General features: G+C 41.9%; 2 protein-coding genes and 1 long non-coding RNA gene across 3 annotated transcripts in view; 1 reads left to right on the top strand and 2 right to left on the bottom strand.

The window, feature by feature from the left end:
- Positions 1–501, bottom strand: part of LOC132983274 (IgGFc-binding protein-like) — a 35,239-nt gene extending 34,738 nt beyond the window's left edge. Inside the window, exon 1 of the mRNA XM_061049531.1 lies at positions 457–501. The gene's annotated coding sequence lies outside the window, so the exon portion shown is untranslated. The remainder of the gene's footprint in view (positions 1–456) is intronic.
- Positions 502–20,197: 19,696 nt separating this feature from the next.
- On the top strand, positions 20,198–20,479 carry LOC132983286 (uncharacterized). The gene is made up of 2 exons (XR_009674826.1): positions 20,198–20,311; positions 20,394–20,479. It is a non-coding gene; the product is annotated as an uncharacterized LOC132983286 (long non-coding RNA).
- Positions 20,480–25,099: 4,620 nt separating this feature from the next.
- Positions 25,100–62,867, bottom strand: LOC132983275 (IgGFc-binding protein-like). The gene is made up of 36 exons (XM_061049533.1): positions 62,802–62,867; positions 58,728–58,778; positions 58,502–58,632; positions 57,179–57,837; positions 56,078–56,514; positions 55,543–55,706; positions 53,910–54,086; positions 53,498–53,723; positions 52,555–52,800; positions 52,214–52,315; positions 51,724–51,871; positions 50,816–50,936; positions 50,164–50,496; positions 49,096–49,267; positions 48,862–48,959; positions 46,701–46,831; positions 45,427–45,596; positions 44,512–44,726; positions 43,549–43,740; positions 43,246–43,434; positions 41,055–41,494; positions 38,221–38,339; positions 36,583–36,779; positions 35,633–35,771; positions 35,274–35,456; positions 34,960–35,105; positions 33,481–33,827; positions 32,299–32,522; positions 30,982–31,123; positions 29,744–30,080; positions 29,037–29,153; positions 28,368–28,469; positions 27,819–28,014; positions 27,326–27,589; positions 26,147–26,289; positions 25,100–25,956 (listed from the first exon to the last, which is right to left on the bottom strand). The coding sequence occupies exons 2-36, from the start codon at positions 58,774–58,776 to the stop codon at positions 25,765–25,767; spliced, it is 7,248 nt and encodes a 2,415-aa protein (XP_060905516.1). The 5' UTR covers positions 58,777–58,778; positions 62,802–62,867; the 3' UTR covers positions 25,100–25,764.
- Positions 62,868–72,089: the final 9,222 nt, after the last annotated feature.

Raw genomic sequence — 72,089 nt, 5'->3', positions numbered from 1 at the left:
GCTCAGAGTTCCCCATTGTAGACTGAACAGGTCCTGGACTATCATTTGTCTTTTTCGTTTCTGCACTGCTATTTTAAGAACCTGGTGTTATTTATATTGTTGATTTTTTTCTTAGATATTGTTGCTTGAGAATGCTGCAAATTTGGTCAAAAGATGCAGAAAAAAAAACCAAAATGTAAATTCCTGTACTTAGAAGAACTCTAACTAATCACAAAAGCAGCGTAGAAAAGCCCCAATAATGGAGACATAATTATGACTCTAACACAAAGAGTTAACCCTTTCGTTTTCAAACTAAGTTCTCAAACTTTCATCAAATCTAAATTACAGCTACGCTGATAATTTAAATCAAATTAATATCAATCCTTACGTCTGTTTTAACACATATTATGAATCTAACATTTTATACAGAGTGAGCATAATCCTTAAATTGAGCGTGTATGAATAAATCATGCCTACCTGCGGATGACTGTGGAGTGGGCTGCAGGTGGAGGCAGAAAGGGACACTTTTATATGAGGGGAATAGAGAGAGGGGGAGAAATCATGCGTTACTGTTCTGCATCGGCCAAATGAAAAGCATATTGAACATAGGCGTGTTTGAGGTGTGGTCTCTGCAGGAATAACAGAGAGCATGGGAGAGATGGAAAGGTGTTTGAACAGTGTCGGTGAGACATGTAAAGTAATGAAAACAAAGGAGAGGACACACGTCTCGCCATTCCTCTGAACACTTTCATTTCATCCTGTCTTACTTCTGAGTAATTTCCTCTCTTCTGTCGTTTCAGCGTCTACGTTTATATTTTTTACTTTTTGTGAAGTCATTTCTTGAGTTTCTTTATTCCTAGAATCTGCACGTTGTAAGCAAAATGGTAATGCATGTCAAACAATTACACATAAAAGAGTCAACATTTCCTAAAAAAACATATTGATCCAGAAGTGTTCTACAAGTAGAGATGCAAACAAAATATTTCTTCTTTAACTAAACACCTTTGTTTAAAAAAAATACCTGACACGCGGGTATTTTTGCCTGGTTTCATGTCAGGTTATCTTAAGTTAAGTTTTAGAATATGCACAACCTACGCTAACAGGTCATGGATGTCACTCAAATCAAATAATAAAATTATTCAAGTGGGCGCTGGTAGCCTCATGGTTTGTGTGCACGGCCCCATGTATCGATTCCATATGTGTACCAAGCCCGTCTGCAGACGCCCAAATCATGAGAAAAGTCCATCCTCTCCGTCTTTTGCCTGCTCCACTTTTCAGAAAATGTGTGCTCAAACCAAGCGGCAAACTCCAGTGTTGAAAACTGAAGCCGATGCGGAAGTGCAAAATCCTACAGTTCTTCGAGTGTCCACTAGAGGCTGGCTGCAGGAACACTGGAAGTCACATACACACCACAGGCAAAAAATCTGTTTTTACAGCATAAATAAACATGTCTACAGCCTGGTACAAAAAAACAAAATAGGTCTGATTAGTTATTTGTCATCACTGGTACACACTGTAAGGGGTGAATTATTTTTTTTAAACAGCTCCATTTTGATTATGAAAACGATATGCGTTATCCATAGTCAGGCGCGTAGCTGACATGATTGACAGGTAGGCGCGATGTAACAGTTCATCAAGAGGTTTAAGACCTCAGCTCCAGCTCTCAGTCTGTCATTGGGTTGACTGAAAGTTAGGCTGAGACAGGATTTCCAGCATGGCGGCTGCTGCAGATGGGTCTCCAAAGCCGGCAGATGGCTGACATCACTCAGGCTTCATCCATTCATATTTACAGTCTAAAATCGTGGCTGAGCAGGCGGCTCAGATTTCAAATCCGACCTGTGGCTCCCTTCCTGAATATCATTCCCCACTCTCTCTCTCTCTCCTTGATCTCTGACTCTCTATCCACTGTAAAATCACTCTAAAATAAAAGCATAAAAGCCCCAAAATAATCTTTAAAAAATTAAAATAAAATAAAACTATTCAAAAAAAACTAAAACTAAAATTACCTCTTTTCGTTCACATATGTTTAATACACACACTAAATACATTAATCCAGAACTACATTACAAGAATATAGGGCCTCCATTACTGTGGGGGTTTTGTAAGCTAGGAGGTCGTGTAATTCAATAGCCCAAAATATTTATTGAAAGCGTTGAAATTGCGTCATAATGCAGCCGAATGCGAAGGGGTTGGGACGAGGGTCTGCATGAAAATCCCTCGATTGCTCCCACAGGATGGGGCACGAGTCTGCCCTGAGTGAACGAATTCAAGTATCTCCGGGTCTTATTCACAGCGTGGAGCTTAAACAGGATCAAGAGATTGACAGATGGATTGCTACAGCGGACGTTGTAATGTTGTACCCGACTGTTGTGTTGAAGAGGGAGCCAATCTTTGCTGCTGTAACACCGTAAATTTCCCCGTTGTAGGATAAATAAAGGATTATCTTATCTTATCTTATCTTACATGTTTAAAAAAATTGGTTAAGCAGTCTTGTGTGGAGCCAGCTTTAGCCTGCTGCCTCCGCGTCTAGGCCTAGGAAAAGAGGAAGACGATGGATGGTTAGGTATTGAAACATTTTGTTCTGTTTCTATATTTGTATTTCAGTTTATTGTGTTGTTCACTTCTTTGAAGTATAGTTCAAGTAAATAGTGGGTAGAGCTCTCAAAAACATGTGGATTTGCTTGTGGGCGGGTTTTAAGCCTCTTGATAAACTGTAACAATTGCGCCCACCTGTCAATCATGTCAGCTACGGGCCTTATTGTGTATAACTCAGATCCTTCATAAAATAAAAACGGATGAGTTATCATTTTGTTTGCGCACACATTTTCTGAAAAGTGGACGGAGAGGATGGACTAGTTTCATAATTCGGTCGTCTGCAGACGGGCTTGGGACAAATATTAGTTCAAGCATCAGCTAGCATCAGACATCCAAGCGTTTCCTCTGCAGGGAAAGAAAAGGCTGACGTTACTCTGGGTCATTATTTACGATCAAATTAAAAAGGATTATGCAGACAGGGATTACAATTCAGACTCTCAGACAGACTGTCATTATTTGTGATCAGTGTTCATACCTCCAGTGTCCACTCAAAAACTTTCAGGTTCATTTTATTTTAACATATTTTATTGCACACCTTCCTGTACAGTTATAATAAGGCACCCAAGCAGCGACCGCAGCTTCAGAAGAAATCTTCAGGTTTTTCTTTCTTCAATTCTCTTGTTCTTTCTTTTTTCTCTTTTCTCTTTATCTGTGTTTTCATGTAAAAAAAAAAGTCTGTTTATTTCAGTTTTTCTCAGAATTTAAAAAAATGGATCAGGTTCAGGTTATTGTATTTGTACCCGTAGGTAGATCTGTTTGCAGCCAGCAAGATCGACATCCATCATGACACACAGATTACAAGACAAATGCAACAACATATAAGAAAGAAGGAGATCTAAACCAACTCAAACATGTAACGACCACTCAAACGATTTTTTCACAGACTTGCCTGTTTCACTAATACAAGCAGTTAGCCTTTTCACACATGCAACCTTCTAGAAGATTCCAGGATAGGCGGCCCCCTGAAATCTTCCTGAGTTCCCTCCAATTGGGGGCTGGCAGGAAAAAGTCAGGGGGTGAAAGTAACCAGCCATTTATGTTCACACCTGCCGCTCACCCCGAAAATGTTCAGGAAATTTCCAGGTTTGCACATTTGTGAAAACACCAGACGTCACTCAGGCTTTGCTCATTAAAGAGGACATATTATCCCTCTTTTCCACCTTTTCAAACAGTCCCCCTGTGGTCTAAATGAAACATCTGTGCTGTGCTTTGGTCAAAATATAACATGAATCAAGCACCAGAGGAGGTTTGTGACCCTGTATAAACCAGCTCTCTCAGAACGCTCAGTTTTGGTGTGTGTGTCTCTTTAAATGCAATGACGTGGAGTATGGTTCAAATCTGACCTTAAAAATAAACCTTTAAAAAACAAATGCACAAATGGTTTTACACATAGTTTCAGATATGAGACGTGGTGGGGTGCAGATATCCTTGCAGATATTTTGCACGCCTTATGTGCAGAGGTTATAGTCCTCATCAGTGGAGCAGCTTAGGGTTCGATTCCGACCTCTGCCCTTTTTCTGCATGTCATCCCCCCCTCTCTTTCCTCCCAACATTTCCTGTTTCATGTTGTTCATTTTGACATCATGGTTGAGTTTGAGCCTTTTGCAGGTGAACTTGAGTGTTTTTGGAAATGAGCAACAGGACTTTGGAAAATTCAAAAGTTTGGAGAAATGTGCAAAGAGAGAAGTGTTAAAAAAGTTTTATAATTATAATAAATGAGCCCGCTCTCTGAATGTCAAAGTGACAGTCCACAGGTGGAGGTGTGACAATCCATTTTGTTATTTTATCTCCTGACGTGGCGTCCGTTGTTTTAGCGTGTGTAAAACTAATATGTGTGAAAGGAGGTGCCGGGTAAGCCCACTGCTTCTACACACAAGGATGTACATAATAACACCTTTACACACGCTGATCCTCTAAATGTACTTTAAATGACAAAGTAAGCTCACTATTATGTCTGCGTCACATGGATGACAGGTCAGTGTTCACCTTTAAAGGGCCCATATTATGCTTTTTCTGGTTTTACATGCTCTTTAGTGTGTTTTCCAAGTGTCCTCTGCATGTTTAGGCACATCTATTTGCAAAAATTCAAAGTCCGCGTAAACGCGGCTTCTCCTACGTCCTCCTGTTAGCTGCAGCATTAGCTGCATTTAATGCTCGGTTCTAGCCCCCCTCGAAAAAAAATTGCCAGTGTGACGTCTTGTCAGTGTGATATCACTGATCTAAGCCCATTGGCTCGTTGTGGCAAGCCCAGCAGCTCATGTTGCAGGCCCATGAACTTCTGTAGCACGCCCATGGTATGCCGTAGCCTGCGGTAGCACAGTAGTGCTAAGGTGCTAATGTTTATGCTCCCCTCGGACGGAGCCAGTTGCATTCCCAATATGGTAAAAGGGACGGGACATTTCCGAAAACCGTGCTGAGTGACTGACCAATTACGGCAGAGCCGACAGGCCGACCAATCAGATCAGACTTGGCACACGTGGAGGTTCTGAATGTGAGTCAGAAGCGAACCGGTGCATGGAGCGGCAGTACATGAAAACAGACACTTTTTTCGAACTTTAGCTATTGTGAACATACTTTAGTAGGTACATATATTAAATACACTGCCTGTCCAAAAAAAAAGTTGCCACCTGGATTTAACTAAGCAAATAGGTAAGAGCCTCCCATTGGATAATAACTGCATGGGCGATTATCTTTCAGCTGGCAACAAGTTATTTAACCCCAACTGATGCAATGAGTAGCTTCTCATTTCTTAAACTACTATGTTGAAAGACCCATTCTGTGGTCGTGGAAAAGATGTTAGTCTGTTTGAGAAGGGTCAAATCATTGGCATGCATCAAGCAGAGAAAACATCTAAGGAGATTGCAGAAACTACTAAAATTGGGTTAAGAACTGTCCAACGCATTATTAAAAACTGGAAGGAAGATTTACCCTGTTCCAGAGTGATCAGGGTAAGAAGAGAGGCAGATGAAGTGATGCACCCATCATGCCTAGTGCCTACTGTACAAGCCTGTGGGGGCAGTGCTATGATCTGGGGTTGCTGCAGTTGGTCAGGTCTAGGTTCAGCAACATTATGTGCCCAAAGAATGAGGTCAGCTGACTACCTGAATATACTGAATGACCAGGTTATTCCATCAATGGAATTTTTCTTCCCTGATGGCATGGACTGTTCCAAGATGACAATGCCAGGATTCATCGGGCTCAAATTGTGAAAGAGTGGTTCAGGGTGCATGAGACATCATTTTCACACATGGATTGGCCACCACAGAGTCAAGATCTTAACCCCATTGAGAATCTTTGGGATGTGCTGGAGAAGACTTTGCACAGTGGACCGACTCTCCCATCATCAATACAAGATCTTGGTGAAAAATTAATGTAACACTGGACAGAAATAAATCTTGTGACATTGCAGAAGCTTATCGAAACAAAGCCACAGCAAATGCGTGCCATAATCAAAGCTAAAGGCAATCCAACGAAATATTAAGAGTGTGTGATGTTTTTTTGGTGGCAACTTTTTTTTTGGCTATGCAGTGTAAATAACAATATCATTAAACTATGTTTAATCACTCTTGGGGCACCACCCTGTAATCAGGGAAATATAACCAAATTAAAAACGCAAGCGGTGATGAAGGGCCCTTGCACCCCTGTGCATGCAGCGGAACGTGGCTAAGCAGCAGGCTGTGCAGTCCGATTTGTGTAAAAGTCATACTATGGTATGCTGAAATAGGCAGTGTAATGAAGATCACAGAAAATGTTGACGTAGCGCAGTTCAGACTGGCACTGTGATGATAGCTATGAAATATGGAGCAAATTGAGCATTGTATATAGGATGTAGTACTTATTCTTTGCAGTAGGGGGCGCTATGGTTGAAGTTGACTATTGTTATGTCAATATGTTCAGAGGCCAACCCTGATCATACATGTGAAATTTCAATCAGATTAGACAAAGTATATAGGACGTAGTACATGGTCCTTACAGTAGGTGGCGCTATGGTTGAAGTTGACTATTGTCATGTCAATGTGTTCAGAGGCCAACCCTGATCATACATGTGAAATTTCAATGAGATCAGACAAAGTATCTGAGATGCAGTACCGCCTCTTTCCAGTGGGGTGGGTGCTATGTTAATGGCATAATTGTATTAGGTTAGATGTGATCAAGCCAGTACTGACATTGTTCAAGTGAAATTTGGTGAAAATCTGACATTGTATATGGGAGGTAGTACTTATTCTTTGCAGTAGGGGACACTATGGTTAAACTTTATTATTATTTTGTCATTGTGTCCTGAGGCTAACCCTGAACATACCTGGGAAATTTTGAGCAGATCAGACAAAGTATACACGATGTAGTACTTACTCCTTGCAGTAGGGGGCCCTATGGTTAAAGTAAATGATTGTTATGTCAATGTGTTCAGAGGCCAACCCTGATCATACAAGTGAAATTTCAATCAGATCAAATAAAGTATATAGGATGTAGTAGTTAGTCCTTGCAGTAGGGGGCACTATGGTTGAACTTGACTTTTGTTACGTTAAAGTGTTCAGACGCCAATGAGCCATTAAGCCACGGCCACTCACTTAAACGGTATAAGATGTTTGACTTTACTACCAGGATTATATGTATGAATTTTCGGACAGTACGACTATGTTAAGCCCGTGAAAAAACTACTTCCTGTTTGATGGCGAGCGACGCGTCCGTATGGCGACAGCGTTGGACGTAGGCGTTTGAGCTTGAAAGTGTTGTATGGCCAAGGTGTTAGCATGGTCCACACCAATTTTGAGGGGAAAATGAGCTAGCATGTAGCAATGGCTAATGCTAATTGAGAGGCAGTAACTTCCTGTTGTCAACAGGTGGCGCTGTGACTTATTTGAAAATTACAAACATGGATGTGTTCAGGGCGGGTCCCATATCATGCATGAGAAATTGTAAAAAGATTGAACATTGCATAGCTGAGATATAAGCATTTACTTTTTTGGCAAGTTGCCAAAACGCACAAAAAAGTTCAAACGCATGCCACGGCCACGCCCTTTGACGAAATAACGTGCGGAGCACAACGAGATATGCTGAACCTGTCTAGAACGCACTGAAACTGAGTTTGCGCTGATCGGATGAGCGCCCTCGGGCAAGATTCTTCAAATAGGAAGGCTGAAATCTGTGATTTTGAGCGTTTTTGGGCCATTTTTGTGAAATACAACTTGAATTCGTGGACTTCCTGTCGGGTTTTTTGAAACGCTGCAAGAGGATTTTTAGTCTGTCCCGAGAAGCTTAATATGCGTACCAATTTCCGTGAGTCTACGTGAAAAAAACGCCACTGAGCCATTTTGCGAACTCCGTTTACAAAACCACCAAAATATCAAATTTTTCACGAGACCTGCTGACCGTGGAAAGTTTACTGAGTTTTCAGGCACGTTCAGGCCCTCAAAAGTTGCCGCAAAGAGGAGGAACAATCAAAAGAAAAACTCTAAAAATAATAATCGCTAGGGTTTCAAGAGGGTCCTTGCACGGTTCGTGCTCGGGCCCTAATAATCCTTTCAGTTCCAAGAAAGGATAATAATAATATTAATAATAATTCCTTGGGTTTCAAGAGGGTCCTACGCACTTGTCAGTGCTTCGGGCCCTAATAAAAATAATAATCGCTAGGGTTTCAAGAGGGTCCATGCATTGTTCGTGCACGGGCCCTAATAATCCTTTGGGTTCCGAGAAGGTCCTACGCACTTGTCAGTGCTTCGGGCCCTAATAAATTGAAGGCGTGAAATCCGTACACAAAGCCCTTGCACCCAGCTTATTCTACAATTCTACAATTCTACAATTCACTTAGCAGATGCTTTTATCCAAAGCGACGTACATCAGAGAGTAAGTACAACACAAGCAAGGATCTAGAAAAAAGGGATCAGCAAAGAGCAAGAGCAAACGATCAGCTTTGAGTTTTTGGATTGGACACACAGGTGCTGACAGGCATTGCACAGAGGCAAAGCACAGCCTTAGCACAGCTTTCATGTCATTATTAGACTCTATTGGTTTCACCCAGGGTGTAAACAAACCTATTCATCGTTTTAACCACACCCTGGATCTTGTTTTAGCTTATGGCATTGAAATCCAAAACCTTACAGTTTTCCTAGAAAATCCTCTTCTATCAGACCATTTCCTTATTACTTTCGACTTTGTCCTACCAGAATTATCTCTGCTTAATAAAAATGTGCTCTCTAGAAGTTTATCTGATAGTGCTGTGGCTAGATTTAAGGAAGCTATTTCAGCTGCTTTTGATTCAGTACCGTGTTTCAACCCAGTTGGAAACTCTTATGATAGCTTTAGTCCCTCTCAGCTAGATCAGTTTGTTGATAGTGCAGTGGATTCATTGAGAGTTACTCTTGTACCACAGTCATTTAAAGTAGCGGTAGTCAAACCTCTTCTCAAAAAACCTACTCTAGATTCAGGAACTCTAGCTAACTATTGGCCTATATCCAACCTTCCTTTTATCTCAAAGATCCTGGAGAAAGTGGTAGCTAATCAGCTGTGTGACTTTCTCCATGACAACAGTTTAAGAGTTTCAGTCAGGATTTAGAGTCCACCATAGCACTGACACTGCACTAGTTAAAGTTACAAACAATCTACTTTTAGCTTCAGACAGGGGACTTCTCTCTGTGCTCGTCTTGTTAGATCTTAGTGCTGCTTTTGAAACCATTGACCAGCAGATCCTATTATACAGACTAGAACATTTACTTGGAATTACAGGGACTGCTTTAAGCTGATTTGAATCCTACTTATCAGACCGATCTCAGTTTGTACATGTTAATGATAAGTCCTCTATGCACACCAAAGTTAGCCATGGAGTGCCACAAGGTTCAGTGCTTGGACCAATTCTCTTTACATTATATATGCTTCCTCTGGGAAATATTATGAGGAAACACTCCATACAGTTTCATTGTTATGCAGATGATACTCAGCTTTATGTATCAATGAAGCCCAATGGCACCAGTCAGTTATGTAAGCTAGAAACGTGCCTTAAGGACGTTAGGACCTGGATGACCAGAATTTTTTTGCTACTTAACTCAGACAAGACTGAATTTATTGTGCTAGGCCCTAAAAACCTCAGAGAGACATTTTCTAGTAATTTGACTGTCCTTAATGACATCAGCCTGGCATCTAGCGCCACTGTTAGGAATATAGGAGTTCTATTTGATCAAGATATGTCCTTTAGCTCTCACACCAGGCAAATTTCAAGAACAGCCTATTTTCACCTTCTTAATATATCAAAGATCAGGAATATCCTGTCGCAAAATGATGCAGAAAAACTAGTTCATGCATTTGTTAGCTCCAGATTGGATTATTGTAATTCTCTTTTGTCGGGGTGCTATGGTGGGTCTCTAAAGACTCTTCAACTAGTCCAGAACGCTGCAGCTCGTGAACTGACTAGAACTAGGAAAAGGGACCACATTACTCCTGTGTTGGCTTCTCTGCACTGGCTCCCTATACAGTCTAGAATAGAATTCAAGATCCTTCTTCTCACTTACAAAGCTCTAAATGGCCAGGCACCATCTTATCTTAAGGCGCTACTAGTGCCGTACTGCCCCTTGAGAACATTACGGTCGCAGAATGCAGGCCTGCTAATGGTACCTACAGTCTCTAAGTGTACTATGGGAGGTAAAGCCTTCAGTTATCAGGCTCCTCTCCTCTGGAATCGTCTTCCAGCTGGGGTCCGGGAGGCAGACACAGTCTGTATTTTTAAGAATAGACTTAAAACTTTCCTTTTTGATAAATCTTATAGTTAGAGCTGGTGCTGGTGTAGACCAGCTCCTAGTTATGCTGCTATAGGCTTAGACTATCGGGGAAACTGGCACCTTGAGCTCCTCCTCTCTCTCTCTCTCTCTCTCTCTCTCTCCCTCTCTCTCTGTGCATATACAGTACATCATATTACTGCATGTTTCTATCTGTAAATCTCAGTCACTAACACCCCCCCCCCCCCCCCCCCCCGGATTGTTGATGGACGGCTTGCCAGAACAACCCCCTCCCCACCAGATTTTTGATGGACGGCTTGCCTCCCCCCACCCCCTTGCTCCCTATCCCTCTTCTTGCATCTTATCCCATCTCTCCCCCTGTCCCTTTCCAAGCCCGGCGCAGTCTAGGCCTGTGAAGGCTGTTTCGTCATGAGCCGGGGATCCGGCCGAAGATTTCTGCCTTTTAATAAGGCAGTTTTTTCTTACCACTGTAACTTTTGCTGCTTTGCTAAAGTGCTCATGATGGATAGGCCGGATCTTTGTAATATAGCAATACGTAAGGTCTTTTACCTGCTTTTTCGTACTGCAGTTTCCGGGCAGACTTTGTGGGCATGAGTTTGGTTGTTCCAAGCTGGATATTGATCTGTGGTTGCATAGAGGGACTGGCTGGGATGACAAGGAGCTCAGTCTTTGAAAGATTGAGTTGAAGGTGCCGTTCATACATCCATTTAGAGATATCAGCAAGGCATGATGAGATTCTTGCGGAGACTGTAACATTGTCTGGTGGGAATGACAGGAAGAGCTGGGTATCGTCAGCATAGCAGTGGTATGAGAAGCCATGAGAGCAGATTATTGAACCAAGTGAGCTTGTGTATATGGAGAAGAGAAGGGGACCAAGCACTGACCCTTGAGGTACCCCTGTGGATAAGCTAGTCGCTTTGGACACTTCTCCCTTCCACAACACTCTAAAGGATTGCCCAGAGAGGTAGGACACAAACCAGCAGAGGGCAGATCATGAGATGCCAAGTTCAGACAGCGTGGATAGGAGGATTTGATGGTTGACTGTGTCAAAGGCAGCAGACAGGTCTAGCAGTAATAGAACTGAGGACTGACCCGCAGCTCTGGCAGCTAGTACCGATTCTGTTACTGACAGTAGTGCAGTTTCAGTAGAGTGGCACCGCTTAAAGCCTGACTGATTTGGGTCAAACAGATCGTTTCTGGACAGGAACTCAGAGACTTGCTTAAAGACTGTGCGCTCAAGTATTTTTGACAGAAAGGGCAGAAGAGAAACCGGTCTGTAGTTTTCAACCTGGGCTGGGTTTAGTGTGGGTTTTTTGAGCAGAGGGGTGACCCAAGTTTGCTTGAATGCGGTGGGGAACACACCCATTGACAGAGAGGAGTTGATGATATGCTTAAGTGCAGCATTAAGCGGAGAGGATATGGTCTGCAGGAGGCTTGATGGTATTGCTTATATCACAATGCAAATACACCAGTAATCACAAACAACTCCTCTCTGAAATTATAACAGAATTTATTTAATCAAAGCAACATCAATCCAAAATCAATGAACTTAATCATACCAATAACTATTATAAACTAATCTAAGCAACAAACATTATCAAGCCAGGCTTGTGGAAGAGGAGTAAGAATGGAGGTGTGTGTGTGTGTGTGTGTGGGGTGTGTTGGTGTGTGTGTGTGTGTGTGTGTGTGTGTGTGTGTGTCTGTGGATGAAAGAGAGAGAGGAGGGGGAGAGAGGGGGGAGATTCCTTCGTCCCACGTGGTCGCCCTTCCGATGGCGTACACCTAACAAAGACCTGGCGTGGTCTATTGTCTAAAGAGGCCGAGTTCGGCCCTGCACGATCTGTGTCTCTGAGGCGTTTGAATGGCCGCGAGTGTACAGATCTCTATGTGTGTGAATGCAACAAGAGTTTTAAACAGGTAAAACTCGGTACGCGGCGGTCCAACAAAGACAAAAATTACAGTTTTCGCATCAATCAAACACTTGTTAAAAACACTCTCAAGCTAATTCTGCCCAGACCTAATTAAGCCTCACTTGTGATTTGCTTTGCCCGCGATTGGTGAAAGGGAAAGAGTCCGGCGATGGAACAGATCTTCTGTCCGTCCTGGTGCAGAGGCGTTTGATGGCGGCGAGGGTCCTTTTACTGCAAGAGCGGCTTCGGTGTGTTCTCCGTCGAGTGGAAAGATGTCTGTTGATGTCCTTTCATTGCAGGACGGAATAAGACTGCTATCTTTCTGATAATCTATTATAATCGGACTCTCTCCGAGAAAATGAGATGCGTTCACTGGACAATCCGAGCTCAGAATTCAGAACACTGCCGGCCGTAGATTACCTGTGCACCAAAATTTAAAACAAAGAGAGATTTTCTTGCAGAAAACAGGAGTTGAGCTTGTGTCTCCGAACACTTGAAGTCAGCACGTGGAAAGCGATAGAGCAATGGGAGTCTTGGAGTTTTGTAGCCTGGCCTGCTTCCTGTGGGGTCTACCTCAGGTCCCCTCCAATGAGAAGAGAGAGGTTCCGGTCCCCCCCTTACTTCACACGTAGGTGTGAAGTATTGCAGGGGATTCTGGGATTAAGAGTCCTTTTAGGTCTCTTTGTGATCCCAGTGAATAAATCAAATGAGATGCAGGCCCAAGTCCATTGTCTGCCTGTCTTAAGCCTGCGTGGACTAACAGTGCTAATATGGCTTAAGAGTTAAGTTTTAGTCACTCAGTTGTCCTCTCCTACAGGTCCAGACCTCGAGTCCTTCTCTTCTGAATCTTCGAGAAGCCAAATGCACCAAATACCTCCCACAAACAACCAGCCATCCGATCAGGAGGCAGCGTGGGAGCAGGAGGAGGAGGAAATGTGCAGCGAGGAGAGCATTGAGCCTGAGGTTCAGTCAGACGAGGAGGATGTTCAACCTGATGTGTCTCTGACTGGTCTGCAGTATGTTGGCACACTGAGGGGCTCTGATGACATTGACCCTGCTGAGGACCTGCCTTCGGGGTAACCAGAGCTCTGGAACTCTTTGTGAACACTAACTACTGATACCCCATGAAAAAATTAACCCTCTGGTCTCCCCCTTGTATTTTGCTTTGGTAGCTCTTTCTTTCAACATCTGACTTGAGTTCAGATTTAACGCTTTGTGACATGCGAGGGGTAATTTAGTAAACAAAAACAAACTAATTCCTTGAGGCAGATGTAGATCAGCAACTCCTGTGTTGTGTGGGGTAAAATTACCGTTTTTGCCAGCAGAGTACCAATAAAATCAACTTACTAATCAAGGCAATGAAAGACCAGTCCTTTGTTTGAGTTAAAACCCTGTTTCTATGGAGTCTGGTGTCTTTGAAGAGAGAGATGTAACAGCTGTATCTGTGTTTAAAATTTTTTATTTATATAATTTCAAAATAAAAAATCTTCCTCTAACATCTCTGTAGGGATCCTTTCTGTAATGTTTTCAGATACTTGATCTGATCCTGTCTTTATGTGTAGGCCTCGCTAGCTGCTGAAGCTAACTATCCAACCAGCTAAACAGTCCCCAATAAAACTCCACGAAATGTTGCTGACTCTCATGAAGTTTACTGAGGTTTCTTTTTGTGAAACTGAAAACAATACAAAAAGGTCCTTATTAATAAACACAATAAGGCAGTTGACTGTACATGTCTACACATGTTAAACAAGCTAATGTAGCAACACAGCACTAGCATATAGCATCTTAAACAAATGAATGGTAAAGTTAACACTAGCTTAGCAGTTAGCATCTATATAGATACAAAACACGTCCTTTCTAAAATGAATACACATAGTATCAACGTTTATACATACAGATGTTGCATTAGCATGCAGGAGTAGAAGAAACATGTGAAACTACTGAGCTATCAAAAGTGCTGCAGCCAACTCACTGGCTCATGGTCTACTATTTTACTTTCAGTTTCTATGATAGGAAAAGTAAGGTAGGTAAATACAAGCAAACACCACAAGGTGGCACTGTAACACAACAACAGAAAAGATGTCCTTAAACATGACATTTTATGGGGCATAACACTTTATGTCTATACGGACATACAGAAAAATTTTCTTTCTCTCCGAACCACGGTGCAAGCTGTAAAAGTATAAAAAGATATTTAAAAGAAAATACAAAATATAAAATATAAAGGATAAAATACAGATTTCCAAAGTACAGAGATAATGTGCAAAATATGTGCATTTAAAAACAACAGCAACAACAAATGTGCGTGGACAGACTTGGATTATGTTGCAGGCATTCTACAATTCTAGTTTCCTGTCCAGAAATGATTTGTTTGACCCAAATCAGTCAGGCTTTAAGCGGTGCCACTCTACTGAAACTGCACTACTGTCAGTAACAGAATCGCTACGAGCTGCCAGAGCTGCGGGTCAGTCCTCAGTTCTATTACTGCTAGACCTGTCTGCTGCCTTTGACACAGTCAACCATCAAATCATCCTATCCACGCTCTCTGAACTTGACATCTCATGATCTGCCCTCTGCTGGTTTGTGTCCTACCTCTCTGGGCGATCCTTTAGAGTGTTGTGGAAGGGAGAAGTGTCCAAAGCGCCCAGCTTATCCACAGGGGTACCTCAAGGGTCAGTGCTTGGTCCCCCTTCTCTTCTCCATAAACACAAGCTCACTTGGTTTAATAATCCGCTCTCATGTCTCTGCAAGAATCTCATCATGCCTTGCTGATATCTCTAAATGGATGTATGAACGGCACCTTCAACTCAATCTTTCAAAGACTGAGCTCCTTGTCATCCCAGCCAGTCCCTCTATGCAACCACAGATCAATATCCAGCTTGGAACAACCAAGCTCATGTCCACAAAGTCTGCCCGGAACCTGGGTGTCATGATTGATGACCAGCTAACTTTTAAGGTTCAAGTAGCCTCGATTGCCCGGTCATGTCGATTTGCCCTGTACAACATCAAGAAGATCAGACCTTACCTGTCAGAACACGCTACTCAGCTCCTGGTACAGGCTCTTGTGATATCACACATCGATTATTGCAACTCTCTACTGGCAGGTCTTCCTACATGCACTATCAAACCTCTGCAAATGATACAAAATGCAGCAGCACGACTGGTCTTCAACCTTCCTAAAAGAGCACATGTCACTCCGCTGTTCATCTCCTTACACTGGCTCCCAGTTACTGCTCGCATTAAATTTAAAACTCTGCTGCTCGCTTACAAAACAGCGACAAAAACTGCTCCTCCTTACTTTAACTCTCTCATCCAGGTCTACTCTCCCTCCCGCCCACTACGCTCTGCCAATGAAAGGCGTCTGATCCAACCTTCACAACAGGGTCCTAAGTCTCTGACTAGACTCTTCTCCTCTGTTGCCCCCCGGTGGTGGAATGAACTTCCAAACTCCATTCAATCTACAGAGTCCCTCTGCACCTTAAAAAAAAAAGAAGCTAAAGACCCAGCTCTTTCATGAATACCTACTAACTTAATGATGATGGTTTCGATATCATTGATGATGATGATGGTTGTGACGATTGTTTTTGTTTGATAACGACGACTTATAAGATGGTTTCTATACTGATTAGAGCTCTCAAGAACTGCTGTCAATGTTGTGCTTTGCCTCTGTGCAATGCCTGTCAGCACCTCTGTGTCCAATCGGACTCAAAGCTGATCGTTTGCTCTTACTGACATTGTTCCCTTTTTTCTAGATCCTTGCTTGTGTTGTACTTACTCAATGATGTATGTCGCTTTGTGCAAGCGTCTGCCAAGTGAATTTTAGAATTGTAGAATTGTAGACTTGTAGAATAATGTTGTGCATATCTGAGGCCAAAAACTATATAGTGATAATTAAGGATGTTCCCAGGTGACTAATTTCTAAATCCAAGTTATGAAAATTCTTAGAATACAGTCACAACTGAGCAGAATTTATAAAAATTGTCTGCAGGTATATGAGGTAATTTGGTTTTCCAAGTGTGGCTAAAATTAACAATAGTAGCAGCCAGCCTTCAGTCCTCCTTGCTGGCCAACGTCCACAGGTAAATGAAAGATATTGTTACACGTTGCTCCGTGTTGATATGCCAATTTCAGCTGACACAGCATATATCAATGTTTTCTAAATTTTCCAGATCAAAATAAACAACTGCTCCAACGAGATTAACCGGTCACTGTGCTTGTTTACGTTCAGGCAGTAGAGCTAGAAGAGAAGGCCCATGAACCAGTTTTTCTATGGCTACAGCTCCAGCTAGTGGTGGGTGGCTGCATTACAGATTGGAAAAAATAATTGACTTGTATTAGGGGCCAAAATATAAGACTATTAGTAATATGTTTAAATGGTAAATGGACTTGCTTGCATAGTATATATTTTTTATATGTATATATGTATACGTGTCACACCTACCCATTCACACACTGATGGCAGAGGTTGCTATGTATTGAGACCATCAGAAGTAGCTAATCCCATTTATACGCATTCATACACTGATGACGAAGCAGCGGAGAAGCAATTTAGGGTCAAGTGTCTTACCCAAGGACCCATCAGACATGTTGTTGCAGGAGCTGAAGATCGAACCCTCGACCTTCCAGTTGAGAGTCGATGACTCTACCAACTGAGCCACAGCTTCCTCAACTGACCAGTAATCATGTTGCATCCGTTCTGGGTGATCTGATAAGTGAAAAGCACTTATTTACACTATATTCATTTCACTTCGCATACTCCATTGAGTCCTTGAGATCATAACTCACTTGTCTGCCTCAAATGCAAAAAAGCGCCTGTACATCATTTCCGTTGAAAAAAATGAATGCATCTTCGTTTACACCCAGTGGTAGGCAGCATTGTTCCCCAGTTGAAGAGGTGGTCCTTAATGCTGCCCAAGACTCCTGAGCATTTACACAATCAAAAAACCTAGCTCATAAATCTGAGATTTTTACCTTTTTAATTGAGAAGAACAAATCAGATTTTTATTTTCTCATGTGAATTCAGTACGCTTCTTTAAAGACCACCTCCTTATGTAGTCTCAGCTGTCAAGCAGGTCAAGGTCTGTCCTCAGGACGCATTGGGGTACAGTTACACCCAGCATTATCAGATCACCCGGGATGTATATTTTTTTTCAGGTGTAAATAAACGCTTCGCCCTATCAAATCAGGTTTATAAATTGTGAAACTGTACACCTCCTCTAAAATGCAGTCAAATATACGTAGAATATACCATGTTACTTTTCCACATCTCCACATACTCCTCGCTTTCTCCTCATTATGATTATATATCTTGTTGGGGTTGTATCAAGTCAACGTTGGTTATATTCTTTAATAACTGTATTTACTTATTAATAATATAAATAAAATATCATTAAACTATGTTTAATGTCGTTTTGGGGCACCACCCTGTACTCAGGGAAATATAACCAAAATATCACTCAAATCAGTCTCAAATTAGTTATTTAATTACTAATATTATTAATAATTAATAACTATATTTAATAAATTGAAGGTGTGAAATCCGTACACAAAGCCCTTGCACCCAGCTTATATCACAATGTAAATATGCCAGTAATCACAAACAACTGCTCTCTTAAAATGATAACAGAATTTATTTAAACAAAGCAACATCAATCCAAAATCAATGAACTTAATCAAACAAATAACTATCATAAACTAATCTAAGCAACAAACATTATCAAGCAAGGCTTGTGGAAGGTGTGTGTGTGTGTGTGTGTGTGTGTGTGTGTGTGTGTGTCTGTGTCCGTGGCTGAAAGAGAGAGAGAAGGGGGGAAGAGGGGGAGATTGATTGTCTAAAAGAGACCGAGTTCGGCCTTACACGATCTGTGTCTCTGAGGCGTCTGGATGGCCGCGAGTGTATAGATCTCTGTGTGTGTGTGTGTAGCCAATTTGCGTAATGGCACGGTGAGGCGAGGGTCGTCCGAGTCGTCTGACGAATCGTAAGCCCTGTGGTTGTCACAGTAGTACGGTTGCAACCGTGGTGGGGTTTGTGTTCGGCTCAGACGTGGCCGTCTATCGTGGGACAGGTAATGTTCGGTGCCCGATTGGACCCGTGCCTCCTCCCTGTCTCTAGGGGGCGTAAAGTCCCTCCTCCTGCGGGGTGAGGGTGCTCTTGGCTCAAAGCGTATTGCAGAATGCGGGGGCCATGGGGCGTTTCCCCATGACGGTGCTTCATGGTCTGGGGGGGCGTGGCGCTCTTCATCTTTACTCACCCAGCTCTTTACCGGGTAGTCTGAGGACGTGTGCACTTTTGTGCCTGGGTCGACCCGGTGGTATCTTCCCCTCTCCTCCAGATCCTGCAACATGTCTGTCTCCCTCCTCCATGGGCTTGGTTCAGTCTCCCATCCTTTGTCTGAGGTTTCCTCAGCTGACATGGGGGCTGCAGTACATACCTGCCCATCCTGAATTCTGGGTACCATGACACTTTGTTTCTTCTGTTCGGCCAACCTGCTGCTTTCATGCAGTGTTTTATTCTCCTCCTGCAGGGCCTTGCAATTTTCCTGCAAGGTCTTTAGTTTATCCTGCATTCTTTCGAAGTCATCCCGCAGGATCTGTCCTTCTTCTTGTACCCGGGCTAGCTGTTCCCGGTGTATCTCATTCTGCACATTTGATTTGCGCTGATAAAGGAGGAGAATTTCGCCTAGAACATCTGAAATTGTGCATGTTGGCTTCCCAGTTGGTTGATTTGCATATTCAACCAAGCCCTTTAGTTTCTCTTCACATGTACTGAGAGTGTAGGAGTTCAGACTGTCGAGCTGCTCTGTAGGGAGGTGGACAAGATTAGCAACTATGTCTTGAATGGTCTGATCCGCAGGGAGCCTCAGCCCCTGAGTAATGTGGGCTTTCCTCGCCTATTCTGTCTTTTGTTAGGAACAGGACTTTTGTGTACAGCTGACAAAGACAAAGGGAAAACCGCAGGTGATGAGTAAGCTTAGCCTGAGCGCTAGTTACTACAATCTATTTTTATGAGGAGATTTCACTCCTGTTGGTAAGCTGGCCTATGTGTTAGCTACACAACAAGCTCAATTGAGGCTCAAAAGAGGACAATGGGTATTACCTTACCTATTGACCAACAACATACGACTAAGTCACAGCTTGATGTCTGCTTTGAATAAACAATCAAGCAAAACTGAATCTTCAAAAGAAAAGAGACATTTCTCAAGAAAGATCTCTTTTAGGATTACAAATTCGGATTACTGGGCATTTACAGCGCAATAAAGCTGGTTTATTGAAGGCCTCACACGGGGCACCATTTGTTGGGGTTGTATCAAATCAACTTTGGTTATATTCTTTAATAACTATATTTAATTATTAATAATATAAATAAAATATCATTAAACTATGTTTAATCTCGTTTTGGGGCACCACCCTGTACTCAGGGAAATATAACCAAAACATTACTCAAATCAGTCTCAAATGAGTTATTTAATTACTAATATTATTAATAATTAATAACTATATTTAATAAATTTAAGGCGTGAAATCCGTACACAAAGCCCTCGCACCCAGCTTATATCACAATGTAAATATGCCAGTAATCACAAACAACTGCTCTCTTAAAATGATAACAGAATTTATTTAAACAAAGCAACATCAATCCAAAATCAATGAACTTAATCAAACAAATAACTATCATAAACTAATCTAAGCAACAAACATTATCAAGCAAGGCTTGTGGAAAATATGTGTGTGTGTGTGTGTGTGTGTGTGTGTGTGTGTGTGGGTGTGTGTGTGTGTGTGTGTGTGTGTGTGTGTGAGGGGGGGAGAAAGGGGGGAGATGGCTTCGTACCCATGTGGTCGCCCTTCCGATGGCGCACACCTAACAAAGACCTGGGTGCGTGTGTGTGTGTGTGTCTGTGTCTGTGGCTGAAAGAGAGAGAGAAGGGGGGAAGAGGGGGGAGATTGCTTCGTCCCACGTGGTCGCCCTTCCAATGGCGCACACCTAAGAAAGACCTAACGTGGCCTTAATGTCTAAAAGAGACCGAGTTCGGCCCTACACGATCTGTGTCTCTGAGACGTCTGGATGGCCGCGAGTGTATAGATCTCTGTGTGTGTGTGTGTGTAGCCTATGTGCGTAATGGCGCGGTGATGGAGTTAGTCTCCAGATGTGCGTTTCCCCGGGAATCTGTGTATGTGTGTGTAGCCTATGTGTGTAATGGCGCGGTGGTGGAGTTAGTCTCCAGATGTACGTCTACACGGGAATATGTGTGTGTCGGTTAGTAAAAGGGGGAGAAAAGAGGATAAAAGAGTAGAGGAGAGTAGAGGAGAGTAGAAATGCGTGCCTGAAGAGGCCGGATCACAGTCTGACTCCCGCGCCACAACTCGGAGTAATTCCCTTCATTCACAGAAACAAACCAATGGCCGAATTCAAATTAATACGGCTTACACTGGCCTTTCTGATCAGAAGAGTACTACCCGGTTATAACGCTGTTACGCTAAACACATATAGGACGCAGCGGTCCGAAACAACAACAAGAGTTTTAAACAGGTAAAACTCAGGACGCGGCAGTCCAACAAAGATAAAAATGACAGTTTCTGCATCAATCAAACAATTGTTAAAAACGCTCTCTAAAGCTAATTCTGTCCAGACCTAATTAAGCCTCACTTGTGAATCGCTTTATCCGCGATTGGTGAAGGGAAAAGGAGTCCGGCGATAAAACAGATCCTCTGTCCGTCCTGGTGCAGAGGCGTTTGATGGCGGTGAGGGTCCCTTACGGCGAGAGAGGCTTCGATGGTTCTCCGTCGAGTGGAAATATGTCCGTTGATTACCTGCGCACCAAAACTTAAAACAAAGGAAGATTGTTGCAGGAAACAGGAGGTGAGCTTGTGTCTCCTAACATTTAAAGTCAGTGCGTGGAAAGAGAGAGAGCAATGGAAGTCTTGGAGCTTTGTAGCCTGGCCTGCTCCATGGGGGGTCTACCTCAGGTCCCCTCCAATGAGGAGAGAGAGGTTCCGGTCCCCCCTTACTTCACGCGTAGGTGTGAAGTACTGCAGGGGATTCTGGGATTAAGAGTCCTTTTAGGCCTCTTTGTGATCTCAGTGAATAACTCAAATGAGGCTTCTCACAGAGGTGCAGGCCCAAGTCCATTGTTTGACTGTCCTATTTAAACAAAGCAACATCAATCCAAAATCAATGAACTTAATCAAACACATAACTATCATAAACTAATCTAAGCAACAAACATTATCAAGCAAGGCTTGTGGAAGGTGTGTGTGTGTGCGTGTGTGTGTGTGTGTGTGAGAGGGGGGGGGAAGAAAGGGGGGAGATGGCTTCGTACCCAGGTGGTCGCTCACGATGGCGCACACCTAACAAAGACCTGGGTGCGTGCGTGTGTGTGTGTCTGTGTCCGTGGCTGAAAGAGAGAGAGAAGGGGGGAAGAGGGGGAGATTGATTGTCTAAAAGAGACCGAGTTCGGCCTTACACGGTCTGTGTCTCTGAGGCGTCTGGATGGCCGCGAGTGTATAGATCTCTGTGTGTGTGTGTGTAGCCAATTTGCGTAATGGCACGGTGAGGCGAGGGTCGTCCGAGTCGTCTGACGAATCGTAAGCCCTGTGGTTGTCACAGTAGTACGGTTGCAACCGTGGCGGGGTTTGTGTTCGGCTCAGACGTGGCCGTCTATCGTGGGACAGGTAATGTTCGGTGCCCGATTGGACCCGTGCCTCCTCCCTGTGTCTAGGGGGCGTAAAGTCCCTCCTCCTGTGGGGTGAGGGTGCTCTTGGCTCAAAGCGTATTGCAGAACGCGGGGGCCATGGGGCGTTTCCCCATGATGGTGCTTCATGGTCTGGGGGGGTGTGGCGCTCTTCATCTTTACTCACCCAGCTCTTTACCGGGTAGTCTGAGGACGTGTGCGCTTTTGTGCCTGGGTCGACCCGGCAGTATCTTCCCCTCTCCTCCAGATCCTGCAACATGTCTGTCTCCCTCCTCCATGGGCTTGGTTCAGTCTCCCATCCTTCGTCTGAGGTTTCCTCAGCTGACATGGGGGCTGCAGTACATACCTGCCCATCCTGAATTCTGGGTACCATGACACTTTGTTTCTTCTGTTCGGCCAACCTGCTGCTTTCATGCAGTGTTTTATTCTCCTCCTGCAGGGCCTTGCAATTTTCCTGCAAGGTCTTTAGTTTATCCTGCATTCTTTTGAAGTCGTCCTGCAGGATCTGTCCTTCTTCTTGTACCCGGGCTAGCTGTTCCCGGTGTATCTCATTCTGCACATTTGATTTGCGCTGATAAAGGAGGAGAATTTCGCCTAGAACATCTGAAATTGTGCATGTTGGCTTCCCAGTTGGTTGATTTGCATATTCAACCAAGCCCTTTAGTTTCTCTTCACATGTACTGAGAGTGTAGGAGTTCAGACTGTCGAGCTGCTCTGTAGGGAGGTGGACAAGATTAGCAACTATGTCTTGAATGGTCTGATCCGCAGGGAGCCTCAGCCCCTGAGTAATGTGGGCTTTCCTCGCCTATTCTGTCTTTTGTTAGGAACAGGACTTTTGTGTACAGCTGACAAAGACAAAGGGAAAACCGCAGGTGATGAGTAAGCTTAGCCTGAGCGCTAGTTACTACAATCTATTTTTATGAGGAGATTTCACTCCTGTTGGTAAGCTGGCCTATGTGTTAGCTACACAACAAGCTCAATTGAGGCTCAAAAGAGGACAATGGGTATTACCTTACCTATTGACCAACAACATACGACTAAGTCACAGCTTGATGTCTGCTTTGAATAAACAATCAAGCAAAACTGAATCTTCAAAAGAAAAGAGAAATTTCTCAAGAAAGATCTCTTTTAGGATTACAAATTCGGATTACTGGGCATTTACAGCGCAATAAAGCTGGTTTATTGAAGGCCTCACACGGGGCACCATTTGTTGGGGTTGTATCAAATCAACTTTGGTTATATTCTTTAATAACTATATTTAATTATTAATAATATAAATAAAATATCATTAAACTATGTTTAATCTCGTTTTGGGGCACCACCCTGTACTCAGGGAAATATAACCAAAACATTACTCAAATCAGTCTCAAATGAGTTATTTAATTACTAATATTATTAATAATTAATAACTATATTTAATAAATTGAAGGCGTGAAATCCATACACAAAGCCCTCGCACCCAGCTTATATCACAATGTAAATATGCCAGTAATCACAAACAACTGCTCTCTTAAAATGATAACAGAATTTATTTAAACAAAGCAACATCAATCCAAAATCAATGAACTTAATCAAACAAATAACTATCATAAACTAATCTAAGCAACGAACATTATCAAGCAAGGCTTGTGGAAAATATGTGTGTGTGTGTGTGTGGGTGTGTGTGTGTGTGAGGGGGGGGGAGAAAGGGGGGAGATGGCTTCGTACCCATGTGGTCGCTCACGATGGCGCACACCTAACAAAGACCAGGGTGCGTGCGTGTGTGTGTGTCTGTGTCTGTGGCTGAAAGAGAGAGAGAAGGGGGGAAGAGGGGGGAGATTGCTTCGGCCCACGTGGTCGCCCTTCCGATGGCGCACACCTAAGAAAGACCTAACGTGGCCTTAATGTCTAAAAGAGACCGAGTTCGGCCCTACACGATCTGTGTCTCTGAGACGTCTGGATGGCCGCAAGTGTATAGATCTGTGTGTGTGTGTGTGTAGCCTATGTGCGTAATGGCGCGGTGGTGGAGTTAGTCTCCAGATGTGCGTTTCCCCGGGAATCTGTGTATGTGTGTGTAGCCTATGTGTGTAATGGCGCGGTGGTGGAGTTAGTCTCCAGATGTACGTCTACACGGGAATGTGTGTGTCGGTTAGTAAAAGGGGGAGAAAAGAGGATAAAAGAGTAGAGGAGAGTAGAGGAGAGTAGAAATGCGTGCCTGAAGAGGCCGGATCACAGTCTGACTCCCGCGCCACAACTCGGAGTAATTCCCTTCATTCACAGAAACAAACCAATGGCCGAATTCAAATTAATACGGCTTACACTGACCTTTCTGATCAGAAGAGTAATACCCGGTTATAACGCTGTTACGCTAAACACATATAGGACGCAGCGGTCCGAAACAACAACAAGAGTTTTAAACAGGTAAAACTCAGGACGCGGCGGTCCAACAAAGATAAAAATGACAGTTTCTGCATCAATCAAACAATTGTTAAAAACACTCTCTAAAGCTAATTCTGTCCAGACCTAATTAAGCCTCACTTGTGAATCGCTTTGTCTGCGATTGGTGAAGGGAAAAGGAGTCCGGCGATAAAACAGATCCTCTGTCCGTCCTGGTGCAGAGGCGTTTGATGGCGGTGAGGGTCCCTTACGGCGAGAGCGGCTTAGATGGTTCTCCGTCGAGTGGAAATTTGTCCGTTGATTACCTGCGCACCAAAACTTAAAACAAAGGAAGATTGTTGCAGGAAACAGGAGGTGAGCTTGTGTCTCCGAACATTTAAAGTCAGTGCGTGGAAAGAGAGAGAGCAATGGAAGTCTTGGAGCTTTGTAGCCTGGCCTGCTCCATGGGGGGTCTACCTCAGGTCCCCTCCAATGAGGAGAGAGAGGTTCCGGTCCCCCCTTACTTCACGCGTAGGTGTGAAATACTGCAGGGGATTCTGGGATTAAGAGTCCTTTTAGGCCTCTTTGTGATCTCAGTGAATAACTCAAATGAGGCTTCTCACAGAGGTGCAGGCCCAAGTCCATTGTTTGACTGTCCTAAGCCTGCGTGGCCCAACAATCTCTATGTAGAAATGTCTATAAACATGCTTTTGTATAACGCCTTTGCATCTAATTCAAGGGCCCCCATAAGCAGCGATCGAAGACTTATCATGATTTTTGCTTATACATTTAATGTTGCCAATAAATGTCATTCGTACATAAAATAAGACACAACAGACCATCATGTTGCTGAATTATGTTTAATGATCATTAGAAGTACTTGATTAGTAAAGACTGACATCTATTGATTGTACAGGTCACTGCAGATAAATGTGTGCATGGAAGGAAAAATCATAGGGAAAGATGATTACTGTGATTTTTTACTGTGAGTTACAACAAGGTAAGAATCATCAAGAGTTTCTCTAGTGATGGTAAAGGCTTTGTGTAACATAATTAAACACTCGGTGCAATCAATATCCTGCTTCCTACATGGTGATTATAATGTTCAGCATCATTGTACACAGGGTTTACAAACGATCATTACAGCCGCCATGTGGGTAGGATGTACTGCAGGGCTGATGTACTAGACTGCATTCCTTTGATATGAATATTATTATCCAGGAGTACCTGATGAGGTTTTAGCTGTATTCAAAGGTAATTATGTCTTCTAACATATCATACAGCTCAATTTTAAACAGAGGAACAAAAGTGACAGAAAAAACCCAAAATGATTAAATCAATTTTCAAATATGTCATATAAGTCAACCTGATTAAGGATAAGGGCTCCTGAAGAACATTGATTCTGTTACCGCAGAAGAATCTTTATTATAGCTGATAGTCCAAGGTATAAACACAACATAGCTGGATATATTCCCTCCTAAATAACTTGATTTGATGATGACTCCCTGATTAGTAGCAGCCCCTCACTCCGTTCACCACACCACATTTCTGCTGGGGGCCGCAGGGTTTTGGTGCGCATTTCATCATCCCGTGCGAACACTCACAGTATAAACCGCAGTTATCGTTGTAGTGCCCCTCACCGATCTCGAGGTAATGACCACCAAAGATACAGCCACATTCAGCCAGTTTCACACAGCGATCCTGCAGAGGAAACGATTCAACAGTCAGGAAAATTAAATCAGGAGTGTGTGATTCAAACACATGTCAAATAAATGTTTCTCAAACAATCCTGTCATTATAGTAAGTTCTTATCGTGCTGATTTATGTCTTAAGTGATCAGTTTAATCTAGTCAGTTTATTTCAGTGGGCGGGGCATGGATGAGGATATTACCTTATTCAGCAAGTATCCATGTTGACACACACAGCCCTCACTTGGTGCGATTTTACAGTTGGCACGTAGAGATAAGGAGTCGCAGGTGATTGGACAGCCAGGAGCACTGAGACTGTAAATACTATTGGCTTGACAGTCCATCGCTGACACATACACACACAAACACACAAACACACACATACACACACACACCCAAACACACATAATATTAAATACATTACAGATACAAAAAATAATTAATCATGAAAGAATGGAGTCCGGAAAACACGTTTAGTACACCTTTTCAGAAGTTTGGAGCAGAAGAAGTTTGTTGTTTTATCTACAGAAACATCCAGTAAGAATTGCCATGATACCCGCATTTTAACTTAAAGGCTTTATATGCGATTTTTCACACTTAAATGTAATAGAAATCAAGTATATCCTCTGAAAATAACTCTGTGAGTAATGACCGTCTACAATGGATGTAACACCCGAGTCCCACTGTCTGTGATGTTTTCAGAGTTTTCAGAGTCCTATCTTCAGTTTGTTTACATCGCCCGGACAGCCTGCTGACTCCTCCCCTCGCATATAAAAGTTGTTTAATTGAGGGACTAGAGAAAAGAAGAATAACATACTGTACTCACTGTTTAAATGCGTTTCTAGATCACGCTCATTTCAGCTAAATTTCCATGCAGTGTGACGATACTTGCATAATAAAGATTGCTAGCATTAGCATGCTAACACAACAATGCAGCGCAAGTTGTTTTGGTTTCATGCTGGTGCTCAAGGGAGACATCTGCTGGATCAAAAAATCGCTTATAAAGCCTTTAAGTTAAACAAAACCCAGCTCCTTTCTGAAGGATTGTGAATTTGTGTGCAGTGTGTCAATATGACTTTAAGAGTCTCAAGACTGTGAAACAACAGGATGTCTTCATTCTTCTTTTTCTTTGCTATTTTTTCATCTTTTTTTCTCTGTCACTTGTCTACTGTGGCTCTGTCTTTTTTTTGCAGCAGTTTTTTTATTTTTTTATGAAGCTTTACTACTTTACTACTTTCTATTGAACTTAAATAAACAGGGATTGTATTGTTTTAGAATGGGTGGTATGGAAGGTATTGATTTATTTATTTTTACAACCAAAATCGATAACAATCAAGAAACAATCATCATAAAAGTGAGAAAACGTAATCGAAAACACTCACGGCAGAAGTTCTCCGTCCTCCACGGTTTGACGTTGCCTTGTTTCCTCTGACACTCCTCCACGTAGTCTCTGATGATGTCACAGGCTGCCTCCTGTTTGCCGTCGTTTAGATACATGTCATAGACACAGTCTTGGTGGTACTGTTTGGTATCCAGGAGCTCTGAACATTCAGCCAGGGGTCCGTCCTTCGCCGTTATCACGTCACACGCCTTAGTGTAGTCGGGCAGTTTGTAGTCAACGGGGAGGGGTGGAGGACAGTCTTTACCTGGAAACACAAAAAGCATCAGCAGCATTATCATTGATTTATTTGTTTTTATATGAAAGAAGATATCCATCAGACATTTTAACGTCTACTGTCCAGCTCTGAAACTCGTTTTTCCGATGTTTCCAACACCACATGAATGCAGGGTGATGCAAAGCAATTTACATTTAAAATCTAGATTTAGATTCTAAATTAAATCACAAGAAAAAACGAGAGCCAATGAGCTTCTTACACTCATGAGAGCATCCCTCCACATCAGCCACCCAATGGCTCACTCCAAACACTGTGGCGTTTGCTGCCTGCTCCCCGTCGGGCAGCATCAGGTCGTCCGCTGGGTCTCCGTTCATGTTTCCACAAAGACCACAGGCTGCATTTTCATAGTTAGAAGCCAGCTCCACCCTCACTGAACTCACATAGTCAAATGAGACCTGTAACATGAAGGAGAGTTTATTTTTTTTTTTGCTTTGTTAAGGAGAGCTTGGAACACAAAGATAAAGTAAAGTAAAGATAACTTGAACTTGAACTTGAGAGTCAAAGAAAAATGTATTCTCTCTGATTTCTGACTCTATCCACCGTTCTCGCTTTAAAAAAGAACAAACCTGCCACACACTTGCTATTAATCAGAATTTTTTATTTTATGATGCCATTTGCCCGATTCAAAGTCATTCTGCAACATCATCACGACACACAAACAAGACGTCTCATGACGAGCGTGCAGGTAAACACACATTTCAGCCTCTTCTACAAACTGAATAAATCGTGTGTGTGTGTTTATGAATACCTTTAAAAAGTGTGTTTCGATGACGGCCTCTCTGTGTCTGCGATGAACCTGCACCTGTGATTTATTCCACAGGAATGGCAGAGATTCTATCACTCCATCCACCTGTGGAAAACACACACACACACACACACATAGACATGCTTTAAAATGCATTTTGGTTTGTTATTTGAGTTTTGTTCAGAGAGGGAGAGAGGCGGATCAAGGTGAAGGGGGAAACACAGACAGTGTGAGAGGAGACATGGGTGAAGTGACGGCTCTAGGGAAGAAATATAAACGCCATTTTACAGTTTGTCAACAGTTTTTTTTAGTTGAAAAAAAAGACTGAAGGAAAGGGACCTGAAGGGTGGAAGCAACAAGAAGAGATGATAAAAATGGAGGTGCAATGAAATGAAAGCGTGTGAAGCGTCTCAACTGTGAAAAAAGGAGAACTACTTTGATTCAATGTTAATTTTTGTAAAATTGCCACCAACCAGATAAAGTGTAGTCCATATATACTGTTCCTAACCTAAAAGGGATGCTAACTCCAAAAATGTTATGAATATATATATGTCCTCCCAATAAGGCACAATGATTTAGTGGCTGTGCACTTTTTCAAGCCTCGTCATATATGTAGGCTGACCCTTTAAAACCCATTGTGTGTATGTGTGTGTGTGTTCGCATGTTTCTCACCAGCACTTTGCCTGTGTTTTCCTGTGAGAGCGTGAACTTTTTGCCGAAGACATTAAGTGTCACTACTTTGGCGTAGGACACTCTTTTGTTGCCGCGGTTGTTGTTCTCCAGAGTTACCTACAATCAAAAAATACATAAATAAGAGCAGGGATGATTGATGAACAGAAGAGAGGAGGACACATTCATGAAACAACTACACTGAGATGATAAAGAGTTAAACATGTAATGCTGGCCACATCAGTCCACATGTAAACGGTAGCACACAAGCAGCAGGAGTTACTCTGCTCCTGTGAACTTAGGCTGCCTACACAAGATACTTTTCCGCCTGATTTGGGACATTTCGGGTTATCTTCTTTGTGTTCACTGTATGTAAAGCATTAGCTTAGCTTTCTGGCTTACAGCTGAGGTGAAACTGACTGGACTAAAAATGTCTCCAGTTGCCAAGTTATATCTGTGTGTCAGTCCTGTGAGGTGCAGCACCGCCTACCCACCAATTACAGCTGTGATTGGCTCCAGCACACCTGCGACCCCAATGGGATAAGCGGTGTGAATCGAAATTACCCGCTGAGTTATACATACTAACGGCTAAAACTCATCACAAACCAGCTTGTGTGTTCTAGGAACAACTTTATATGTCTAAAAGGACTTCACATCTGACATGTTTTGTTTTCGAGTCAAACATCACTGACTGTCTCTCTGCTGCTCACCTCAAAGTCCTTCAGTCCTTTGGTGTCTCCACACACACCGGCCAGCTTGTAGACACAGTTTCCCTGGAAGTCAAACTTGCGTCCATCGAAGGAGTCGTAGTGTGGGTCTCCGCGTGCTGTGCACATCTTAAAGCTGACTGGATAACAGTCCCGCACTCCCTCCACGATGCTGCACATCTCTCCGGCCTGACATCCCACTGACTTACACTGCACCTGTTTTGTTACTGCGTCACACACGCACTTGTCGTTGCATTCAGAGTCGCCCCAGAACTCCTCATCTGGCTTGTGATAATGTCCGTTATGTTCACAGCCGCAGCCCTTCTCCTTGGTCACACACCTGGCAGACAGGAGGGCAGAGAAATAACTCATCCCAGGTAAAATAATGAGAGGTTGCAAGTCATACTTCATTGTTTACATTTTTGGTTTTCTTTTTAGAAATCTGCAAACCATCACTGCACTATCATCCAGCCAAGAGAATAAACCACATGGGGGGCTTTCCTCACTTTGCTGATGGATATGTCCTGGTACCACTGAAATTGTATGCTTGTAGAAAACAATAAAATAAATTTGGCAGCGGGTGTTGAGAGATCAGATTGGTCGTGTCACATTCAGAATCCGAGTCCAAATTTAATCCCAAAATTAATTCAGATTCAGATTCAGAAAACTTTATTTATCCCAGAAGGGCAATTCCGTTTCACAACCTACCGAGCCATTGAAAAACGCAAAGACAACATAAAAGGAAACAAACACATCACCACAGCATTCAAACAGTTACATTCACATGTCAGTAACAACAATTCAACAGACGGATAGGTCGTCAAGTGAGAAAGCCAGCGCTATCAATCTACAATTTCCTAATATCAATCTACAATTTCCTAATAATAATAATAATAAATCATCAACTTTTTCCCCATTTGATCATTTGCTGATTAAGTCATTCAAAACAGTACCGTGTCTAATATCATTACTAAACATAAATTTCACCATAAGAATTAAGAACTAGAATTCAAGATATCATATCATGTGTCATATACGTTATAATTGTTTAATGGTTTAATCATCTTGAGAACTTACTCTTCTGATATGAAATTGATTGATTAATTAATTTCTACAAGTCATACTAATTTCCTTACTTTTAAGGATGGTGCCCCGAGGAATAATTAGGATATAACATCTTAATAAATGAATTACGCTGCACTGGATTCTTCATACCATCTACATTGGTGTCGTTCACTTACTCTGTTCCACTTCTCACATATCCTTCATCACAGAAACAGCCCTCCACACAGTTCTTAGTGCAGAACTCAGGCTGAGGTCCACAGCCGGGCGGACACGCTGAGCCGCACGTCTCGTAGTGACTGTTTTCAGGACACGGAGCAGCTGGAGGAATAACAGAGGGGAGGTCATGTTATTGGTTGGAACAAAGACTGCATGTAAGTGAACGTAACCTGCAGGTCTGAAAGGTGAATCCAAAGCTGAAGTATCTTAAACCTGCATTATTTATAATGTCCAGTAGGGGGCAACTCCACTGGTTGCAAAATTAAGTCGGATTGTATAGAAGTTTTGAGAAAATGGTTGTACTTATCAATAAAATTTCACTAATGAGTTTATGGTCTCAGCCTCTAGTTTCAAGTTTTTTTCAGTTTAGCAGGATGTTCATTTAGTTGACTTCCTTTTCTGTGCTCTGCATTGTTTACAGTCAAATTATCAACTTACGAAGCAACTTTGTGTTACGATCAAAAGCAAGGAGAACTTCACCCTCTGGATTTGTTTGCAAAATACACTCCTGGTTCATTACATCCCCCAAAGGAGCGTGGTTTCAAATGTTTCTGGCAAGTCTTACTTTAACTGTAAATAGTACATTACACAGAGGCTTCATTCTGGCTAGCTTCAGCCGTAACCTCACGAAAAACAAATCAATTTTCTTGGGATTTCTTTGCATTAATAGACCTTTAATTTGCTAAAATAACATCTTGATGCAGATTTGTAAAAATGTCAAAGTCAAGCTTTGTCCGGTTCTGTCCTCAAGAGTAGAAGATTACTTTTATGTTAAATGCTTGTTGCATGCAGGTTGGATTGTTTCTCAAGGAATTTTGGAAATCTAAATGCTGATTGGCTGTCAAACATACCCTCAAGCAGATTTGTGTCTTAAGTGTAAATGTTTGATCTACAACAGGCTGTTAGCTGTTGCTCCTATGTGCATTTCCATTTATAGAAATTTTCTGATTGTATTCCGCCTGTTTTTACTTTCCATAAACAGTTTGTCTTGCATACACAGATGCTGAGACTTAATTGGTCGAAATTTCAACTACACTTTTCCCGTTTTTGCCAAAATTACTCCCAAGTTGAAAAACTGGAGGTTCTCACAAATCGTTTTCTAACCAGCGTCTGATCCAAATACGGTCATTACTCGCTCCAAAGGAACAACATGGCAATGGCCAAAATGACATAGACTTAAAACAGTAGGCCGGATCTCAGGGCGAGATCAAGGTGGCAATGTTCACATCTTATTATGCGTTGTCTATGTTGTGTAAAACATACTACATCTAACTTACGACAGTCTGCCAGTTGTCTCCATGGCGCTACTGATGCTTCATTTTCCTGGCACTCTGCCATGTAGGTGCTCAGAGCCTCACACAGCACCTTCTGTCGTCCTTCATTGATGCAGACGTCGTACAGACAGTCAGACACAAACTCTTCAACTGAAACCTTAGCGTGACAGCCAGCGAACGGTCCGGTCTTATTACTCAGGAACCCACAGAACTGTGGCCCAAGGTACCTGAAAGTGCAGAGAGAAATTTTACATTTTCAGGCTATGGTCACCTTTCTCAAATGAAAACAGCACCATTAAGATGGCTCTAGGGATGGTAATACAAGTTGTATTAAAAGGTTGCTAGTCTCTTCACAATGGAAAAGTAAAACATTTCTGAACTAAAATGAAAGTTACTGTTTTTTCAAATGATTAGTAAAAGAGCTAGTTCAAAAAAAAAAAGATTGAGATTCAAACATCCTCATTTCACGGTGGAGTCATTCACTTCAGATTTCTCTATTTTCAAGTAGTTGTTTTAAGACTTTCGACTTAATGCCACATGCATTTTATGTTAATTATACTATTTATCTGTATATCTATGGATCTCAGTTTGTAAATGCACATTCAATGTAGTCATGGAATTCCACAAGGTCCTGTACTCGGGCAGAGTCTTTTCACCTTATATATGCTTCATCTAGGTAACCTGCTATGCAGATGATACTCAGTTATACTTATCAATGAAGCCAGATGAAACCAATTAGCTATCTAAACTAGACGCATGCCTTAAGGACATTAGGATGATGGATGATTAGAATTATTTTGTTGCTTAACTCAAACAAAACTGAAGTTACAGTTATTGGCCTCAAACAACTCAGAGGGACATTGTCTAATGATGTAACTGTCTGAGATGACATTAGCCTGGCATGTAGCACCACGTGTTAGGAATCTGGGAGTTGTATTTGATCAGTTTATGTCCTCCAACTCCCATATACAACACTTTTCAAGGAGAGTCTTATGTCCAACAAACACTGTCATTCTTAACAAACCTCCTCATCCCGTGGCCCCTCTCATGACTCTCATGACTTTATAAAAGATAAAGATAAAAATTGAGGAGGCCCCAGAGTGATTCTGCATTTCAAAGTGGGCTGTGTTACTCTTAAGTTTGGAAAAGCGGATTTAAGTTGCACAAAACATTTTGTGACTTTACCTCTCGCGGTCTTCCTTGGAGCACTGAGGACACTTCCCCTGACAGTGATGGTAACAGAACTGGTCTCCATCAGGGATGCTCCATGACGCCGCCCAAGATGTCACATTAGCAGCAATCTTGCCTCCAGCGGTGGTCAATTCGTCCTCCATGTCACCATTGTAGTTGCCACAGAGCCCAGCAACGTTACCAAAGTAACTGCTGCTGAGGGTAACCAAGACGAAACTAGACCAATCAAAAGCGATCTCCACACCAATTTGAGTCCCGATTGTTCCTCTTATTCCACTTTGTGTTATGGAGATGACTCCTACATCAAGCTCGATGGGAAGTTCTTCCCTAATACCATCCACCTACAGGGGGACATCACAGTTATTCACCATTCTTACAGTTTTCATTTTACTCTGACATCACAATAAAAGATCATTGATTACAGAATCATCTGTAACCAAATTTTTAGTAATAGAAAATATTCTTCAGCTAATGTTAGCTTTTAGCCCTGCCCAAGCTAATGTGTGATTGTCTCAATAAAAAAAAGAAAAAAAAGAAATCTTGGCTAAAAACATGTAAGATAAACTATGTTAGCTAAGAAACAAACTAGCTAACATACTGACCGCTTAGAAATAATTTCCCACCTAATTTTTTTCTATTATTAAAGGCTTTATTTGCGATTTTTTGATCTAGCAGATGTCGCCCTTGAGCACCAGGATGAAACCAAAACAACTCACGGTGCATTGTTGTGTTAGCATGCTAATGCTAGCGATCTTTATTATGCTCATATCTTCACACTGCATGTAAATTTACCTGAAATGAGCGTGATCTAGAAACACAGTTAAGCAGTGAGTACAGTATGTTATTCTTCTTTTCTCAAGTCCCTCAATTAAACAACTTTCATTTGAGAGTGGAGGAGTCAGCCGCCGTCCAGGCGATGTAAACAAACTGAAGATAGGACTCTGAAAACTCTGAAAGCATCACAGACAGTGGGACTCGGGTGTTACACCCATTGCAGACAGTCATTACTCACAGAGTTATTTTCAGAGGATATACTTCATTTCTATTACATTTAAGTGTGAAAAATTGCATATAAAACCTTTAACTAGCTAACTTATGAACTAGTTTAAACAAGTAAGCTAATATAAATTAGTTAATATAGGCTACCATGCTCTTGTTTGAATTAATTTAAGGCTAATTGTATTTCCCTTGCTGGTTAGAAACAGAGATAAGCTAGCATGCTTACTTTTTGTCAGACTAATTTCCTATTGCACTTGATGATGGTAATTTGTTATCTAGCCAGATGTGGAAAGTGACGATGTCGTAGAAACGGTTTAAATTCTTTACTCACAGTATCGTTGCTAACAATATGTCAACAGTATATTGACTTCACTATATTACAACATTTAAGATGACCCCCCCTGAGGGTTACATTAGTACAAAATGGTAGCCTTAATATTTGTATTTTCTGACATGCTCTCTAGTATAACCCACCACTACGATATCTTCTGGACCACTGGGGATGTAAATACTGTGGCCCAACATCTCCACAGTGAATGACTGCACAGAGGAGCCCTCAGAGTTCCCTCGCAGCTCGTTCTTCATGGTCACCGTTACCGCTGGCAAGGATGAATCAGCTCCTGAGGGTTCAGAATAATTTATGTTAGCAAACATTAACCCTGTGTCTCTGTTCTTTTTAATAATCGTACAAAGGGGATTACAGAAATGTTGCTAATGTTTTTTGCAAAATAACAAGGATTTTAACATTTAACACATTTTGACATTTTCACTGTCAGTTAAAATCACACCTGTGGTGTTGACGAGGACGTAGCTGCAGGTTCCTTGAAACGAGTAACTCTTGGCGTCGAACGTCCTGTAGTGAGGGTCCCCAGATCCCCAGCACATGGCGCTAGACTCCGGCACACACACTCCCTGACCCTCTTTCACCTCGCAGCGCTCCTTCACCCTGCAATTGGTCTTTGCACAGGGGTCTGAAACACACACACACACACACACACATTATGCAGGAATTTGGTTCTGAAAGTTTCCACAAATAGATACAGCATGACTCCTGAATCAGGATGGAAACAAAGAGAAATACAGGTAGAGATGGAAACACTTTAGAGAAAAGCAGAAAGGAGAAAAAGTCACTCAGTGAGTATTTGACCATTTGGGAAGCAGCCGATGACTCCGTCCTTGTTGTGACAATCCTCCCCCTGCTGGCAGCTTGAGGCTTTACAGCTGAACTCTCCGGCCTCGCAGGAACAGATCTCTGAACAGTCGCCTGCTCTTACTGATGAGCCTGACTGAAAAGAGTTGCACAAGCATTAGAAAAGAAACAATCAATGGCCACTGATAAGTTGAGACATACGCTAGGTTATGCAAACAAAGCATGTGGTTTGGTTTTTGTGCCTTAAAGGGTCATAATGTTCGTTAAATGGGGGAACTTTTTGTTGCAGTTTTTCGGGGTCAAACAGGTACAAAAGTCACTCGAGTAGATGGCTTCAGCCTTCAGTAATGAGACCGGCTGTAATTATTCTTTGTAGAAAATGTGCACGATCAAATCTCTTCCTCTGAAAGTGCTTATAGAAATATTCTCTTAGCACGAGGTCACAGCACAAATTTATTCCCAACGTTTTGCAGACTAGGGTTGTCACAGTAACAGAGTTTTAAACTTTGATTCAAAAGTCAAATTCAAACCATCAATACCTGTTTCATTACCATGGCAACAACATCAGATGTCCAATGCACCCAATATGTGTTAATCTTTTTTCTTAAATTACCAAAAATTGCCAGTAAAATTCTGCACTCTGTCAAAAGGTTTTTGACCGCTTGAGAGCGAGGATGTCTGTCACTGTAAGGTTTTGTTTGTTTGGCATTTTTTATGGACTCTTATTGACTACGTTGTGCCTTTGGATTAATATGGAAAGTGTTTTAACTGCAATCCGGTCTAGGGGGCCAATCGTTTGTTGAAACGCGTCAGTGGCAACGCGCGTCAAAGCCAGGTCATTCCTGGATCAGGCATGTCAGTAGTTCAGTACTTGATTGACCTCCTTCAACACGGCCATCTTTAAAATTCAACAGATAAAGAAAATCCACTAAGATGATAGTTCTTACTTTATAATACTGTCCATCTACCACACAACCACACTTCTCCACAGACACACAGTTGGCTCCGTCGGACATGAGGCCGTCGTCACACTGGCAACCCTCTTGACAAACTGGGGCGGGAGCTGAGCTCTGCAGGGAGGAGCAGGTGGAGGGCCAGGAGGAGGCACACAGCTCATAGTGACTACCAGCGGGACACTTCAATGCTGCAGGGACAAAACCAGACACAGAGACTCAGAACTGAAAAAGTTTGACCTGTTGTTGCTTTATTTATTCCAAGTTTAGTCTTCAGTGTTTCCTGTTTTATTTTGTTATTTCTTATCTTAATGTTTTTTTTTTCTCCTGTGTGTATTTTTGCTGTTACATACTTAAGAGCTCTATGTGTCTTTACTGTTTCCTGTTTTATTTAGTAGTTCTTGTCCCCGGGAGAAACTCCGGGTGAAAAATGTGTCTGTTTGCGTTCACACATGCAGCTCTTCCTGGAAATATCAGGAGTGAGTCTGGAGTTTTCTTTAAGTGTGAAAAGCCCAAGAAGTAAGTTTCTGTTTTCCTTTTTGCCTTTTGTTAAAATTAATCTTGAGTTTTGTTATCTTCCCTTGAGTCCTCTTCCGACAGTTTTTCTAACACTGTGACAGAATGAACCAACAAGAAGATGGAAGGAACACTGAGACTAAATAAACACGAGTAATAAACACATGGTGAGACTAACGACACAGGTGAAGCCATTCAGGGCAATCAAAATGGAGGTACACCAGATAAAAGGGGGGAAGTAAGAGTAAACCATGATATGATATATTTTCACTAGAAAAACTTAAAATGATCATGTGACATTTGTTGGGTTTGTAAGAAGGATAAAGTGTAACTCGAAGGTTTGTTATGAGACCAGAATTTTTTACTATCATATGATTTAATTAAAATCAAACAATTTCAGTACCTGGTTCGATACCAAAGCATCAAAAATACAAAATCCAATCACTCAATGCAGGGTAATTCCTTGTTTTTCATTACCAGAAGTTGCAGTCAAAGTCCTTCAAACTGTCTAAATTGCACAGATGCATTGAGATTATTTCAGTACTGAAGTGTTGCCAACATATTTGTGTAATTTAAGACAATGCTCCTTCTCCTGCAGTGGCTTTTGGTTAAAAACATGACTGAAGCTATTACATTTTTAAAGCTTCTGTACTTTTCAATACGATGGATGATTAAAAAATTGAGATTTTTTTTACAATGAAGTATCTAAGTAGCTTATTTTTTTTTAGATTTATTTTGGGGCTTTTTGTGCCTTTAATGGAGAGATAGGGTAGTGGATGGAGTCAGAAATCTGGGAGAGAGACAACGGGCAATGACATGCGGGAAAGGAGCGACAGGTTGGATTCGAACCCGGGCCGCCTGATTGGAGGACTGCCTTAGTTACTTTTTATGGTTGCTTCTAGAATAAAACATATTAAGGTCAGGGTATCTCTGCAGCTGTAAAGTTCTTCATTGTTCTGTTGTTTTTAATCATGCACTTTTCATACATCCAACATCTGCACTTTCTGTGATGTGTTGCAATTTTTGTTGTAATATTTAGATTAACTGTGCAATCCTAATAAATCAAATCCAGATGAGTTCATCCACATTCAGCAGCAGAGAAGAAATCAGACTTACGACAGAACTTGTCGCTCCTCCACTCCTTTATCTTTGCACCGGCGAGCTGACAGGCGGTGACGTAACTCTGGATGTGACTGCACAGGAGGACGTTGTCCCCTTTGCGTGACGTCATCTCCCTGAAAAAGATGAACACACAACAGAATTTTAACACCGGAACTCAAAATAAATCATCGATCTGGTTTAACTTGGATCTAATTTTTCCAGACAGGGACCCAGAATTCCCAAGAACTGCAGTTCCTCCAGTGTCCACTTGAGGCTGTCTTCAAAAGTGGGTCAATCCCCATAGAGTGTGTTTACATCCTTGTACAAACATACAGATTTGGTCTCTTTAGGTAATTCCTTTATAAATGAAAATTGTCCGGGTTGAGTTTTTATATAACTAACCTGTATAAATTATATTAAAGCTTACAGTTGTTGGGCCACGCAGGCTTAGGACAGTCTGTGCCTTTGAGTTATTTACTGAGATCACAAAGAGACCTAAAAGGACTCTTTATCCCAGAATCCCCTGCGGTACTTCACACCTACGTGTGACGTAAAGGGGGGACCGGAACCTGAGGTAAACCCACAGGTAGCTCCAGTCTTTAAAAGCAATCACCAGGCATTGCTTCCTTCTCTTTAAGTGTGGTCTGTCGACACCAGAGGATACCCTCTCCAACAAGATGGACTCCAGCATTCGAGACAAAGCCTTTCCTCCTCTTGGCTTACATAGGTTAAACTCCAGAGCTGATCTCCTAGCTCAGTATAGGTAGCTCTTCACATGCTGAATTCAAGCATCAGAGGATTCAGCTGACTACTTCCATGGCATATTTTTAGGAGTTTTGGGCGCAATCAGATGCTATCAGGTTCGAGCAAAAAGAAGAGTTTCTTTCCTTTGATTTTTCGTAAGACGTCATTGAACGCAACTGGACAGGAGCGCTGAAGGAAGCCCACTGATCCCTGAATCCACAAGGACACATAAAGAACTCCGCTCCTGCAACCAGAAGACCCTATAGAGCAGCGCTCTGGTCGAAGATCTGAATCCCGCTACCCTCCTCCTACATCTGCCACGAAGGAAACCTGCCTGAATCTGATGATTCAACATTCAACAGAGTGACGATCTAACCAACTTTGCAACGATCACCAGGAGTTACCCCAAGTAAGAGCTTTGGTCTGGGCAGAAATAGTTTCAGAAATAGTTATGTTTCTTTTATAACCACTGATAATTATGCATCATTGTTGACGACATGTCACATTCTGTTTATTATCTGTTGTAAGCTGCTGCATTTGTTTTATTGTAATGAACCACTGTGTTCGCCTATGTATGTAATGCTATGCTAGTTTACCTTCAGTCAACGGCTTTCACAATCAGAAAGACCAGTGTACCCACCGTTGAATCAAAGTCCGGCCACTGGCTTTCTGGTGTTTAAGTAATAGTTACGGAACTCAGCTCAGAGAGCTCAAACTATTTTAAAAAGGCAGCCACACGGCTTCTTTTGTTGTCCACCATTTTGTCCACATGTGACGAAGTCACATGGTGCATTGTCTCTCTCCACCATCTTGTTTTCTCTCTCTCTCTCTCTCTCTCTCTCTCTCTCGCTCTCTTCTACACACACACACACACACACACACACATTTACACCTCATTCACAAGGTGTGCTTGATAATGTTTGTTTGCTTAGATTAGTTTATAATAGTTATTTGTTTGATTAAGTTAATTGATTTTGGATTGATGTTGCTTTGTTTAAATAAATTCTGTTATAATTTAAGAGAGCAGTTGTTTGTGATTACTGGTGTATTTGCATTGTGATATAAGCTGGGTGCGAAGGCTTTGTGTACGGATTTCACGCCTTCAATTTATTAAATATAGTTATTAATTATTAATAATATTAGTAATTAAATAACTCATTTGAGACTGATTTGAGTGATATTTTGGTTATATTTCCCTGAGTACAGGGTGGTGCCCCAAAACGAGATTAAACATAGTTTGATGGTATTTTATTTATATTATTAATGATTAGAAATAATTATTAAAGAATATAACCAAAGTTGACTTGATACAACCCCAACACAGTTATGCACAAAAAGGGGCCTCTGCTAGGTGTCACCTCAGCTAATTAAATCACTGAATTTAAACCTCTGGGCCATGTTTTTAGTGTTGGTGGGATTTTCATTAAAAAATCTGACATATATATTATGTGTTTTTTGCATTAGCCAGTCATTCAAGAAGTCGCAGCCCAAACTTCTTCTGTGAGTGTCATTACACAGTTATTATTTTAAAGGTCAAATATTATGGAAAATACACTTCATGTTTTTCTAACTCTAAAATGTGTCTCTAGTCTGTCTGTACAAAGCCACCAATTATAAGAAAAGTCCATCCTCTCCGTCTTTTGCCTGCTCCACTTTTCAGAAAATGTGTGCTCAAACAGGCCGTTTGGAGTTTTTCCCTTCATGACATCACAAAGGGCAGTAGCCCCTCCCCCAGGTTGGTGACACTCCCACAGCTATGTGTTTGTTCTGCCCTCTGAGTCTGCCTTCTCACCGTAAACAATAGGACATGGAGCGAGACACCCCAAGCCACCCAAGCACTTCCAGAGAGGGGGCGTGGCCAGACACAGCTCATTTACACATTTAAAGGTACAGACACAGAAACAGCCTGTTCTGAGCAGGGCTGAAATAGAGGGGTTTATAGGCATGATCAAATACAGGATCAGAGTGGATTTAGAACAAGAAATTTCACACACATGTTTTGTGGAGTTCTGTGACTTATTTAAACTGAAGAAGAGGAGGAGAATATGTGACCTTTAATATGTTTGATCATTGTTTACATAGTCTAGTTTGGGGTACTTCCTTACCTGACACAGGCATCATAGTACGGAGTAGGTTTTACTGTAGAGTGGCATCCTTCAAAAGGGCCCTGCACTGATTTGATGATGTCACAGTTTTTCTCAGCGTCAGGGTCCGTCTCTTTATCAGTCTTAGGACAGGAAGCGTCCCCACAGCTTGTGTCACACTTGACGTCTTCGTCCTCCTCAACAACTGAGGCCGCAGCTGTGTCCTCCGGATTTCCGATCTCCCCCACCAGATCGTCAGACATGTCGCCGTTGTAGTTCCCACAGAGGCCACTGGTTGCGCTGTGATAGGTCGACGGGAGATGCACGACCACACCCGACTGAGTGTCATAGGTCACCTTTAGACCAAAGTCAGTTTCGACAATGATGTTGACACCGTTTTGTTGTATTTGAACCCTTTCCTTAGCCAGTGACACGGGAAGGGTGACTTTGATGTCATCGACCTGAGACACAGAAACAAAGCCATTTTCAGGTGAGCTGGTCAAATATTCAACCTCCCATCCTAAGGAATACGGCAGATCATTGAAGTTTGTCCATGTTGTGTTGTAGAACTAAAGGTTGGTCTTGGTCCTTCTCAGACTGGACTGCATTTTTACAGAGGCCTGTCTCAGTCAATTACATGATGTTAAAAAAGTTGGTCGACTAAAATTGGACTTTCAAAACATAAATTAACACGTTTGTCCGACTGAAATCATACTAAATGATTTCTCAAAGTAGGATTAGAACACCTAGATAATGCTTTGGGGGTCGACTTACTCTTGCGGCCACAAACAGGCGTATTTGATAAATTGAAGCTTGATCCAAAGGCAGCTGGACAGGTTGAAGACCTTGAAGACGTTTCCCCTCTCCTCTGCTTCTTCAGTTCTAAACTAACTGATTGAAGGTACCAGGGGGGTGGTGGTCTGAGGCACCATCTTTCACCAACCTACAGAGCTGTTTTGAATTGTCTCTTAAAACAACTGAAGCCCCAGTCCCACCTTGGAACCAACAGGACCCCAAGGACCCACAGCGACTGGGAGTTTTAATGACTCAGCTAATGACTCTCTGTGAGTCAACCTTGATCATCAGCCTGCTTATGATCCACAGAGGCTTACATTTCTAGCTTTATCCACCAGATAGTTTAAAACTGAGGAAGAGGTGGAACATCTAGATTGCACAAATATTTTACCAACATTTCACTACTGAACCTTAAAGGCTTTATATGTGATTTTTTGATCCAGCAGCACCTTTGACCTTGAGCACCAGCATGAAACCAAAACAACTCGCGGTGCATTGTTGTGTTAATGAAGTGTCTTAAATATCTAGGACAGAGATATTATAGTGATCTTTAAGTGTATACTGCATAAATCTGTTAAAGGGGTTTCCTTCAGTGGAAAGTTTGTTTAGAGGTGTTGTTTGTAGGATGAGTTATGAGTGTCAGGAAATATTTAGAGCAAAGCTAGGATCCCCCACAGTGGAATGTGAACAAATGGACCCTTATGTCCAGAGGGTTTCCCAGGGACATCTAGACAGGAGATTGTACCTGTGACCTGTGTTGTCCTTTAAGTTTATGACATACATATAATTGCAGAGGCCCCCGCTGTTGAAGTAGGAGGGGTTGTCCTAAAAAACAAACAGATGTCCTCATGTGTCCTGTGACATTGTGTATAAATAGCATTCTCAGTGTATGTTCGGGAGAGATCACTTTTGGCTGTGTCTCTCCCAGGTCGAACCATGGCGAGCCTGGCGATGCTGTAACTTGTATGATCATTATGTAAGCAAGTCAGTGTCAACGGCGAATTTCTTCATCATCAAACATATCAACAACGGGAATCCACATCATTAGCATGCTAATGCTAGCGATCTTTATTATGCTCGTATCTTCACACTGCATGTAAATTTACCTGAAATGAGCGTGATCTAGAAACACAGTTAAGCAGTGAGTACAGTATGTTATTCTTCTTTTCTCTAGTCCCTCAATTAAACAACTTTTATACACGAGGGGAGGAGTCAGCCGGCCGTCCCGGCGATGTAAACAAACTGAAGATAGGACTCTGAAAACATCACAGACAGTGGGACTCGGGTGTTACACCCATTGTAGACAGTCATGACTCACAGAGTTATTTTCAGAGGATATACTTGATTTATATTACATTGAAGTGTGAAAAATCACATATTAAGCCTTTAAATACATAATAAATACAAAACGTCATACCTTAACTTCCCAATTGACCCCTGTCTCCATGGAGATTTCAGCGTCATACACGTGAACCTCAACGCGGCGAGTGACAGAGCCGTCTTTATCTGTTTTCTGCTGCACCAACACGGAGAAGGGCGTCTTCCCTCCATCGTTCTTCTGCACCTCTGACAGCGTGAAGAGACAGTCTCCCAACAGAGGATACTCCTGCAGGAGGGGACAGGTGTATGTCATAACGTCTACTGTCAGCGTCTTACAGCTTACATTTATTATTTCAATTCAGACAGCTTCGACCTTATCTAGAAAAAAAATGTGCTCTACCTTTCCATCGAAGGAGCGGATGTTTCTGACTCCACTGACCGAACAGGAACCAATACTTTTGGGTTGACAGGAGACGGCGCCGTCTTTCAGAACGCACTTCTCGTGTTGTGAACAGTGGAAGGTGGCGTCACACTTTATCTGTCCTTCTGAACACACACACTGAGTGTTACAGGACTGTCCGCGGTAGAACACCTGAGAGCAGAGAGACAGGTGAGTGAGGGAAGCTGTACAGGGAGCAGAGTGATTGATGTGTGTGTGCAGGTGTGTTACAGAGGAGGTGTGTGTTATAAATCTGCAGGTGTGTTACAGCAGGGGTGTGTGTGTTATATATCTGCAGGTGTGTTATAGAGGAGGTGTGTGTGTTATATATCTGCAGGTGTGTGTGTTATATATCTGCAGGTGTGTGTGTTATATATCTGCAGGTGTGTCACAGAGGAGGTGTGTGTGTTATATATCTGCAGGTGTGTCACAGAGGAGGTGTGTGTGTTATAAATCTGCAGGTGTGTTACAGAGGAGGTGTGTGTTATAAATCTGCAGGTGTGTCACAGAGGGGGTGTGTGTGTTATATATCTGCAGGTGTGTCACAGAGGAGGTGTGTGTTATAAATCTGCAGGTGTGTCACAGAGGAGGTGTGTGTGTTAAATATCTGCAGGTGTGTCACAGAGGAGGTGTGTGTGTTATATATCTGCAGGTGTGTCACAGAGGAGGTGTGTGTGTTATATATCTGCAGGTGTGTCACAGAGGAGGTGTGTGTTATAAATCTGCAGGTGTGTCACAGAGGAGGTGTGTGTTATAAATCTGCAGGTGTGTCACAGAGGAGGTGTGTGTGTTAAATATCTGCAGGTGTGTCACAGAGGAGGTGTGTGTGTTATATATCTGCAGGTGTGTCACAGAGGAGGTGTGTGTGTTATATATCTGCAGGTATGAAAGGGGAGGTGTGTGTGTTCTGCCCAGGTGTGTTACCTGTCCATCCTGATAGTACTGCCCTTCGTCTTGACATCCGCACTCGGCCACAGGAACACACTTGTCGTTGCTCAGTATGTAGCCGTCGTCACACACACAGTCCTCTGTGCAGGGGTCGTCTTCGTCACAGTCATCAGGTGTGCCGAGGCCGCTGCAGGTGGGCTGGCAGGGGGAGGCACACACCTCATAGTGACTGTTTGCACCACATGGCAGAGCTGCAGGGAGACAAACACAGTCAGGGACACATTCAAATTAAATACTGTGTGAAAAAGTAAAACAAGTGAAAAGTGACAAGTTGGAAATATGCATCAAAATAGACATCAGAGTTCTCCAAAGATCCAAAGTTTACAACCGGACAAAATGGACGCTGTTCACTTTTGACAATTTGATGTAGATTGTTAAATCTCTGAATGTCCAGACATCATTTTGCTTTTTCAATTTAAGTTCTTATTAAAGGCTTTCTATGCAATTTTTCACACTTAAAATAGAAATCAAGTATATATTCTGAAAATAACTATGTCGGTCTGTGATGCTTTCCAAGGTTTCCGAGTCCTATCTTCAGTTTGTTTACATCGCCGGGACGGCCAGCCGACTCCTCCCCTCACGTATAAAAGTTGTTTAATTGAGGGACTAGAGAAAAGAAGAACAACATACTGTACTCACTGCTTAACTGTGTTTCTAGATCACGCTCATTTCAGGTAAATTTACATGCAGTGTGAAGATACGAGCATAATAAAGATCGCTAACATTAGCATGCTAACACAACAATGCAGCGCGAGTTGTTTTGGTTTCATGCTGGTGCTCAAGGGCGACATCTGCTGGATCAAAACAAAAAATCACATATAAAGCCTTTAAAGCCATTTTTGGTCTGATGACTGAAATAGATGTGTGTGTGTGTGTGTGTGCATTTCTTACGACAGAACTTTTTGGTCCTCCAACTCTCAATTTTAGCTCCCGCATCCTGACAAGACGTGCTGAATGCTGATAGGCTGTTGCACAGAGCGGAGGCGTGGCCCTTGTATGCACACATATCAAAGACACAGTCGTTGAGGAAGGTCTTGTGGTCCAGTTTGCTGTGACACTGACTGCAGAGAAACAGAGAGTCGAGGGTGAGATGACAAACTGTAGTTGATGAAATATAGAGTTCGTTCACCGAACTTTCATTTGGATGGTAAATGGACTTGAGCTTATATAGCACTTTTCTAGTCTCCCAACTACTCAAAGCGCTTTTACACCACATGTCACACCCACCCATTCACACCCTTTCACACACTGATGGTAGTGATGATCGCTATGTAGTATCATCCATCAGAAATAACTAATCCCATTCATACACCGCCACCGAAGCAGCAGGAGCAATTTGGGGTTAAGTGTCTTGCCCAAGGACACATCGGACATGTTTCCCAGCTGGGGATCGAACCCTCGACCTTCCAGTTGAGAGGCGACGACTCTACCGCCTATTTGTTGTTTGTCAGGCGTGAAGAACATCTGCTATGCTGATTGGTTACTGGCTTTAATGTTAAATATGCGAGGCCATGGGAATCCATCGCCCTGGAAAAAATAACAATGTGATCTGATCCGGTTGATGTTTCTAAAGCTAAATCTGCGTAAGACCCTGTCGTTGACCTTATACCATTATACAAGAGTAACTGGTAACACTTTATAATAACCATCATCTATAAAGGGTAAATAAGGGTAAATAGATAGTTAATTAACCATTAGTTAATAGTTATTTACTGTTAACAAACAATGAAATTATAGTTAATAGTGTTTGCTAATGATTTGTAATACTATCATTTATGTTATGTTAACAGTTTATTGATGCACAAATTATAACATTTTATACACTTTATAAAGTGTTTGTTAATGATGACCAAATGATTTATAAACCTTTAAGAGATGGTTTATAAAATGGTTTATGGTTTATTCATTGTTTCAACAGTAAATAACTATTAACTAATGGTTAATTAACTTATGTATTTACCCTTATTTACCCTTTATAGATGATGGTTATTAAGTGTTACCGAGTAACTTTAGAATCAGACTAAACGGGTAGAGAACCACAACATGTCCAAAATCACTAAAGTGATAATATTTAATTTATTTTAGACAACTATGGTTATTTTTCTTCTAAAAATAAAAACATTAGGTATGAATGAAATCATAAGAAGCACAGGAGAAGTACGCACCCGAATGGTCCTTCCTTGTCAGAGATGATGCCACAGTAGCGCCCCTCCTGGTAGCGAAGTACCAGTGCAGATTCGCACTCTGGACATTTACCTCCAGGACAGTCACTGGTGCAGCCCACGTCTCCTCCAGCCTGGAATCAGATATACACAGTAGAGTAAACTACCTTCACAGTACGACAGAGTGTAGTTTGCAGATTTGGGTTTGAAGGGGAGATTAACCTGTGCATGTTCACTAATAATGCTTCCTCCTGAATATAAAGCTGGGAGTGATGTGGGTATGGTTTCAGGGGATTTTGTGTAGAAACCAAAATGGTCCAGACTGGTTTTAATACATGATTAAAGCAAGTTTCAGTATTCACGTTGTGCAGCAGGAAATTTGTCTCTTTTAGATTCTTTCCATCGACTTTTGGTTTGAAGTTTTGGTTTTTAATCTTCTACAATTCTACAATTCACTTAGCAGAGGCTTTCATCCAAAGCGACGTACATCAGAGAGTAAGTACAACACAAGCAAGGATCTAGAAAAAAGGGAACAATGTCAGTAAGAGCAAACGATCAGCTTTGAGTCTGATTGGACACACAGGTGCTGACAGGAAGTGACCAGAGGCAAAGCACAACATTGAGGGCAGTTCTTGAGAGCTCTAATCAGTATAGAAACCATCTTATAAGTCGTCGTTATCAAACAAAAACCATCGTCATTACCATCATCATCATCAATAATATGGAGACCATCATCATTAAGTTAGTAGGTATTCATGAAAGAGCTGGGTCTTGACACCCAAGTCAGCGAAGGAGGCGTGTGTGCTGCTCTGCAGGTCATGTGGGCAGCAGTAGCTCAGTCTGTAGGGACTTGGGTTGGGAATCAGAGGGTCACCGGTTGAAGTCCCGGCACGGACCAAGTCCAGAAATTGGTCTGGTAGCTAGAGAGGTGCCAGTCCACTTCCTGAGCACTGCCAATGTGTCCTTGAGCAAGGCACCTAACCCCCCCCCACCAGCCCAGGAGTGCCTACTGTGGGCAGCCCCCTCACTCTGAGACCTCTCCATTAGTGCATGGATCCTGTTTGTGCATGTGTGTGTATTTCAGCCTATGTTTGTGTAGCATGTTAACTAGACAGAGTGTAAAAACAAATTTCCCCTCGCAGGATCAATAAATTATATTATTTAGCTTTTTCTTAAAGGTGCAGATCTTGACAATGGGGTGTTTAAAGTGCTTCCTAACATGCGAAACCTTCCAACAAAAACGAAGACATCAATCGTTAAAGTTAGTCAGTGGAAATGTTTGTTAAATTGGGTCGCCTACAGCGTCTCTCTTCTGCGCATATTACATTTGTATAAAGACAATTTAGTAAGCTAGCACAAGCTAACCCTTGGTGATTGGCACCTGCCTGTTCAACAGCAAGAAGGCGAACTGAAATCCAATCCAATGTTCACCCTTGTTTTGGAACAAGCTTTATCCACTTGTTTTTTCGCCCTCTCTATGATTATATATTCTCATCTTTGCCGCTATTGCTCTGCAGTATTTGTCCAGCCTGAATCGCGCCCAGCCAATAAATTGTATTCGCTCCCAAACTGTGCAGGGCGCTTTCATTGGCTGGGGGAAACACACCCACTCCCCATTCAGAAACGTTCCCTAGTCAACAGAAACATCCGGCAGACGACAGGGTCACTGCAGACATTCATATGTATACAAAATGGACTTGAGCTTGTATATTTCTTTTCTAGTCTTCTGACTAGTCAAAGCACTTTTACACCGCCGGTCACACCTACACATTCACACACTGATGCCAGAGGCTGCATTGTACAGTGTCCATCAGTATTAGCTTACCCAATTCACACACATTCATAGGCCATAGATGAATGAAAGGGAGCAACTTGGGGTTACATTTCTTGCACAGGGAAACATCGGACATGTGGCTGCAGGAGCTGGGGATGAAACCCAAGACCTTTCAGTTGAGAGGCAACTGGCTCTACCAACTGAGCCACAGCCAACTATGGAGGCCCATAAGTGACGACTGAGCAGGATTACTATACATTTTATTTATTCAAATGCTACTGACTCCTTTAAGCCCTGTTTTGTATTTTTCTTTTTTTTCTTTTTTACAGTATTTGGCTGAATATTTTTCTCTTTGTGTTTTTCCACCCTTCAGTCAAAAGCATCACAAACCTTCCAGCTGTCACCAAACTGATTGGCATTTTTGGCAAGGGTGCCGTCAGATTTGGTGAAGTCGTCGCCAGGTTTTCCGTTGTAGTTTCCACACAAACCTGAAACAGAGAAACAGGATAAACAACAGCGTCAAACATAAAGAACATACTTCATACTCATTCCTGATGATGTTTGGGAGCAAGAAAACAATCTGAATCAAGAACATAAGCTTTCAGCAAGTCACATCAGACTCACCGGCAGTTTCCCCGGTGTACGAGCTGGGGAGAGTCACCTTGACGTAACTGTGCCAGTTGAATCTGAGCGTCAAACCAAATGATGTTTTCACAACAGCGAACCTTCCCCCTTTGTGTGCGGTAAGTTTTCCGTCTTCAAACGAGAACGGCAGGTTGACTGACTGACCGTTCACCTGGGGGAGAGGGAAGGTTAGACACAGAAAAAAGACAGGCTTTAGTTTGTGACTATTTATGTATTTGACATCTTGCTGAGAAGCATCAATGACAAACTGGCTTTATTAATGAGAGGGCGCAACAGGTGAAAAAAATATGAGCTTTTCACTTTTCACCAAAAAAAACTTCTGCCATGCTGACATTTGACGTCACAACATGCAGTCAAACATCGACGCAGTGTCTTTGTTCTTATTTCCAAAGATTACTACTTGTTGAGCTAAGACAGAGCCAGAGAACACAAACCCCCATGTGATTTAAATAAGGGGCGTGTCCAGACTTCTTGGACTGGGGTGGCCCAACTGGTGCTCTCACTTTTGCAGGGGTGGCCTCAAGTTTGTGTGCACACATAAATGCAGAGCAAATATTTACCCTATTTATTTTAAGTACACAGGATAATGGCAACATATACATCTTCTTAGCTTAATTCTTCCAGGACTCAAAATAATATGTATACTGTAAAAAATTTTGTAAAAGCCCATCATAATTTAAGGCGTAGTCCCCTTTACTAGCCTGGCCTTGTACCACGTTTTGAAAAATGAACACAGGTCTCAATTAGAAGCCCTGATGCTGTGATGTGTTAACATAATTATTTAATGACTTCAACATCTGTCCAAGAAAGGCGGAAAAAACGTGAGAATGCTGGCCTTGCTCTATTAGAAAGCAAGACCAAACTACAGATTCATAGTTCATTTTGTTTATCGCATAGCTTACATTTTACACAGATTATATTCTTTTTGGTGTAAATCTACAATTGTTATAATTTGCTGTGCACAAATTTTTGTAAAAAATAAAGTTGCACGTTGCCCTTGAAAGAACCAAAATATATTCAAGTCACATATAAACAGAGTCGTCTTACTATTATCTTTCCCGGGTTGGTCCTACTCAAGCTGACAGTGACGTTACCGAACACGATGAGAGACACAGACTTAGTGTAGGACACCGCCTTGTTCCGTCCCCTGTTCTCATTCTGGACCAGACACTGGAACGGCTCCAGTCCCTTGTCGGACCCCTTGGCCAGCTGAGAGAGGACGTAGGTACATGTACCCTGGAAATCAAAGCGCCGGTTGTCCAGGCTTATGCAGTGGGGGTCTCCGGTGCACTGACATGATGCAAAGGATGTTGTGTAACAGTCCCTGACTCCCTTCTTAAGCTCACAGTGCTCGTTCTTCCTGCAGCTGACTTTATCACACTTCATAAAGAAAAGAAAACAAAGATGGATCACAGAGGAAAATAAACAGAAACAGCTAAAAATCGACAAACATCTGTTTAAAATATGTTTATAAAATAACAGATATGGCGGCCTGAAGAGAAACTAATCAACCTGTGTGAGAAATTACATGTTACAGCATCTGAAGAGTAGGAATGAATGAAAAAAATGTATAAAGTGAATCATACAGTAGCTGTCATGTGGTGTTTAATAGTGATATCAGACTTGGATTTTGGTAGTAAAAAGACCTGCAGAGATGATGGCACCAATATGACACTCTTGCACAAACACACACACCTACCTTTGTTTTACCATTGACACATTTACACCTGGTGGAGCAGGTGTTATCCCCCCAAAACTTGGTGCCTGCTGGGTAATATTTGCCATCATGCTGACATCCACACTGAGATTTAGGGACACATCTGAAACAGAAAGCCAAAGATCACATTATCATGTCCTAAAGATTATCTTGCCTTCCTGTGATGTGAGGTGTGTAAAGACTGATCCGATCTGCTCGGAAAGATGTCAGGGACGTCCTGCCTGTCATTGTTAAATTGCTACAATCCTGGTTTGACCGCAAGAGATTTCCAGTTTGAGTGATGGGATTCTGGTTGTTTGTGAATGGAATCTGTTTGTGTATAGTGTGCTGTTTTAATCATATTGTTGCACCTCCACACACTATAGGAAAAAAACAATTAGATGACCAGAGGCGAGAGCACACTGTTGGGACCGTCCCTACTCTGTTTCTCTGGAATTTTTGTCAAGTGAATTGGCATGCATCTTTGTGAGGTGTAAATACATCCTTCTTCGACAGAGAAAAGAAAAAAAAGAATTTCCTGGGGTAACTAAAAAGAAGAGGCATAAGAATAGAACCCTGAGGGACGCCACAAACTCAGGAACAGTGTGTAATTTTATCTAATTAACAGCACACTTGAAGGCATATTGGGTTATACCAAGGTTACAAAGTGCTTCATTCTGTCAGGGACACATGGTTTGATTAATCAAAGGAGATGATGGGTAAAAAAACTATTTAAACAATTCAGGTCAGTGGCCTTTGTGTGTGTGATTATGGGAACTTGTTTTATAAACGTGCAACATTTTTTATGCTTAAAGTCTACAAATAGCAGCAAGTATGATGATTTTTGTCCACAGAGTTTCTGTTTTCTTGATTTGCTCGCATTTACATCAGTAGCATCATTGCTAAGTTACCTGTCTCCACTGAGCACCCTTCCATTATCGCACTGACATCCCTCCACACAGGCAGACTTACAGCGCGTCGCAATGTCTGGGAACGAGCAAGTGTTGGGACACGCTGTACCACAGGCCTCATAGTGGCTTCCAGCTGGACACGAGGGGGCTGCAGAGAGATAGAAGAGAGCATTTGTAGTCCTGTTAAAGCTCAATCGTATAATATGTGAGAAACGGTACCATTTCTACCAATGTAACAAAACCACAAATTACTTATTTACATAGCACTCAATCCCCCAAAAGAAATCTTGGGAAACTTTACATAAAGAGATCAACATTTTACATCAGACTTCGATTTCTTTATATTAAAACTTAAATAATTGGACAGCTCAATGTTCTGACCTCTTTAGTTATACGTGATAAAACAAAGAGTGACTGAGGACCGTTAACTCGGTTTTTGTTCACATCGTGAACAAGATGTAAAGTGGTTTTTGCATGCTTCGTGACTTACTGCATCCGGAGTGCTCTCTCCACTCGGCAGTCATTTTCACTCCTTGTGACAAACAGGTGTCATAATAACTCTTCAGGTTATCACAACGAACCTGTTTGGCACCTGGACAGAAAAATACACACAATACATTATTTACAGGTGTACATGAAAACTCAGATTATAACATACATCTTTAAATCACAACATATTGAATTTTCACATTGAAACAACCATGGACCACTGAGTGGACAATCAAAGAGAGAAACAGCGCCCCTCTGGAATTTAATGGATTTTAAATCTGAGTCAGTGTTTCAGTTAGGTTATTACAACAGTAGCCTCTTATATTTCACTGGTTTTTTTACCTTTAGTGATACAGACGTCATAGACACAGTTGTCCAGGAATGGGTAAGGTTGGACGGTTTTGTGGCAGGCGGAGAAAGGGCCATCCTCTTTGGTCATGAGCCCACACAGTGTGGGTTTTCCGAAGTGAACCTGCTGCTTTGGGGAACAGTGAGGACAGCGTCCGCCGCAGTTGTCGTTACAGAACAGATCTGGATCCTTCACCTTCCACTTTTTGATCATCTCCAGAACTATTGGGATACTTTTGCCTAGAAGAGACATAAAATAAACAGCTGCTTGAAGTGAAAGTACCTCTATAACCCCAAATCAAAACCTGGCAAACCTCTGCTGTGACCATGAACCCTTCGATTAATGCGGCCAATGAGGTTAACTGTTGTTGTTTCTTGTTGTTCTATATTATAGCCTACTTGCAGCTAATGGTTAAAATGCTAACAGGCTAAGCTAATGGCTATCATGATAGCATGATTCACATGACAGCCTAACATTGCAGTGAATGTGATTTGGTAGGATTTTTGCTGATTATTCTCTTTGAGCATGCTCTCTCTACTTTGAGTAGTTTTAATTCTCAGAGCATGATTGATGGCTTGGAGATGCTAATAAAATGTAGCTCAAGGATCCCCTTTGATTTGTGATTTCAGCTTGAGTGGAGTAACACGTGCAGATAGAATAGATTCATCCCAACCAGAAAGAAACAATCCGAACAAATGTTTTCATGAATATTGATCGTAATGAAGAATGGCATAAACCATCCATCTCATTTAGAATGAAATATTTCACAGAAAAGGCCAGATCGGATCATTGTCGTCCAGTTGAAGTGTTTACAGAAAGCATTTTTGAGTAATATCTTTAAATGTGAATAAAATCATTTTATCTGAACATTTTGTTCACATTAAATATTTCATTTCCACCTGTCTGTGCTCTTTCATCTTGTACACCCCTCCTCACCTTTGGGCTCCGGCAGATCGTCCTTCATGTCTCCGTTGTAGTTTCCACAAAGTCCTCCCATGTGTTCATAGTATGAGGAGGGAACTGTAATCAACAGCCTCATGTTCCAGTCGTATTTTACAACCAGGCCAAAGTCAGTGCTGAGGACAGCGTAGGACCCACTCCTACTCACAGTGACCTTATCCTTCAACAGACTGACAGGCAGGTACTGAAGCTCCCCGTTCACCTGGAGGTAACAACAGACCATTAATCACAACTTCCCGTAAGTCTGTATCTCTCCTGGCTAAAAGCTGAGCCATGCAATCCAGTAGCTGTGTTGCTGACTACAAATATCTTCTGTAACTGAGTCGCAGCTAAGCCCATTTTAACTGTGTCTTTATTGATAATTACATTCCACATGTGAGTGTGTTACCTCTACTCGTCCTCCATGTCTGCCGATGACTATCGTCTGCTCATATACAGTCACGGTCACAGTCCTCACGTAGGAAACTCGGCGGCTTCCTCGATGGTTGTTCTTTGTTGTTACAGTGAATTGAGTAAGGGCAGGATCTTTTTCTGACACTGTTGCCATAATGTAGGTACAGGTGCCCTGAAAAGAATGATTTACGTCCATTATAAACATTTTCTGCAGCTTGTAAGACAACCTGAGACAGTGAGCTCAAATTATAAAAACAGACCAACAACATGACAGCTCCCTTAATGTGACGCCAAAGCATTTAGAGCTCCCCCTACTGACTGGCTGCAGTCATAAATCCCGCCTCCTCCATGCTAACAGATGGGACATTTATCAAACTTTAAAAACCAAAATACATGTCAAATACATTTTTCTTAAACATGTTTTTTTCTATCATTGTTAGTCCTTATCATGCTTAATTATTTCTAAGTGATCATTTCTCTGAGAAGCTTAGTTCTAATTAGATGTGATGCTATTAAATGGGGTATAACCCCATGGTTGAAGGCTCTGTTGACCAATTAGGCTCTTGTGATGCTGTGTGCACCAGATTATCAGAGTAGAGGAGGAGTTCCCCTGCTGATGGGAAGCATAACACACGAGTCACTGAACTTCCTATAACTGTGCGTGTCTGCTTCAAACCAACACAAGAATCTGAGAGATCTTTGATGATTTATCTGTAAGTTTAATGTGTGCTTGCTGTTAAGGCCCTGACACACCAAGGAGATCATCGGCCATTGGTCTTAGTTGGACTGTCGGTAAGCGGTCGTCGCCCTAGTTTTTGCAGTGTGTCCGGCTCCGTCGCTACCCATCGGCCACCATCTGCCTTTTTTTGGCCAATTCGACATGGTTGAATCTGCATCGACGGTCGGTTAGAGGAATCTCTCTGATTGGCTGTTCGGAGGTTTCATTTATCTCCAGCTCTCGACACAGTTTCAGGAAAGCCCCTTGAGCATGCCGCTGTAGTCTCCATGCTTTCACCCATTAGTGTGGTTTCTCCTTATTTGTCTCCTCTGCCTCTTCTTTTCTTTTTCCACTAAAAGACCAAGGGCTGACAACGCCAGCGCCATTTTCAACTTGTTATCAGACATTATTCTTGATTAGTAGGCTAACTATAATATGAGTGCCGCACGGTGTGAAGATGGTCTTCTCGTATCATGACAACGGACTACCGCCGCCTGCTGGCATGGAGAGTTATTTCCTCTCACACATGCGCAGAACTTATGTGGTGGTTGGCCGTTGGCTGTAGTCTTTGCGGTGTGGTCTAGAGCAACTTTTTGGTGTGTCAGGGACTTAAAAGGACTTATTCAATTCTGTGGCTCCACCAGTTGATCCATACTGTTCAGACTCTGGCTCTAAATTATGTCACCGGGCCAAGATGTTAGCAATGTTTTTACTTCACTTTGTACAAGGAGGGGAGGTGGAGCCGTGCGTCCATGTTTATATACAGTCTACGGTCCATGGTACATGTGCTTCTAACATTTCCATGATAGAAGCTCACTTCTATTTGTTGATTTGAGAAAATACTTTCTATTCACCACCTTAGTAGAGATATGGTGAAAGCCTTCTGATAGCTTGCCTTGTTCAATCATACCTGGAAGTCAAAGCGACGTCCATCAAACGATGTATAGTGGGGGTCACCCATGGCTGTGCAAGTTGCCGTGGAAACAGGGACACATTCTCCATTCACACAATTCTCCTTTGACCGACATGTAACGTCTTCACAGGGATCTTTGGGTGGTGGTGGGGGAGTGTTACCTTCAAAATATACACAACATGTAAATGCATATAAGTGAACAAATACAGCACAACGTTGAATCTGCAGTTTTGTTGTGAGTGTGTGTGTGTGTGTGTGTGTGTGTGTTTGTGTGGTCCCCACAAGTGATGATCAAAAACTTTTGATCATCACCATTGCAAATATTAACCGGAATCTGTGTGTGTGTGTGTGTGTGTGTGTGTGTGTGTTTGTGTTTGTGTGTGTGTGTGTGTGTGTGTGTGTGTGTGTGTGTTTGTGTTTGTGTTTGTGTGTGCTTCTCTGCAGTGTGTAACGCCTGTAGGGGAAATGTGGGGATGAAACATTTTTTAAAAAGTGTGTGAATATGTGAATTTATATACGTGAGTGATTGTACCTCCAGAACAGACTCCAGCGATTCCAAACCCGTCGCCTCTCTTTCCACCGTAGGCATAGACCGCCATACGAACATCTCCTTCCACTGTGAAATGACTCTGCTGTTTTCCCACTTTGACATTTGTCGACACCCATACATTATCTGAGCCGACGCTGGACCACTCGAGTTTTGAGAAGCACTGCCCCTTATTACACACCTTCACACTGCTCGCCCCCTCCCTCCGTGACACAATGGAGACCCAGCTCTTTAACCCGTCCACTGTCTCCACCGCCCAATCAGTGGACAGCTTGCATGTCGGAATCAGAGTTATCAAGAAGGGGTCACGTGGTTTGTTGTCGCTAAGCAGCAGCACCATCACTTTCTTGTTGCTCTTAACCATCAGAGGACGCTTCGTTTTCATCTCAATGGCCAACATTTGTCCCGCTTTCTTCAGAATACTGTAGATAAAAAAGACTTTTATTTTTTTGTATTTCAATGAAAAAAGTCATCTTAATTTTAAAGAGATTTAACATATTGGCATGTCTTTTATAACACAGTTCAAAAGTAGGAATGTTCTCAGCCGACTAATTTTCTAGTCGGTTAAACGGAAATTCGAATTCAGTTTAACTGACTATTCCAAAGGTAAGAAAACACCCAGAAAACAGTCAAAACTGAGCACAATTTGTTTAAAAATGTCAGCAGGTAAAAGCGCCCAACCAATTAATCAGCCAGCCAATATCGGCCGATATTAGCGTATGTAGTGACTATCGGTATCAGTTACTTTTATCGCAGATATGTGCCGATATTTCAAGATTTAGTCGTCTGTAGAGTAGCATTTATTTGACTTTCAGTGTTTTACTCTAGCAGTTATCTGTCACCAGCAGAGTTGATTACAACAAGCACTATCACTCTCCAGCGTGTCAAGCGGTGTCATTTGTATATTCAAAAAAAGTCACAAAACCACAGAAACGTCAAAGAAACTGGATTCCATTAAGGTCGAGTGACTAACACCAAGAACAATCTTTTTGACAACTGGGTGAACAAATGATTAAGCATCCAGAAAGTGTTAATAAATCCGATGTATTTAGCATCAACAGAATAATAATGAATATTAGACTCAACTGTTTCATTCGCTGTTTGCCTTGGCACACCGTCAATTCAGCGTCGTCTTCACCAACCATAACCACAGCTATGTTAGTTGTTTTGGAGTTTCCAGTGAAGGGCACAATGTACTCCTTACCCATTTTAGCCACAGGGGGGAGCTGTTCATACACATGTTCACAACCACTACCGATGTCCAGACACTGGTGACCAGTTAACACTGCCACGGGCTTCTGGGATTTAATCTGAGTGCCTGACAAAGAGGTATGACTTCGTATCAGATATGACTCGTAGGGCTGCAGGGTGACGGTCACCGCTTTCCCTTTATTCCACTTCGCTCCCCCTCTGAGTTTTGCATCACTGGCTGGCAATATGGTGATCTCGTTCTGGCTGTCCCCGTTTACGATGCCAACTAGCCTGTCGAAGTTATGCTTCCCAGGTGGGGGTGTGTACACATAGTGCTCAGTGCCTAGATCTTGAATTGGGGAAACCACTGCGCCGTCTCCGGTGTTAGCGCGGCGGTTGAAGCTGACCACAGAGAGTGCAGTGCTCGATGAGATTCGAACTGCAGATTTTGGACTGACGTATAGTTTCTGCAGCTCAGTTCCAGATGGTAAAGAAACCCAACGAGTTTCCCCTGCACGTAGTGTCAGCTCCTTGGAGAACTTGACTGAAGCCACCTGCAGATCAATGAGAACTTTCAGAAACTACAATAAAAACAGACTGGCTGGTGTTAGATGGTGTTCTCAGAGGACATTAAAGCAGTGACAAATACATTCAAATGATGTCTGGTTTGCTTTTGAAGGTCTTTAGAAGGAATCTGTGTCAGTATCAGTTTTAAAACCAGATAAAACACTTAGGGCACACTCACACTAGGCCCAGTTGCCCCGTACTGTGCTGAAGCTCCCTCCCCATTCCCCCGCCGGCCTGCACTCACACTGCTCCAGGACTAACCGGGCCTGAGCATGGTTACCACTTGTACATAACATGATCATGAACTTCCTTGGTTCCTGGCACGCTTCGAAGAGGTGTTCGGCATGGTAAAGTTCATGCATGAGCACAATCACAGGGACACAGTGTGGACTGTTCTGGCTGTATCTGACTCAAATGACTCAAAATAAGACACAAAGTCAGTAAAGTAGCTATTTCCTAACTTTTGCTGCACTTTGTTTTATATTAATTTTAGTAGGGACACCAAGTCCATGTGGTATGATGGATTTATTCCTTTCCTGCGCCCCTGTCTCATGAACAGATGTAGGTTTTTCAAAAGCTTTGCTACTACTATAGAACCTTAGTTTTACCTGTGCATGAGCACCACATTAACTTTTAGATGCTGGTTCATACCTGAATGTGGACTTTGGCCTCAGATTCCTGAGCAGTCAGGACCAAGTGGAGTCTGTGGTCGGGGTGGTTTTGTTGGTAGTTTGGAAGAAAACCTGTGATAAACTCTTTTCCTGAAGAACAGCTGTGACATACTGCGGAGAAGAAGAGATTTTACTTAATGTATTAGTCATGACCCAAAATATTTTCAGTACTCAAAATGGATGATGCTGCGGTAACACATTAATACCTGCAAAGAGTGCAGCAGCCAAACACAGCGTGAGAGGCCTCATTTCCATAGCTGAAGGAAAAGAGAGAGAGATGACAATACGATTTTAATGAAATAATCTTAGAGATAAGAATTAATCAATATCAGGAGTTTTCTGTGTGAAGTGTGAAAAGCCCTGTAAGAGATGTCCAAATAGCATCAATTTACCTTATCTTTCACCACTAATAATATCATACATATGTTATATATCTCTGTTAGAGGAGACTGTAATGTACCAAGGCATAGAACTGAATTTAGTCCAAAAGTGGTGTCTGTTAGCTCTTGTGCTAATTCCAGCATATTTGCTTGACATCGTTTTCCTCCTCTCTAGATCCTCGCTTTTGTTTTACTTACTCTCTGATGTACGTTGCTTTGGATAAAAGTGTCTGCTAAATAAATTGTAGAATTGTAGAAATGCATTCAACACAATCAAATACAGCAAAATAAAGGCAAGGCAACAAAAAGTAGACAATACTGACACTATAACCACATGCAGCCAATACATCAAAATGCAAGGAAAAGGCATTTCCATCTACAGGCAATCCAGCCACAGACAATAGAACATAGCTAAATGTATTTTTAAACAAAAAAGTTGTGTGTTTGGTTATATGTTGTCATTTGTCTTAGAATAGATTATATGAATGGAGAATCCGAAGGGGGCTATTATTTTTGGAGGCAGGGCAATGTTGATCAGACTAAAGCCAGTGGGTGTACAAATCTTTTCTATTGATGATCTAGTTATGGTGTCTTGATTTGGTTATGGTGTCTTGATTTGGTTGTGATGTCTTGATTTAGTTGTGATGTCTTGATTCAGTTGTGATGTCTTGATTTGGTTGTGGTGTTTTGATTTGGTTGTGGTGTCTTGATTGATTTTGTTGTGATGTCTTGATTTAGTTATTGTGTCTTGATTTGGTTATGGTGTCTTGATTTAGTTGTGATGTCTTGATTTTGTTGTGATGTCTTGATTTGGTTATGGTGTCTTGATTTGGTTGTGGTGTCTTGATTTAGTTGTGATGTCTTGATTTTGTTGTGATGTCTTGATTTGGTTGTGGTGTCTTGATTTAGTTGTGATGTCTTGATTTAGTTATGGTGTCTTGATTTGGTTGTGATGTATTGACTTGGTTGTGGTGTCTTGATTTGGTTATGGTGTCTTGATTTGGTTATGATGTCTTGATTTAGTTATGGTGTCTTGATTTGGTTATGGTGTCTTGATTTGGTTATGATGTCTTGATTTAGTTATGGTGTCTTGATTTGGTTATGATGTCTTGATTTGGTTATGGTGTCTTGATTTGGTTATGGTGTCTTGATTTGGTTGTGATGTATTGATTTGGTTATGGTGTCTTGATTTGGTTGTGATGTATTGACTTGGTTGTGGTGTCTTGATTTAGTTACTGTGTCTTGATTTGGTTGTGATGTATTGATTTTGTTGTGATGTCTTGATTATTTCTGGTGTCTTGATTTGGTTGTGATGCCTTGATTTGTTTGTGATGTTTGGTTGGTTGACTTTGTTGATGGTTATGTTCTGCAGCAATTGTTTTCTTAAAGCTCCTGTGAGGTAAGAGGTCAAACTTTGTCCCCAGGGGATGCTTAGTGTGACACAAAGGTTTTTAGTTGCAAGGTGTTATGCTCTGAGGTCACAGTCATTTTGTCTAAAAGTGGAAATCATCCTTTGTAATTAGCATTTAAAATCAAATGTCATTATACATAATGAGGTAAAATAAGTGTATAAAGAAGTTTTTTATAAACATGTTTGCATGATTGTTATCCTAATTTACCTTACACACATTTACGCCATCATAAGAATTGTTTTGTATCCCAGCTCCATTGGTTGCCTGATAAATCATTCAACAAAAATAGCTACTGTAGCTTTTTTTTAACACTTTATCATACTTAGGGTATTATAAAAACTATCCCTTCATCCAGTGTATCCTCTGGAGTAACTAGGGTTCTTCGTAAAAGCAGGAGATATGGTGACTACACACCATCTTTATATGACTGAAATACATTTAAAAAACTACAACAGGCTGTATAGCCGATATACAAATAGACTATATGATGTATATTTAATTTCTAAGAACTCAAGGCTATATATATCAATATTGTTTTTTAGTTCATTAATATTTCACAACTGATGTCAAGACAATGCTTTAACTTTTTAGAATGAAATAGAAGCAATATCATAGGTGACAATATTGTTGAAAGCAGCGGGTTGACTCTGAGTGTCATCATATAAATCATATGTAAGATAGAAAATACGAGACAAAATGTATCAGGAATAACTATAAAATGTTTAATTATATACATATTACAGAATACAATTATATTGTGTCTTGTTTTTAAGTCTTAATCAATTGTTTGTGGCCACCTCCTCCCACATACACATCCATAGGGCCCCATTGTACCAGGTCGACCTGAAATCCTGGCTGCACTAGTTTCCTGGTGACAGCATAGGGTCAAGTGAAAAGTCAAATAACTTGCTTTTATGTGGAGATAACAGTCTTAAGAAGATAAAAATGACATATTTTAATGTTTGGTGTCCTTACTTAAAAAATGACAGACTTTGATATACATACCTTTTGAATTTTTGTTTCAATTTTCAATTTCAGCCTAAACTACAAGTGTGAAAAATTCAAATATTGAAAATGATATTGATAAAACTATCTGTGAACATCCTGTCCAAATTTGGTGAAATTCTGATGCTGATTCCCAGAGATACATGTGATAAGGCTAGAGCTGTCCCTTTTGGAGAAGCCCTAATTTGACCTATTTTCGTTTTTTGGTAAGATGCATAAAACAGCCAAAAAAAGTTATTTTGCAGTAAAATATTTTTATACAACCATCCGTTTCAAAAACTAGACATGTTCAAGTTATGAAAAAATATGGTTGTGTTTTGTTCTACCTCGGGTAGGGGTCTCTCAACTTTTAGGGGCCCAAGTTCCTCTACTATTAGACGCTATTTGCTGATATGCCTAAATGTACACTGTACTAATTAAATAAATAAATAAATACAAATATTAATAATCTTCCATGCTTAATTTTTAAAGGAATTAAAATGTTTCTCAAACAGTCATTGATAAAGGCCCAACATAAAAGACAACATGAAAAATTGGCCTGCAGCCTGTTGCAGTACAATCTCAATTAGCTAATCAAAGGGTGAAGGGGAAAAATATACATATCTATGTATATCGTACAAGTTTAAAAATACTTGCATGTTATACATTTAACACTCACAAGGACATAATGTAGAAAGAGATTTCCCTAAAGCTTCACTGAGTCCCAGCAAAACATAGGCTTTGTGCATCTTGGAGTATAATAAATATTTTTTTTCAAATTTAAGCAGGAGGATGAAGAAAACCGCAAACAAACAACTAAAAACTAAATGAGTAAGAAAAAAGAAATCTCAATCTAGAGCACAACACCGACTGGACTGTGACATGATGGTACATGATGCATGGAAAATAAGTCCTGATTATTAATTTCAAGAATGCATCAAGTTGAGAATGTTTTAAATAAATATGTTTTATTTATCAAGGATACAGCCGCCCCCCTGCTCGCATTAACTTAAAATGGTATCACAGCGCGGTTTGTCTGTTCAGCTAAAATCCAAACTAATCCGATTGATTCAGACTGCATGCAAAGTGATGGGAGCTAAACGTCACATATCTGCTGCAGACTGATTTTGAACAGGTGTTATTTATATTGTTGATTTTTTTCTTAGATATTGTTGCTTGAGAATGCCGCAAATTTGGTCAAAAGATGCAGAAAAAAAAAAGAAGTAAATTCCTGTACTTAGAAGAACGCTAACTAATCACAAAAGCAGCGTAGAAAAGCCCCAATAATGGAGACATAAATATGACTCTAACACAAAGAGTTAACCCTTTTGTTTTCAGACTAGGCTCTCAAACTTTCATCAAATCTAAACTACAGCTACGCTGATAATTTAAATCAAATTAATATCAATCCTTACGTCTGTTTTAACACATATTATGAATCTAACATTTTATACAGAGTGAGCATAATCCTTAAATTGAGTGTGTATGAATAAATCATGCCTACCTGCGGATGACTGTGGAGTGGGCTGCAGGTGGAGGCAGAAAGGGACACTTTTATACGAGGGGAATAGAGAGAGGGGGAGAAATCATGCGTTACTGTTCTGCATCGGCCGAATGAAAAGCATATTGAATATAGGCGTGTTTGAGGTGTGGTCTCTGCAGGATTAACAGAGAGCATGGGAGAGATGGAAAGGTGTTTGAACAGTGTCGGTGAGACATGTAAAGTAATGAAAACAAAGGAGAGGACACACGTCTCGCCATTCCTCTGAACACTTTCATTTCATCCTGTCTTACTTCTGAGTAATTTCCTCTCTTCTGTCGTTTCAGCGTCTACGTTTATATTTTTTACTTTTTGTGAAGTCATTTCTTGAGTTTCTTTATTCCTAGAATCTGCACGTTGAAAAGCAAAATGGTAATGCATGTCAAACAATTACATATACAAGCATCAACATTTCCTCAAACAACATATTGATCCAGAAGTGTTCTGCAAGTAGAGACGCAAACAAAATATTTCTTCTTTAACTAAACACCTTTGTTTAAAAAAAATACCTGACACGCAGGTATTTTTGCCTGGTTTCATGTCATTTGTCAGGTTATCTTCAAAATGTTTAAAGTCCTAGAATGTGCACAACCTACGCCAACGGGTCATGGATGTCACTCAAATAAAATATTAAAAGTTATTCAAGTGGGCGCTGGTAGCCTCGTGGTTTGTGTGCACGGCCCCATGTATTGAGGCCATATGTGTACCAAGCCCATCTGCAGACGCCCAAATCATGAGAAAAGTCCATCCTCTCTCTTTTGCCTGCTCCACTTTTCAGAAAATGTGTGCTCAAACCAAGCGGCAAACTCCAGTGTTGAAAACTGAAGCCGATGCGGAAGTGCAAAATCCTGCAGTTCGTCTAGTGTCCACTAGAGGCTGGCTGCAGGAACACTGGAAGTCACATACACACCACAGGCAAAAAAGCTGTTTTTACAGCATAAATAAACATGTTTAGAGCCTTGTACAAAAAACTAAATAGGTCTGATTAGTTATTTGTCATCATGGGTACACACTGTAAGGGGTGAATTTTTTTAAATTGCTCCATTTTGATTTTGAAAACGATACTTGTTATGCATAGTTAGGCGCGTAGCTGACATGATTGACAGGCAGCCGTGATGTAACAGTTCATCAAGAGGTTTAAAACCCGCCTCAGCTCCAGCTCTCAGTCTGTTGTTAGGTTGACTGAAAGTTAGGCTGAGACAGCATTTCCAACATGGCGGCTGCTGCAGATGGGACTCCAAAGCCGGCAGATGGCTGACATAACTCAGGCTTCAAATCCGACCTGTGGCTCCCTTCCTGAATATCATTCCCCACTCTCTCTCTCTCTCCTTGATCTCTGACTCTCTATCCACTGTACTCTAAAATAAAAGCATAAAAATTAAAATGAAATAAAACTATTCAAAATGTGTCTTTAGAAAAAACTAAAATGAGCTCTTTTCGTTCACATATGTTTAATACACACGCTAAATACATGAATCCAGAACTACATTACAAGAATATAGGGCCTCCATTACTGTGGGGGTTTTGTAAGCTAGGAGGTTGTGTAATTCAATAGCCCAAAATATTTATTGAAAGCATTGAAATTGCGTCATAATGCAGCCGAGTGCGAAGGGGTTGGGACAAGGGTCTGCATGAAATCCCTTGATTGCTCCCACAGGAGATGGGGCACGAGTCTTTGCCCTGAGTGAACGAGTTCAAGTATCTCCGGGTCTTATTCACAGTGTGGAGCTTAAACAGGATCAAGAGATTGACAGATGGATTGCTACAGCGGACGTTGTAATGTTGTACCCGACTGTCATGGCTTTCAATTCACCTTTCAAGCTCTACAGTCCGACCTCCACCTGTGGTCGTGATTTGTGGATAATGACAGAAAGAATGAGATTTCTGTCATTTCTGTGGAATTGTCACTGAAAGATTGTTACTACAAACAGCATCCGAGTCGCCTGGTGTTTGCATTCGAAGGATTATAATGTTAAATGTGGTCTCCCACATGTTTAAAAAAATCGGTTAAGCTGTCTTGTGGGTAGCCAGCTTTAGCCTGCTGACTCCGCGACTAGGCCTAGGAAAAGCAGAAGGCGGTGGATGGTTAGGTATTGAAACATTTTGGTCTGTTTTGAAAAATACAGTTTCTGTATTTGTATTTCAGCTTATTGTGTTGTTCACTTCTTTGAAGTATAGTTCAAGTAAGTAGTGGGTAGAGCTCCCAAAAACATGTGGAGTTTCTTGTTATAAATCCACTCTGATCCTGTATTTGATCATGCCTGTTGGGCCTCAGCCATGTGTGTGGGACAAAGAACTCAGGCCTGTAACACAGTTCTCAAGCCTGACTAGAGTTATTTTGGAGGCAACTAAACAAAGGAAAAAACCCCCAACAGAAACTAACAAATAGGTGTGAAAAGTGTGGGGGGGGGGGGGGGGGGGGGGGTTGGGGGCTTCTGAATTCTCTATCCTCATTGGAGGAGGCCTGAGGTAAAACCACAGGCAGTGGTCTTTAAAAGCAATCGCCAGGCATTGCTTCCTTCTCTTCAAGTGTGGTCTGCCGACACCAGAGGATACCCTCTCCAACAAGATGGACTCCAGCATTCGAGACAAACCCTTTCCTCATCTTGACTTACATAAGTTAAACTCCAGAGCTGAGGTTGCTCAGTATAGGTAGCTCTTCACATGCTGAATTCAAGCATCAGAGGATTCAGCTGACTACTTCCACGACATATTTTTAGGAGTTTTGGGCGCAATCAGATGCAATCAGGTTCGAGCAAAAAGAAGAGTTTCTTTCCTTTGATTTTTCGTAAGACGTCATTGAACGCAACTGGACAGGAGCGCTGGAGGAAGCCCACTGATCCCTGAATCCACAAGGACACATAAAGAACTCGGCTCCTGCAACCAGAAGACCCTATAGAGCAGCGCTCTGGTCGAAGATCTGAATCCCGCTACCCTCCTCCTACATCTGCCACGAAGGAAACCTGCCTGAATTTGATGATTCAACATTCAACAGAGTGACGATCTAACCAACTTTGCCACGATCACCAGTAGTTACCCCAAGTAAGAGCTTTGCTCTGGGCAGAAATAGTTTCGGAAATAGTTATGTTTCTTTTATAACCACTGATAATTATGCATCATTGTTGACGAGACGTCACATTCTGTTTATTATCTGTTGTAAGCTGCTGCATTTGTTTTATTGTAAGGAACTGCTGTGTTCGCCTATGTATGTAATGCTATGCTAGTTTACCTTCAGTCAACGGCTTTCACAATCAGAAAGACCAGTGTACCCGCCGTTGAATCAAAGTCCGGCCACTGGCTTTCTGGTGTTTAAGTAACAGTTACTGAACTCAGCTCAGAGAGCTCAAACTATTCCGAAAGGCAGTCACACGGCTTCCTTTGTTGTCCACCATTTTGTCACCATGTGACGAAGCCACATGGTGCATTGTCTCTCTCCACCATCTTGTTTTCTCTCTCTCTCTCTCATCTACACACACACACACAGATTTGTTTGATTAAGTTAATTTATTTTGGATTGATGTTGCTTTGTTTAAATAAATTCTGTTATAATTTTGACAGAGCAGTTGTTTGTGATTACTGGTGTGTTTGCATTGTGATATAAGCTGGGTGCGAAGGCTTTGTGTACAGATTTCACGCCTTCAATTTATTAAATATAGTTATTAATTATTAATAATATTAGTAATTAAGTAACTCATTTGAGACTGATTTTCTGGAGGCTCATCTGCAGCAGCCGCCATGTTGGAAATTCATTTTCATTTCAGTCAACCTAACTACAGACTGAGAGCTGGAGCTGAGGCGGGTTTTAAGCCTCCTGACATAACATTGCGACCACCTGTCAATCATGTCAGCTACGGGCCTTATTGTGTATAACTCAGATCTTTCATAAAATAAAAACGGATGAGCTATCGTTTTGTTTGTGCACACATTTTCTGAAAAGTGGACGGAGAGGATGGACTAGTTTCATAATTCGGTCGTCTGCAGACGGGCTTGGGACAAATATTAGTTCAAGCATCAGCTAGCGTCAGACATCCAAGTGTTTCCTCTGCAGGGAAAGAAAAGGCCGACGTTACTCTGGGTCATTATTTACGATCAAATTAAAAAGGATTATGCAGACAGGGATTACAATTCAGACTCTCAGACAGACTGTCATTATTTGTGATCAGTGTTCATACCTCCAGTGTCCGCTCAAAAACTCATACTACAAGTCACTGTCGAAGTTTGTATTAGAGAAGTATAAGAGTTTCGAATGGATAACTCCTTGACTTTTACTGATTTACAAGTTATGTTAAATTGACTTTCAGGTTCATTTTATTTTAACATATTTTATTGCACACCTTTCTTTACAGTTATAATAAGGCACCCAAGCAGAGACGGCAGCTTCAGAAGAAATCGTTTAGGTTTTTTCTTTTGTCTTTTTCTGTTTTTTCATGTAAAAAAAAAGTCTGTTTATTTATTTTTTTATTTTTTTTCTCCCCATCAGAATTTAAAAAATGGCTCTGGTTCAGGTTCAGTTTACTGTATTTGTAAAGTTCCAGGACAGGCAGCCCCTGGAATCTTCCTGAGTTCCCTCCAATTGGGGGCTGGCAGGAAAAAGTCAGGGGGTGAAAGTAACCAGCCAGTTGTGTTCACACCTGCCGCTCACCCCGAAAATGTTCAGGAAATTTCCAGGTTTGCACATTTGTGAAAACACCAAACGTCACTCAGGCTTTGCTCATTAAAGAGGACATATTATCCCTCTTTTCCACCTTTCCAAACAGTCCCCCTGTGGTCTAAATGAAACATCTGTGCTGTGCTTTGGTCAAAATATAACATGAATCAAGCACCAGAGGAGGTTTGTGACCCTGTATAAACCAGCTCTCTCAGAACGCTCCGTTTTGGTGTGTGTGTCTCTTTAAATGTAATGACCCCCCCCCCCCCCCCCCCCTGAGTTTTCCCAGTAGACTTCACTCCTCTGTAGTGAGAATAAAAATGGCGGACCTGCGCAAAAGTTTTGTTCTAGGCTGGGGGTGGAGTCCATGGGTGGAGATACCAGGGGAGGAGAGGGGATTTTTTTTTTTACCAGAATCCCACTGTGACATCACAAGGAGAGCACATGTGAAACAGAGCATTTTTCTCTGTGTTTTAAGACTTATGCAGACCACAAACAAAGGACTGGATGGGTTTATTTCACATTTTGTGGGTCGGTAGACACTCAGGTTACCCAAATAAATGTTCAAAAACACTGAAGAAGTGGATTTTTCATAATATGTCCCCTTTAATATTTACATATGTGGACTACGGTTCAAATAGTCCACATATGGACTCTCTCTCTGCCTGATTTCTGACTCAGTGTATATAAAGGCATAAAAGCCCCACAAAAAAAACTTTAAAAAAAACATTTACACACATGGTTTTACACATAGTTTCAGATATGAGACGTGGTGGGGTGCAGATATCCTTACAGATATTTTGCACGCCCCATGCGCAGAGGTTATAGTCCTCATCAGCGGAGCAGCTTAGGGTTTAAATCCGACCTCTGCCCTTTTTCTGCATGTCATCCCCCCCTTTCTCTCCTCCCAACATTTCCTGTTTCATGTTGTTCATTTTGACATCATGGTTGAGTTTGAGCCTTTTGCAGGTGAATTTGAGTGTTTTTGGAAAATTCAAAAAGTTTGGAGAAATGTGCTAAGAGAGAAGTGTTAAAAAAAGTTTTAGAATTAAAGTAAATGAGCCCGCTCTCTGAATGTCAAAGTGACAGTCCACAGGTGGAGGTGTGACAATCCATTTAGTTATTTTATCTCCTGACCTGTCCATTGTTTTAGCGTGTGTAAAACTTATATGTGTGAAAGGAGGTGCCGGGGAAGGCCACTGCTTCTACACACAAGGATGTACATAATAACACCTTTACACACGCTGATCCTCTAAATGTACTTTAAATAACACAGTAAGCTCACTATTATGTCTGCGTCACATGGATGACAGGTCACTGTTTACCTTTAATGTCCACACCTTCACTTTGAATTTCAAAGTTATTGTAAGGTGAACACGCGCTCATGTAAGCGGAAGAATTATATTTACATAAAGGTTACATCAACTGATAGATCATCGGGGTTTGGAAAGAGTCTGACTGTGGACAAAATGAAGTTGCAGAAAATATTCAGTGTTGCTTTTTACAAGTCTGAAACACTACATTCCCTTTCTGTCAAGATTCTGTCGTTTGCAAATTTGTCTCAGTGCTTGTAAAAGTGTTTCACATCTTATTTTGACCCACAGCACCCAGTATGTTACTAATTAGCATGCTAATAAGCAACTAATTAATGGTGAAAGCTGGGACCTTCATTTAAAGTGTCTAACTTTTTATCTGCTGTGAGTGCTTGAGGTGGCATCATGTTTGCTCCTACTCGGTCTAACAATATTTAACATATTTATTAGTTATTAGATTTATCAGCTCTAATTACCAATCACTAATATTCAAAAGGCAATGAATCAATATAAAAGGCCAATAAAGGACATTTGAAGACGTGTTTTTCATAGATAAAGAGGTCTGACTATCATGTCTGCATCACATGGACGACAGGTCACTGTTTGAGCTGAACACATACATGTGTAAAAGTTACAAAAGGGTGATGTATAACACTTAAAAAAGAAATTGCAAATTAAAAAATCTTGTAAAAGTTCCAAAGAATGTTTCGCTTCACGTTGATGTCTGACTGCCGACAGCTTGTGTTTCAAGAAGACGAGAAACAACTCCTGCATTTCTGCTCATGTCTGCAAATACCTGGAGGATTAAATCCACAACCTGTCGACACAGAGAAGTCTTGTAAACCCAGACCTGACCTGGCTAATCAAGTGGAGAGCTGACCTACTTTTTTAAATTCTCTCTTTCTTTTTTTTCTTCATATAAATATACGAGGGGGCTGGACAGATTTGTGATGGGGCTTTAGCGCCCCTTAGCCCCGGTGTAGCGCCGTGCTCAGACCTGAGGAAGCCGCTAAGGTTAAAGCGTTGTTCCCTTTAAGCATTAAGCTTTCAAGTCAATCTGAACGATCCTGGTGTACGCTGGATTACTCTGATCTCGATGCCTGAAATTTATGTCAAAGTAAGCTCACTATTATGTCTGCGTCACATGGATGACAGGTCACTGTTTACCTTTAATGTCCACACCTTTACTTGGTGTGCGCTGGATTACTCTGATCTTGATGCCTGAAATTTATGACTTTGTGGTGTTCCTGTTATTTAAGTAGGTGTTAACTTTTAGTTTTTTTAATTAATTAATTAAACCTTTATTTATCCAGGTTAGTCCCATTGAGATCTCACAATTTCAACAACAAAAAACATGCAAACTCAAACACATGTTTCATTTTATGAAGTTAGTCCTGACACAAACTCTGCAGATTTAAACGTAGATTACCAGCCTTTTTCTACCAGTTTGACAGCTGCAGATGATCTCTCTGGAATGTGCCTTTACTTTTAGAAATTATTATTATTATGCAAAACTACAAAAATTAAAACAATCAAAAGTCATTAAGTCGGTGCTTGATTCCACGCGATAAAACCCTCTGCCCTCCTGAACATTTCCAGTCATTATCGAGGTAAGCCCTGAGGAAGTGCGCCGACCATTGAAGCCAATTTAACATGGTGGCTGAACTTGGTATTGCAGCGTTATGTGATGTCATTGGACCCAAAAATACTTTGTCCCACGAGCTTCAAACAGACCCCTCTCAGGTATTCTGTTGACCTTTCTTTAAGGAGGTCAGCGTAAGATCAAGCAGGAAGACTTTTATATTCTCTCACACATTCATTCAGTTTTCTTCATTCAACTTAGCCCCTCCCTCTCGACCACTTCCACCGTCTCCCTGCCCTCCATTCCAGCTCAGCACAGTTCAGATAGAGAAACCCACTCCTCTTCACATCCTGCATTCTACTACCACCACCACCACCACCACCACCAAGGTCTTCAGACTCCATAGGGGGGTATCACCACCACCACCAGGGTCTTCAGACTCCATAGGGGGGTATCACCACCACCACCAGGGTCTAGACTCCATAGGGGGGTATCACCACCACCACCACCAAGGTCTTCAGACTCCATAGGGGGGTATCACCACCACCACCACCAAGGTCTTCAGACTCCATAGGGGGGTATCACCACCACCAGGGTCTAGACTCCATAGGGGGGTATCACCACCACCACCACTACCAAGGTCTTCAGACTCCATAGGGGGGTATCACCACCACCACCACCAGGGTCTTCAGATTCCATAGGGGGGTATCACCACCACCACCACCAAGGTCTTCAGACTCCACAGGTGGGTATCATCACCACCACCAAGGTCTTCAGACTCCATAGGGGGGTATCACCACCACCACCACCACCAAGGTCTTCAGACTCCATAGGGGGGTATCACCACCACCACCAGGGTCTTCAGACTCCATAGGGGGGTATCACCACCACCACCAGGGTCTAGACTCCATAGGGGGGTATCACCAACACCACCAAGGTCTTCAGACTCCAAAGGGGGGTATCACCACCACCACCACCAAGGTCTTCAGACTCCATAGGGGGATATCACCACCACCACCACCACCAGGGTCTAGACTCCATAGGGGGGTATATCCACCACCAACTGGGTCTTCAGACTCCATAGGGGGGTATCACTACCACCACCACCACCAGGGTCTAGACTCCATAGGGGGGTATATCCACAACCACCAGGGTATTTAGACTCCATAGGGGGGTATATCCACAACCACCAGGGTATTTAGACTCCATAGGGGGGTATCACCACCACCACCAGGGTCTTTAGACTCCATAGGGGGGTATCACCACCACCAGGGTATTTAGACTCCATAGGGGGGTATCACCACCACCAGGGTATTTAGACTCCATAGGGGGGGTATCACCACCACCAGGGTATTTAGACTCCATAGGGGGGTATATCCACCACCACCAGGGTCTTTAGACTCCATAGGGGGGTATATCCACCACCACCAGGGTCTTTAGACTCCATAGGGGGGGTATCCTATCCTGCAGAGGTGCTGCATGTCAACAGGCAAGGCAGGCAACTGCTTGGGGCCTCAGACTACGAGGGGGACCATCATGGCTTACAATTTTTTTTCAACAAAAGCAGTGACCCAAAAATGTACAAGTTTTGCAATGACAGTAGGAAACCTCCCTAAGGGGGCCCCATCTGACAGCACTCCCTTTAAGTGTCGCTGGAATATTTGCTGTGAAACCCAAAGATTGTCAATAAAAGAAAAAAAGAGAAATTA

This window comes from Labrus mixtus, chromosome 11 (assembly GCF_963584025.1).
Source record: "Labrus mixtus chromosome 11, fLabMix1.1, whole genome shotgun sequence".
NCBI lineage: Eukaryota > Metazoa > Chordata > Actinopteri > Labriformes > Labridae > Labrus > Labrus mixtus.
This window is presented reverse-complemented; position numbering and strand designations above follow the sequence as displayed.

Bases quoted from the DNA above. Each gene is read 5' to 3' on its own strand.
- LOC132983275 (XM_061049533.1), bottom strand. From the start codon at position 58,776: ATGGAAATGAGGCCTCTCACGCTGTGTTTGGCTGCTGCACTCTTTGCA. The intron at 28,470-29,036 runs GTGAGAAACATG...TGTTTTCCACAG, and splicing joins AAAACACAGGCAAAGTGCTG to GTGGATGGAGTGATAGAATC. The intron at 27,590-27,818 runs GTAAGAAGCTCA...TTGTGTTTCCAG, and splicing joins GGAGGGATGCTCTCATGAGT to GTAAAGACTGTCCTCCACCC.